Below are 60948 nucleotides of genomic sequence, written 5' to 3' on the forward strand. Positions count from 1 at the left end.
ACACACACCCCCGCCTCTGTTAGTACACATTTACTGACACAAACATTTGTATCATCTGTTGTAGACCCAAATAAATAAAATCAAATAAGAACTAATTCTCAAAAAAGATAAACGCCATTCTTAAAATGTATAAACGAATATTAGTTTGATTAATATTGATTAGAGTGCACAATAGAAATAAAAGAATTGAGAGAAGAAAAAGAGATATGTTATCTATCAAAACCCAGTTAGATTAACATTCATTGGACTGCACACTTAGTTTGTTTGTGTGGATATGTAGCAAATTAACATGTTAAATAGCACTTAATGACTGACTGAATGGAAATGACAATAAATGAAAATGTAAAACGAAAAAAGCGATCACGAAAATGTTTCCAATAAATGAATGAAATAATTTTTGTCCACTTTGTTGTTCAGATATATCACATATTTGTAACTGAATGATGCATTCATTGAAACAAAACACAGTATGAACTGAGGAGTGTGTCCCGTGAGTTTCATGTGTTTTCTTCACTCCGCTGGGAAACTGCTCTCATGTCAAGAAGCAACAGATCAGTGCATGCGCTGCATCGTCCAATCAGTGAGCGATACACAGTAAGGGGGCGGGGCGAGTGTCTGAGGATTTCATCGAAGGATGGTCTGGTGGTTCCTCGATTATAGCTCCTCCATTATCGCTCCTCGCTCCTCGATCCTCGGTCCTCCGGCAAAAATAAGGCCATTGGGACGCTACTCAAGATGGCGCAGACAAATCAACTTCCGGTGAGACCGAGACCGAGGAGCGAGGAAATGAAAAATAAGAGAAGTGAAACGCAGCCTGCGTCGGTCTCGCTCATCTCAAACAAGCCTATTAACTATCTACCGTCTAAAGGTAAAACTACAGAAGAAGAAGTCACATGACATGTGTAACCTGTTAAACTTCCTGTTGTTAATTCAGTTCAAAAATATTCTCTTTTTGCTCTAACTTATCTTTCAACTGATTTAAAAACAAGTCGGGAGTGTATTTTCATATGCAAGCCACAGTTTTTCGTCGGCTAATCGCACGCTAAATGTCAAACTGATACAGAAACAAACAGGTTGTCTAAGGCAGTTAGGAGCTAATGCTAATGTCGGCTAGCTGTCGTACCTAGAGTGACAGCTGCGACACGGAGGTCTCCCTGTCACTAGTGATGTGTCGGTCGCAAACGAGCCGATTCTTTGGTACGAACGAGGGGAACCGAGTCGTACTTGGTGAGAGCCGTTCTTGTTATCGTTCAATCGTTGGTCCGTACTCACTACCTGCCAAAATCCACTCGCCTTTTAAAAAGCTTGATTTTGTTCCCCAAACGTATTCTGTGAAGACCCGCCCCTACTGATTGGTAGGTTTCAGCACGAGGAGTGAGATGGGGTGGGTCTTAACGGAATACGCGAGAGAGAGAAGCAGCGGCGCCGGATTCATTTCAGAAGTGGGGGGGCCAAAAAGTGCGTGTGTATGTGACATACTTGCCAACCCTCCCGATTTTCGCGGGAGACTCCCGTTTCCTCCCGGGGTCATATTTATCCCGCATTTCTCCCGATTTCTGACTAAATCTGATTTGTGAGTCACGACCTGTTTCATTCTAACATAACGCTCCAAATGTTACTGTTTCCACTCGGACTTCAATACAGCTACACCATTGTTTGGTTTCCATGGTAACGCGTCTCTTTAGTAGCGCGCGCAACTGAAAGTCTGAGAGGGTGTTCAGGAGGAAGATAGTCACAGAAAACAGAACAAGAATGGACAAGTCTACCCTCTGCTCACTCCTTTCCTGTAAATTAAACTACACAGGTCCAGCCCACACATATGACAGTGCAGTTGCTCCATCATTCCATCTCTTCTTTTTTCCTGCTCAATACGCTCTTGTTTGACAAGCTGAATGTTGACTGGTGTTTGACTGAAGTAAGTGCACATTTTTGAACACACTCTCTGTGAAAAGTTCCAGTTATTAACTCCGGTATTTACAAAGCTGTCATCTCCACATTTGGAGAAAGTTACAAGCCGTTTGACAGCAGCAAATCTGCATATTTCACAGTAGGCTCGTTTAGTGATTTTGCAAAGAATTAACCACACTGTTTTTGTACCATTCTGCATTGAAGTACCTTTCTCTTTGCCCAAATAAGCTTTTATTTGCCCGTCTCAATGTCCCGACAACAAACCTCCATGCAGTCGGAACAAGCCTGTTTCGGTTCAACGATGCCGGCGGTTTTGAAAGTCTCTGTGAGCTGGTTCTATGGTTGAAGGGCCAGGCTCCGGAGTTGTGGATGTCAGGGATGTGACATTCAAGTTGTTGAATTTCAGTTTAGTTTGACTGTATTTTGTTTTCTTATGCGCCGGTTCTTCTGACATGTTTGCAAGTTTTATCTTACGGCTGACACACACAGAACAACGTAACAAACTAGAGAATGCAATTCCTGAAGAAATTGCTAGTGGGAAGGCTTTATGCTGAAAAGCTGACGCTAAACTGCTATGCTGAAATGTAATGTGTAAGAAGAAAGTGAAGAATTTAGATTGAAATGATACATGAACACTGGGGGCTTGAATGTGTGATGAGAGAAGACAAGAAAGTAAAAGGCTTGGAAAAGCAGCAGAATATTTGAACTGCAAACTTTTGAACTAACTTGATGGTGAATGATCTGTCGCCATGCCAACGGCATTTGATGACATCCCATAATATGCTTAGATGCGTTGATGGCTGCATCGTTACCAAACCTGTGAAGTTTTGGGCCATTTGGAGCATTTTCACTGAAGTTATGAGAAAACCGTGTTTCATGGCGAGCATTGTGTTGCCATGGCAACGGCATTTCAAGAAATCTCAAAACTGTCCCGTAGATGTCTTCACGGCTGGACTGTTAGCACACATGTGAAGTTTGAGCACTTTTTGAAACGGCATATGATGAAACCCCATAATTGACGTAGAGCTGTTGAGGGCTGGACAGTTAACCATTATCTGAAGTGTGGTGCTTTTTTTACCCTTTTCATAGGCGTTACGACAACATCGTGTTTTATGGCGGGGGATACGCATGGAAACGGCATATGGTGAGATGTCAGATTTGACGTAGAGCTGTTGAGGCATGGAGAGGTGATATACAGGTGAAGATTGTGGGACGACCGGACCGTGTCCATTGGAGCTACAGCGACATCGTGTTTTATGGCGAGGGATGCGTTTCCATGGCAACGGCATATGATGATACCCCATAATTGACGTAGAGCTGTTGAGGGCAGGACCATTAACCATTATCTGAAGTCTGCTGCTGTACTGTAAAAAGCACGACCAATAATTTTAGCCGGCCTGGCTAAAATAACTGGATGGCCTACCTGCCTGTCAGCCTTCCATCTGTGCACAAACTTATCTCGTGCCCTCATTGGTCATGTGAGCGTTCGTGTGTGTTAGAGGAGGGGCTCTGTAAGGAAGTGGCAGATTTTTTCCGGCTGTGTATTTTCAAATTCTAGCGCACTCGAGCTGGTTTCTCCAAAATTACCTACCCCACCTTTAATTGACCAAAAAATATGAACAGTTGGAAGATTGAAAATGGGATTATTATTATTATTATTATTATTATTATTATTATTATTTGTAGGTCATTGAAAAGTAGAATCATTTAGAAAGATGTGAACATTGAAGTTTCTATTTTAGAAAAGCTGACACTGCAGTGCATCGCTGGTTTTAAAAGTGATTTATAAGAGTCATGTTTAAAGATGTGCAATACTTAAAACGTTTATAAAGCTCCTCTGAGTGTGTGTCATTAGTTAGCTGATAAAATGTTAGGGATAAAAACCTTGACATATTGACTGCAAGAGCTTGAATCAAACAAGCAACCTTGTATTTGAAAGATTAACTGACATAGCAACAGTAGCACGTGGTATATAAGTGGTGTGGCTGAGTACTTTAAAGGGTTCATGAATAGAGGGGACTTGAATGTGAAATAAGAACAAGAAAATAAAAGTCTAAATGCATGAAAAAGCAGCAGAGTATTTTAAATGAAAACTTTAGAACTAAAAGCATACGTCACCAATAATGTCTAAAATATGTGGAACATGTTGAAGTCAGTATGAAGTCTCCATCAGACGGAAAATAATAGGCTGAGACAGTCTGTTAAACTCCAGTGACCACGTCATTAGTCTGCTGCTCTAATTATGTAAATTGAAGTTATGACATCATCGTGTTCCATGACACAGGTGTTTATATTTGAGCTAACGACGTGTCCAGAGATCAAAGGTTTCCATGGTGATTAGTGAGATGAAAGCATTTTCATTGTTCTGAATGAGAGATAAACCTGTTACATGTGAACGTTGTGTGGAAGAACGATAACAGATATCTGTGAAATTTCAAAACGTGAAGCATGTCAAGGAACTTGAGCATCTGAAGTGTACTTTTTGTGTACTTTCGGGTTAATAATGTGGCCTTTTTGGCAGATTAACTAAAGGTGTGCGGCTGCTGTGGTGGGGAAAGGTGAGGCTGAATTTACAATGGGTTTTAATGGAGACATGTTGAAAGTTTTTGTCACTTCATGCCCTCAAGAGGCATTTTGTTTAATTTTTTTGCTTAATTTTTTTTATCTTTCAAGCTACGAGATGTTTTCCTACGTTTGTCATGGAAAATGATGTCTCAGGAATGTAGGGTTTGGGAATTATGGCAGGTTTAAAAGAAAATATGAAGGCAAAATTAAATCTGTCCTCCACTCTAGTGACATCACGCACTCGAAAATATGAAGAAGGCCTCTTTACCAAGGTCTGAACAATGTTTAATATCTCTAAAAGTAAGAATCAGATTTTAAAGTTGTGTTACACAAATAATGTCAGAAAGATGTGTGACATTTTAAAGTTGGAATGAGGTTTCTGAGTGAAAGTAGATAGATAGATAGATAGATCGTACTTTATTGATCCCAAATTGGGAAATTGTTTTTGTTACAGCAGCATAAAAGGCATTTTACAATAAAACAAAATATACAAGAATAGAAATAAAATAAAATAAAATAAAATATAAAATATATATGTCAAAATACAAAATACAAAATATACATACAGATATTATATATATATATACAAATATATATATATATTCAAAATATATGGAATTATGGAGTATTAAATATGAAACAGATTATGTGTGAGTAAAATGTACAAGGTGGTTTTATTTCTAGAGAAACTATGGAGCAGAGAGTTCTCTTCCAGCCAGAGGTGATTTATTGTACAGTGTTATTGCAGTGGGCAGGAATGTTTTCCAGTATCTGTCCTTGAGACAGGGGAGCTGCAGCAGTCTGTTGGAGAAGGAGCTCCGTTGACTGTCCAGCTGCAGGTGGAGAGGATGGGTGGGGTTATCCATGATGGACAACAGCCTGTTCAGTGTCCTCCTCTCCACCACAGCTTCAAAGGGGTCCAGCTTGATGCCGATGACTGATCCAGCTTTCCTGATCAGTTTATTGATCCTGCTGGTGTCACCGGCTCTGATGCTGCCCCCCCAGCAGACCGCAGCAAAGAAGAGTGCACTAGCCACAACAGACTGATAGAAGATCTCCAGCATCTTACTGCATACGTTGAAGGATCTCAGCTTCCTCAGAAAATAGAGTCTGCTCATCCCCTTCTTGTACACAGCGTCAGTGTTGATCCTCCAGTTCAGCCCATTGTCTAAGTGCACTCCCAGGTACTTGTAGACCTCCACAACTGCCACATCCTCTCCCAGAATGCACAGGGGCAGAGGAGGAGATGTCCTCTTCCTCCTGAAATCAATGACCATCTCTCTGGTCTTGGCCACATTCAAAAGCAGATGATTTCTTCCAGTCCACTCAACAAAATCACCCACCAGCGCTCTGTACTCCTCCTCCCGTCCATCCCTTATACACCCTACCACTGCAGAGTCATCCGAAAACTTCTGCAGGTGGCATGACTCTGAGTTGTATAGAAAGTCAGAGGTGTATAAGGTGAACAGGAAAGGAGACAGCACAGTCCCCTGTGGGGCTCCAATACTACCAACCACCACATCAGACAGCACACTGCCCAGCCGGAAGTACTGTGGTCTGTCCGTGAGGTAGTTGGTAATCCAGGAGATGGTGGACGAGTTTACCCTCATAGCCTGCAGCTTGTCACTCAGTAGCCGAGGCTGGATCGTGTTGAATGCACTGGAGAAATCAAAAAAGGTGATTCTCACAGTGCAACCCGATCCATTCAGGTATGAGTGAGCACGCTGCAGCAGGTAAATAATGGCATCGTCCACCCCCAGGTGAGGCTGGTAGGCAAATTGCAGAGGGTCAAGGAATGATCTCACCTGCGGTCTGAGATGGGCCAAGACCAGTCTCTCAAGCACCTTCATCACATGAGATGTGAGTGCTACAGGGCGATAGTCATTGAGCCCAGAAGGAGTTGTCTTTTTAGGGACCGGAACAACGCAGGATGTCTTCCACAGCACCGGGATGGTCTCCAAGTGCAGGCTCAGGTTGAATATATACTGGAGAACAGGAGCCAGCTGGCGTGCACAGGTCCTCAGGACCCTGGGGCTGATACCATCAGGGCCAGCAGCCTTGCCTTGGTGGAGTTTTTCCATCTGACTCTGGACCTGTCCTGTGCTCACAGTGAAGCGGGGGGGGGGGCTTGATGGCAGGGGGGATAGAGGGGGGGGGGGGTCTGAGGCAAGATGAGCAGAGGGGGGGGGGGGGTCAGCGGCAATGTGAGCAGAGGGGGGGTGCAGAAGCCAGGCTGGGTGGTGGAGGAGAGGTGAGAAGTGTAGGTGGTGAGCAGAGGGGGGATGTTGACGCCAGGCTGAGAGGAGGAGGTGAGGTGAGAAGTGGAGGTGGAGGAGACAGCAGCGGGCGGAGAGCTAAACCTATTGAAGAAGGTGTTCAGCTCGTTGGCCCTCTCCAGGGTGCCCACAGTCAGTCTGTCTCTCCCTTTGAAGCCAGTGATAGCCTTCATCCCAGCCCAGACATCCCTGCTATTGTTCTGCTGGAGCTTAGGCCCCGGCTCCACGGGGACGAAAACGGCAAAACGCATCGGAGTAACGCAAATGCAACCGCAAAAAACCTTCCGTCCCCACGCAATATACACCGGATTGTGTCAAGCTCCACGAGACGGCTCCGTTTACATCCAAACGCTGGAAAAGCTGCAGTACATATGCCGAACCTGTACGTGGCGCTGTAACTTCCTCCACAAAAGCAGCAACTTCCTCCACAAAAGCAGCGAAGAAGAATGGTTGTCATGGCTGCACTTCTGTTTATTCTCCGCGGTGGGGGCACATCCATGGGTGGGGGCCGAGGGAACCGCGCAGAGTTTTTCGCCGGTCAATGTGTGTTAAAGTTTAAATCTTCATGCTTCCTCATGAAAGTAAAAGTAAACCCGACAGTAAAAATAAACATATTTATAACTAGTTTAGGTAGTTTGAGAGGTAATTAAAATAGCTAAGGGTGGTGATCTGACTTGAAGTGTGTGTTTTGCTCTCGCTGCTTCACAGCCGGAGGAGCTGCATGTCTCCGTCCTGTCAGATTAGACTTCACTCGCGTTTATGTTCATATCGAGATAAAGATAAATAATCTGAATTCAGTGTGCAGTGTACTTTTGCGGAGGTGAGCAGCAGAGGTGGGGAGAGGCGGGGAGAGGCGGGGCTATGAAACGCATGACCGTATAGGCGACCCCACGGCCCCGTTGGACCCCCCAGAGCGCTCCGTTCCCAGATCTATCCACCTTTGGACCCGTTGTTGTTTGCGGGGTATGTTTCTACGTTTCCCTTACGGCGTCGTCGAGCTTAAAGGGCTATACGCATGAGAAATATGCGGATCCAACCGTTTTCGTCCTCGTGGAGCCTACGCCTTAGTCTCCAGCTTCTTCCTGTAAGAATCTCTGCCCCTCCTCAAATTGTCTCTCAGCTGATGCTGGATACTCTTCAGCATTGATTTGTCCCCAGACTTAAAAGCTTCCTTTTTCTTATTTAAAAGAGTTTTCAGGTCACTAGTAATCCAGGGTTTATTGTTGGGGAAACAGTTGACAGTTTTAGCCGGTAATATTGTTTGTTCACAGAAGTTGATGTATTCTGTGATGCAGTCAGTCATATTATTGATGTCCTCTCCATGTGGCACACAAAGCACGTCCCAGTCAGTGGTCTCGAAGCAGTCCTGTAGAGCCTCATTAGCCCCTGGAGTCCATTTCCTCACAGTCCTGGTGGATACAGGCTGCCTCTGCACCAGAGGGACATATTTAGGAGCCAAAAAGACGAGGTTGTGGTCAGATCTGCCCAGGGGGGGGAGGGCAGTGGCACAAGTATGAAGGAGCAGTTAGCAGTTGAAGTTGCATGAAGATTGTTGAAGTCTGAAGAGTTCTCCATTGACTTCCATGTTAAAAATGGGATGTATTATGGGATGTATCTCTGTAATTATGAAAGTTATGAATGATAAAAGTAATAGCCATTGATTCCCGACCGAGCTGAACGTTTTGATGTTTGAACGGAGTTTCTGCGATGTTCAATGTGGGAGAAGAAGCAGCGCAAAATAACCCGGCGGAATAATAAAGAATTTTGTGCGTAGCATAACAGATAGTTGGAATGCTGTGTCAGCATTCCCACTATATAACGTAACAAATAACGTAAACAACGTAACAAATAAACAAATCTAAGTTTTTTTTATTGGTTGTAATGTACATGGATACATTTGAATGGTGTGACAATGTCCTATTTGATTGGATTAAAATGTACATATTCTTCCTGTTATGTCTGCCTGCTTTATTTTACCTAATGCAAAGTGACCTGCTCCATCGAAATCAGTCGCATTGACCCGAAGACACATTTTGAGTTGTATACACTATTGGAAAGAGGAGATTCCTAGCTTTCTAATGATATCAGGATTGTTTTTGTACTCCAAATATTAAGCAAAATATGTCACATTATATAATGGCTGTCACCGAGTCATCATTTTGAGAAAAAGGCCTTTAAAGTTTCCTCTTCTCTGGAATCCATCGATCTGATCGATTATTAGCGGAGCAAATGATCAAAGTAGTATGGAGGGAAGATATTTTCGTTTGGATTGCTGGTCTGGGGGAAGCTCGCGAGTGTGTGTGTGTGTGTGTGTATACGTGTGTGTGTTTGTGTATTTTTGCGTTTGTGTATATTGTGTTTGTTTCCCGGGGAAAACACTCACGAGAAACACAGGCTGTTCTTATGCCTGCTGTGACGTAAAGTTACTCCGTTCTCCGCTTGTAACTATGCCGTTACAAGCTTCAAAGTTGTATTTATCATCTGAATTTGCCGAAACAAGTTTAATATTCTGAAAGCCAAGACTTTGTTTATTTGAAATCAGATGAAAACAAACTGTAACGGTCCCTGCCGTGTTATCTATGATTACTATACGCCTTACATTCATAATTTCAGCGGAGGGAGGGGAAGCGGCGCTGTGGAAGAGCAGAGTGGTGAGTGAGAGCTGTCATCTTCCCTTTACAAGCTTCAAAGATTTCTGTAGCTAATGAGATTGAATAGAACAATCAAAAAGAACAAAATATACACAGCTAGATCAGATCACCTTCTTTTTGCGACTTTAGAGTAGAGGGGAATTATTGAAACAGGATGTGTACAGTGTTCCGCTGCAGCCGCTGCTGCAAAAATGTGGGGCAGGGCTGTAAAGTGGGGGGGGCAATGGCCCCCTGGCCCCCTGCTTCCCGTGCCCTTGGAGAAAAGTCATAACAAGTGGTACAGGACAGGTAGACGACGTGTTTTTCAGATGGAAAATGAGCCAAACGCGAAAACGCAGCAGCATTTGGATGCACTTCAACCAAAACCCAGGCAGTGATAAAGCGCACCATTTGTAAAGGCAAAATATCCTTTAAAGCAGGGTCAACAAATAATCTCCATCGCCACTTAAAAACACAGTAGGCTATCTAATATTAAGAGTTGCGTGAATTTCCTTCAAGGCAAGGCAACTTTATTTACTTTAAATTCAAAGTAGTACATTCACTGACATGGATATGGCGCCACCTTGTGTCGTGTTTACAATGCAGATTATTGACATTAGGTCTGGCAATACAGTCAATCATTATCCTAGTGATTATTTCGCAGATAACCCTAGTAACCCCGCCCCCTTTAAAAAAACGGCCCTTTTGAACGGCTCTTTGAAAGGAACGGAGCCATAAGATCTTTTTTATTTTTTATTTTTTTTATAAATGTTTTATTGAACATTTTTTTAAACATACAAAAGCTCGGTGAGGATATCATCAACTTATCAACATAAGTTCAAGACATTCATTCACAATAAGACAAAAAAAACATAAATAATACATCCAATAAGAGCCAGGGGGAAAGAAAAAAGCATAAAGGCACAAAAACATTTAAGAGGCATTAAGCTTACTTAAAATAATAACCATTTGGAAATGTCATTGCAAATCTTTATAGACAGGTTACAAGATTGTATTTTTCTAAGGGACAGAAAAAAGGACTTGAACTCATTTATGAAACAGGGAAAGGAGGGCTTGCCTCCTCTCCATTTACTACAATGTAAATGGTATTTACCCAAAATAATAATTATATTTACCAAATCAGAAATGGGAGAGTCCAAATTATCAATATAATATAAAATGTGATATATTTTGAAGGCCGGAATATTTGTTAATTTAAGTAACAACCAATCTCTCACATTCGACCAAAACAATTCAGAAAAAGGGCATGAGAAAAATAAATGTTCCAACGATTCATCAGATAAATTACAAAAGGAACATGGTTCCACTTCAAATTTAAATCTTGAATTTAAAAAAGTAGAAACCGGGTAGATTTTATGAACAATTTTAAAATGAGTTTCTTTTTGCTTTAGGGGAAATAGGCCATTTTATAAAATAAGATAGAGCTTTTTCCATTACAGATAAAGTGTCTAAATCGGTCACTTGAGGAAATAAGCCTCTGTTAAAATTGTGAAAAATGGGAGCCATAAGATCTGGCTCCCTTCAAAGAGCCATAATTCCCATCGACACCTGTCACTTCCCGATCCGCATTGCGCATGTGCGAGATGGTCCGCCATATTGGACAACTCCATACGGCAACTCAAATAGGACATCTGACGTCTAGACGGCTGCCCGATTTGCATTGTGCATGCGAGAGTCATAAACGTCTCAAATATCTATACAAACATATTTTATGTTATTTTATTTCAAATAAAATTAAGGACATTCACAGTTAATGTAATTAGATATAAATTATGAATGCCATACATATTGGATATTGCATACATTCACAGTCAATATGTATTCAGTATGATAGCTGTCTAACCGAAGTTAAATCCATTTCTCACTTATTCTGACAATGTACTTAACCCAATAAAAGGAGTTGTTAAATAATAGTGAAGTCACGTTGTAATAACAATAACTCATCTCTCTCGTTCAGATTAATATTTTCTTTTTTTCTTTTTTTTCTTTTTCTGCTTTGCCAAACGCCACTGTGTCAACTGTCCTATTTGAGTTGCCGTATGTAGTTGTCATCTCGCAATGCGGATCGGGTAGGGAGGCGGATCGGGTAGTGACACTCTCCACTCTCTGGTTTTGCCCATTAGCTTTAACCTGTGTGCTTTACGTCGATATACTATAGTTATTCAGCTTGCTACTTAGCACCATGGCTAGTCTGCTACCAAAGCAGTGCGTTGCCTCACTGAGGAAACCAGGAAGCCTTATTCATTTGAGAGGTGCTGCTTCTCTGGGAATCAATAAGCGAAACTACAGCAGCAAAAAGGCAGCAGCTTCAGGCGAGTACCTGAACCAGAGTGTCGTTCCATCGATGCACTACCAGAAGAGTTTACCCAGGTAAGCAGTGTCAAATTGGACAGGCACATTTTGTTAAATTAACTGGAGAATAGCTTTTATTCGACACAACCTTTGGATTTAAATGAAGTTAAACTACTTCGGAACAGACAGGGGCATGTAGCAAGCGGTTCTAAAATAAAGAAGGTGACCCATTCAGCTTTTAGATGGATGTAGGTGAAAGTGCACACTTGATTTATGGTCGATGACCACCAGGGGGCAGCGACATGACATACACTGACATAAAGACTTACTGGACTGTAGAAGAAAGGTTGGTTTATTATTATTAATGTGAGAATATGAACTGGATAATGGGCTTGATTTTACCCTGATGTATTCCAAACAAGGCACCTTCCAAAATGTGGACATAATATACTGCTTATAATGCTTATATGCACTATATTACAGATATTCATATCACTTGTACCTTTTGTGAAAGAATATCAAAACAATTATATATATTTGTTTTCATTGTGACACATCCTACACAATTAAACGTTTTATTTTCATTATGATAATCCAGTTAAAAGTGCTCTTAAACATATGATTCATAATTTCATGATTCGATATGTAATTTATTTTTAATACACAAGCCAAGAAATGTTTTTTAATCACATCCAACGTTTTTAATGTTTTTTCTTGATTGTAAATATTTTCTTAATTCACTTATACTAAAGTTAAGTTAAAGTACAAAGTTTTTGTAATGTATAGAACTTTGTTCACCCCTGAAATCTCTGACTAAATATGTTTTAAGTGTATGTGCTTCTGTTTACTTTTAAATAATTGTATTAGTTGTATTATTGGTCTCATTTTAGGCTCTGCCTTTGTATTTGTATCAAACTGTATTGATATCACTTAATCTGGTATATATCTGCTGCAATGTTCACCTGAACGTGTTTCTATGTTATTTTTTATTATTAAATACATCAAATTGAGAGGCTTTATTTCCCCCTTGATCACATGTTTTCTGTTCAATTGTTCAGGCTACCCATACCAAAGCTGGAGGATACTGTCAGGAGGTATTTAGCTGCCCAGAAGCCCCTGCTGGATGAGGACCAGTTCAGGTGAGATTTAAGAAAGATAATCAAATCTTTATATTTAAATTATTTAAAACGTACAAGTCAATAATCTTTAGAATACTTTATTTATTTATCATGTGGGAAATGGGGTTTTGTCAAAGTTGCACCATTTGATATTAAAACAAGAATGTCAAATACATTTTTTTTTAAATAATTATACAAACATTAAAGGTTCAAGTAAAAATGTTCACATTGTACTACAATATATATACATTACATATATACAGTGGTGTACTAGTATTTATAATATATTAATGCTGAATTGCTCAGTTTTGAAGGATTCGGCAGCTGATGGTGAAGTGAGTCTTTTGCCTTTGAGTGCTTCTAATACTCACTACCTGATCTAACCTGCAACAATCCTAATTGTGTTTCTTTAGAACAACAGAGAAACTCACCCAAGATTTCCAAAGCGGTGTTGGGAAACAGCTGCACGAGGAGCTGGTCGCGCAGGACAAAAAAAATAAGCACACCAGCTACATCTCAGGTGAATAATGTGATCTTCAGCACCCTGAAAATGACCATCTCAAAAACATTCAGTCAGTAATGAATCTGGTTTTCTCTCAGGGCCGTGGTCCGACATGTACCTCTCTGCTCGGGATTCCGTGGTGCTCAACTTCAACCCCTTCATGTCCTTCAACCCCGACCCTAAGACGGAGTACAATGATCAGCTCGTGCGTTCCACCAACATGGTGTGTTCGGCGGTGCGCTTCATGAAGACGCTGCGGGCCGGGATTCTGGAGCCAGAGATTTTCCACCTCAACCCGGCAAAGAGCGACACGGACAGCTTCAAAAGGTTCATCCGCTGGGTGCCCTCCTCCCTGTCCTGGTACGGAGCCTACATGGTGAACGCTTACCCTCTGGACATGTCTCAGTACTTCCGCCTCTTCAACTCCTCTCGTATCCCAAAGACTGGCAGAGATGAGCTCTTCACGGATGAGAAGGCGCGACATCTGCTGGTAATGAGGAATGGCAACATGTATGTGTTTGACGTTGTGGACAAGGATGGGAATCTGGTGGAGCCTGCAGAGATCCAGTCCCACTTGACGTACATTCTGTCCGACTCAGCGCCAACTGCGGCTTTACCTCTGGGGGTCTTGACCAGTGAGAACAGGGATGTGTGGGCCGGGCTGAGGAACAAACTGGTAGCTGCTGGAAACGCGGAGGATTTACGGGTCGTCGACAGCGCCCTTTTCTGTCTCAGCCTGGACGATGAGAGCATGAAAGACCACATCCACATCTCCCACAACATGCTGCACGGAGACGGCTGCAACCGCTGGTACGACAAGTCCTTCAGCATCATCCTCACCAAAGACGGACAGGCGGCCATCAATTTTGAGCACTCCTGGGGCGACGGTGTAGCCGTGCTCCGCTTTCAGAATGAGATCTTCAAAGACACCACGGAGAAGCCGCTGGTCCACCCGGGCTCCGCTGCTGCTGCGGTGGACTCTTCCTCCGCGGTGCGCAGACTGCAGTTCAACCTGGACAGCGAGGTGGAGACCGGCATCCAAAAAGCCAAGGAGAACTTCGACTCAGCCGTATCCAAACTCACCATCGACGCCTTGGAGTTCAAGAAAGGCGGCAAGCAGCAGCTGAAGAAGAGCAAGCTGAGTCCGGATGCTATAGCTCAGCTGGCCTTCCAGATGGGTTTCCTGAGGCAGTATGGAAAGACCGTGGCCACATACGAGTCCTGCAGCACCGCGGCCTTCAGGCATGGCCGCACAGAGACCATCCGACCGGCCTCCGTGCACACGCAGCGATGTGCACATGCCTTTGTCTGCGAGCCAGGGCAACATAGTGTGGAACAGCTCCAGGGTCTGCTGAGCGAATGCTCCAAATATCACGGGCAGCTCACCAGAGAGGCAGCAATGGGTGAGACATTTCAACATAATATCTGAAACATAATAGATTTAAAGCATTACATATTCAGATGTTTAAGTACTGCAGACATTTACGACATGTTTCTAAAAACATGCCCTCAATGATTTGAACTCATTAAACTCACACTGTAAGCATGGGCCAGCTGGGCACACAGAACACCTGCCCTGTTGGGTTTCCTGGCCAGTGCCTAGGGGCCCAACACAACATTACTACAAGATATGCAAAACAACTTAAAATAGATTAAAAAAAACAAGAGAATTAAAAAGTAATAAGATAGATTTTAAAAACAAGACAAAAGACCGTAAAACACACAAAACAACCAAAAGAGACACAAAAAAACTAAAAAGACAATAAAAGGGACAAATAAATAATAATAATTAAATAAATAATAAACATGCAGAGACACACAATGACCTAAGAAAAAGCAAAAAGACACAAAAATGACCCCAAAGAGTTAGAAAAGAAACACTCATCCTCTGATCTGATGCACTAACCTCTCCTCCTCTTCCTCTCTCCAGGCCAAGGCTTCGACCGCCACCTGTTTGCGATGAAGTACCTGGCTAACTCCCAGAGTCAGGCCCTGCACAGCCTGTACTCTGACCCCGCCTACACCGCCATCAACCACAACATCCTGTCCACCTCCACCCTCACCAGCCCCGCGGTGAACCTCGGCGGCTTCGCCCCTGTGGTGCCCGACGGCTTCGGCGTTGGATACGGTGTCCATGACGACTGGATCGGCTGCAACGTGTCCAGCTACCCGGATCGCAATGTGCACGATTTCCTGCAGTGTGTCCACAAGTCCTTAGAGGACATTTTCACTGTTCTGGAGGGAAAGGCACTCGGCTAAGAAACAAGTGTAAAATATATATATTTTATTGGTGACAGTGCTGTTATATTCTCAGCACAAAACATGCAGAGTGAGATTACAATTATATTGTATACACCACAAAAAAACGAGAAGAATAATAGTGCTTAAATATACTAGGAATTAAAAGTATGGGAATATTTGTTGGGACTTTGGGTGTTAATATTACTGTAGATATAAAACAAGTGAACAACTTGTGACATAACATTTAGTATATAACGACTACATCAACGAACATGAAAATCATTTGAAACATGGAATTTGCTAGCTTTCCACTTTCACTGATTCAAAGCACTGGCTTCATATGACCTGTCTGTTTATTGTCCATTCTGACAGCAGCGTACTGTAGCATCGTGCTAAATGTTGGTTTTTTGTTCTAGTGTCACTTACAGTAACAGAAGACACCATTGAGAGTGCCGGTCATGTTATTTATGCAGTAGGGCTTTTCAGAAGTAGAACTTCCAATTGAGCATGGAGACATTTTCTGTGCCTTATCATTATGTGAATATCAGACAATTGCAGATTGTCATTGTAATAACTTCTACTTAAATCATCCATGTTTGTTGATAGCTTTACTGATGTGTTGGAATGTTTTTGGAAATTAAACTTAATTTAATGACACCTGCTTTTTTTTCAGTGTTTTTTTGGTTGCAAGGACATCTTACCTTGCAGAATAGCTGTATTTCTATAATAAGACATTAAAGAGGCATCATGCTTTATGGGCTTCTCCCTTCCCTGTATTGTGTTCTATAGCTTTCTGTGCATGTTATGGTGTGCAAAAGGCTCAAATCTCTGTGTTCCCTCCAGAGATTCTCTCCCACACTGAAACTGAGCACAATAGAGCCCCTTTAAATGTTCAGACAAAGCCTTTATACCAGCTGGGGACGCATGCAATGAAATATAACAAAGAGCTCAGACACAACATTCTTTTTCCACCTTTATTTAAAATAAAAAACAGTTCCACCAAAAGCAAATGTACAAATGCGGTAGTACAACAACAGAAACATTAGCTAAAGAAATTAAAACGTGCAAAATCCACATTTAGATAGGCTTGATCTTGAAGTGTAGGCCGATGAGACTGAAGACGAGACATTTCAGATCCTGCACCAGGTAGTAGAACACACGGAGGCCTTCAGGGTCCCTGAACACAGCGCCAAGAGAAAAGGTTAAAGCCCGGTGTCACTGAAAAATCAACAGCCTCCATCTCACAACTCCTGCATTCAGTACTCACTTTGACTGGTTGACGTCAATCAAGGAGCCAATTTTGGAAGTTGTGAATGAAATGTGTTCGTCACCAATGACGATCTCCAGTTCCTGAGAAAATAAGGACAAGCAAGTTAGTGCTAAGGCTTTAAATACGTTTTTGGTCAAATTCACTACGGTGTCAGTGATTATATTAAAATCTGTGACTTGTCTGTATCCATGTGCACGATCAAATATTGGTGTGCTCAAAGCATGGTAGTAAAATGCTATACCCTTCTTAATTAATAGCCAGTTATAACCACTCTTAAAACACACTTTGGAATTATGTTAATTGTCAATTAACTTTGCTATCAAAGGTTTTTGGTCTTAAAACCTGTAGCATAGAAAGGCATGTTTTTTGTTCTTATGTGTAGCCTTATTTCCTAAATGTCGTATAACTTTTTTCTATAAAAATAACACTTTTCTAAGAATGCTGTGCAAAACCCAGAGGGTTACAAGGCTTCAGGAAGGCCCTGTAAAACTGAAGAAATCAGAACTAACAAAAAGTAACAAAACTGGAGCTAACAGCATGGGTAAACACCATTATTTCTCTGAATCTGTAACACAGTGGTTACTGGACAATCAAACATGAACTCGAGTAGGGGCGTTACTAGTTTTTCCAATTGTCTGTTGTTATAAGCTTTTATTTTTGCTTATGTGTGTATTTGTGTGTTTATGGGTTTTTACAAATGTGCTTTTAATCGGGCCTATGTGCTCTTGTATGCTTTCTTTTAATGCCACGTGCCAGGGACTGCAGACGAAAATGAGCCTTTTTGGCTAAATCTGACACATTTACATGATGGACGCAAGTGCTCATGTTAATTAAAGGTGGGGTAGGTAAGTTTGAGAAACCGGCTCGAGATACACTTTTTGTTATATTCCATGGAATGCTCTCAACATCCCGATAGCAATGAATATCTTAAGTGCTTTGACACAAAATGCATAAAAAAAATTTCATCTGTGGAAGCCGTAGTACTGTAAAAAGCACGACCAATCATTTTAGCCGGCCCGGCTAAAGTAACTGGATGGCCTACCTGCCTGTCAGCCTTCCATCTGTGCACAAACTTATCTCGTGCCCTCATTGGTCATGTGCGCGTTCGTGTGTGTTGGAGGAGGGGCTCTGTAAGGAAGTGGCAGATTTTCTCCGGTTGTGGATTTTCAAATTCTAGCGCACTCGAGCTGGTTTCTCAAACTTACCTATCCCACCTTTAATGTGCATAGTACCTTCTTAACTAAATAAAAATACATTACAAAAAAACATGTAAATGAATTATGATGGTCACTGATGGGGAATTGAGCCACAAACCTGTCTGCCGACTCTGTCAGGGGGCGGCCACAGAGCATCATCTTCCTTAGTGATCTCACTGTCATCGATGATCCTCTTCAGCTCCTCCATCACACTCTTGTGTACGTAAGCCTGGGGGTGCAGAGAAAACGTTAGTTAATGTGTGGAGCTGTGGCCAATCATTCGTAAGACACAAATGATGTGAAAATATATATGGAAACATCCTGCAAACCGATCTTGATATCAACATTTATTTGGTTTGTACAGTGTTTGGCAGAGAAATAATGACTATCTATCTGCTCACCTGATCATTATTAAAAAGCACTGAATGACATGTTATTGCCCACATATGACAAATGTATGGATGTTTCAACTTCCTTCAGCTGAACCAAGGGGGAGGGATCATAATTTGGGCGAAAGCCTAGAGAGGTCGTGTATGTACACCTGCCAGGGATGCAAACTCATCAGGTATGAAAAAGGTGACAAGGATCCGAGCCCCCCGACCCCACGGAATATCGGCTTTAAAATGAGGAATAACAGAGGATTTTAGCAGTCAGAACAACTAAAGCAGTTAATAATAACAGAAACGCCAAGGAGTCACATCTAATAGAAATGTATAAAAGCATTTATTTGAATTGTGTAGCAGTCAGTTTATAATTTTGGCAGCACTGTTGAGCATTTTGAAAAATGTATTTTCATGCCTCTGTGCAAGGCTTAGTCTTTCTATCTGTATAGCAGTGGTGTAAAGTAACTAAGTTCATAAACTCAACAAGTACTATACTTGGGTACAATTTTGAGATACTTGTACTTTATTTAAGTATTTCAATGTTTTGCTACTTTGTTTTTCTACTCCACTACAGTTCAGAGGTACATGGTGTACTTTTACTCCACTACATGTATTTAATACCTTTAGTTACTTTACAGATGTGGATGAATGATGTGAAATATAATCAAGTGTTAAATCAGACTTTAGTTCCAGCTGGAGTAAATCCACAAGCTACCCTGCAGTATACAAAGTCATTCAAACTAGCTGCACCTTTACCAGCTTTGAGAACACTTTCATGATCAATCATTATAAAACATATCATATATATTATTCTGAAATGGACCAATCTGCAGAATGACTACTTTTACTGTCGCTACTTTAACTATATTTTGATGATAATACTTTTCTACTTTTACTTGAGGAACATTTTGAATGCAGGACTTTCACTGTAACAGAGTATTCCTATACTCTGGTACTTCTACTTTTGCTCAAGTACAAGATCTGAGTACTTCTACTTTTACTCAAGTACAAGATATATACTTATACCACCTTTGTTTATAGCCTATGAAAAAAACTATTTGAAAACGAAGGCTAAAGCTAACGTTAGCAGATAGTGACATTGTATGCTAGTTAGCTAGCTCAACGATTCCTTAAATAATATTGCGACAGAAAGACTTTTCAGTGCACATCACGCTCTGTCGCTCCGACAGGGAGCTCTGCTCTGAACACCTGAACGGCCCGTTCTAACAGCTGTTCACCAGCGGTCCAGTCTGTGCCACAGTGACTCCGGACCACACAGTTAATATTAACGAATATTAACGTAGGTAATGTAGCTGCTGAAGCTAGACCATCATCCCGGAGCAGCAGAGCCTTATTATACATTCGATGAGCAGAGCCGATGAGCAGAGCCGACAGGCAGGAAGACTCGAGCACACAGCTCGCGCTTCATTATAATATATTAAAAAAATTACACCATGCGTGTCATCATGGCACATAACAGCTCGCGGCCGCAGATTACTCCGGGTCCCAGACCCCCCCCCCCATACCCCAAAAATATTTGTATTGCAGATCTACATGAATCACACAAACGACCTATTTTGGATTCAAAACGGCGAATGTCGCCGAAAGGTGACAAGTTTGCATCCCTAACCCTTTATACCATGACCACATTTACGTTTATTGACATAACTTACCTCTTTTCTGATCATGACGTCATTCTTGTAGTTGCTGTTGTTTGCGTATCTCAGTTTGCCTAAAACACAATGTTAAATGTTACGTTACAGTAGAAATGTAAAACAAAGCATCTCCCAACAAAACTCATGAGTTCATTTCCATTCCCTGCAGGCCACATGGCGCTTAAACGCTCTGCTGATATTACTTAAAATATTACGGTCTTTATAATAATTATGTTTGCAATAATGAATTGGTCTAGACATGAACTACTATCATTTATAAAACCGTGTGAACCAAAGGACTCATTTGCCGCTCGCAACTGGTTTAGAGTGGACTGCGGCCTAGCATACGTTAGCCATTACCGAGTGGCTAGCTACGTTAGCTCAGAGGCAGGAAGACTAATACATTTGCATTACCGCCAAAATAAACTTACCGTCGGGTCTGAATTCAAACTCCAGGAACTCGTGTCCAAACTTTCCCTTGTGCCCAACATAATATCTCAAATAAAAGTCACTTGTTGACATCTTTACTCTCCAGAAAGCACTCTTTCTGGTGAAGCATACGAAACAAAACTCAGCTAGCAAACGCAACCTGGAGCCTCGCTACCCATGTACGCATGCGTAGATAGTCACCGGTTTATGAAACCTTAGTGCCCCGAACTCTGCCTTACAGGAAGTTCTATACACAGTTAAAAACCTCCAAACGAGACATTTCCCCCTGTAAAATGGCAATAAGTCCAATTATCATTTGCTTGTATAAAGCCAGTTTACTTTTGGACTCAAATTGTCCAATTAAGGTGAAATAAATGTAGGCTACATCGTATTGAAATAATATTTTCATCCTTGAATCTGCATTCCGATTGATAACTATTTTAAAAGATACTATCTCTAAACTTCACATCCATCTATTATAGCCTGCACAGTCAGATAGTGTCAGCGTAAAAAAACGATACAACTCAATATACTGTATGTGTGAATAGTTTTCTTTAGTTTTTAGTAATTAGTATTCAAATATAGTTTATTCTTTAATTCAGCAGTTAATTGTTATTGCTGAAGTTTGGTTGTGCTTAACCCTTACCCTAACCCTACATTAGCTGATAACATTTTTTTTCTGCACATCATTTGTTCTTTATAATTTGACGAATATACCGGCTATTAAGACATTTTTTATTCTATTTTAGCGAGTGTGTTATACACCCGGCTATTGATATTGTTCTGTTTGTATACTATCCCCTTTATAATGAATACATTGTATGTTGTTTGTTATATGAAAAGGGGAAAAAGGTTTTGCCTTGGAAACTTTACCAAGGGGAACCAAATCCCTTTGGTTTAGGCTCGTCGCATATTACTAACGTCATCACTCCGCTCACCCTGAAACTCTCCCTAGTACAGTGCACGTGTGGTTGTTGTAAACTTCCTCCATGGCGGGCTCCTTTTCTCAGGAGCTTGAGGACTTGTTGAACCCTCTGCCTAAATTCGCAGACCCGGAGGATGACGGGGACGAGGCGACCAACGCGAAAGTTACGGAAAGATTCAGCGAGGATGAAGACGAAGATGGAGGCGGCCTCAGTGCCCTGCGGAAGAGCAACACAACCCTGCTGTCAGACACCGACAGACGGTACGTGGGGAAGACAGTGTCCCGTAAACAGCTTCTGATAGAAACTGGGGGATCTGGTGAGGAAGAGGAGGAGGAGGGCAGTATAGAAGGGCTAGAAGAAGATGATCCTTTGGGGGATGAAGAGGAGGAGGAAGATGATTTAGAAGAAGATGAAGATGACGATGAAGAGGAGGAGGTGGGCAGTGATGCTAAACTGGCGTCTAAGAAAAAGGGGATGACCCTTCCTCAAGGAGTGGATTTCAACAAGCTGACAGAGGGCATGGATGACCTGGGAGTGAGTGAAGATGAAGATGATGACGAAGAGTCAGAAGGCAGCGATGAAGACGACGACGACTCTGAGATGGATAATGAAGAAGGTGAGGACGATGGAACGGTCCGCACGTTTTCCCAAGACAAAGTGGACGAGGAGGTGGAGAAAGGCAAGGCTGTGAAGGAGCAGCTGGCCCTGTGGGACCAACTGCTGGAGGGCAGGATCAAAATGCAGAAAGCTGTAATCACCGCCAACCAGCTCCCGCAGCCGCAGACCTTCCCAGAGTTCAAGAAGAGGGGCGGGGCGGAGCTGGCGGGGGAGCTGAAGAACTCCCACAAGGCTCTGAAAGCCCTCCAGAGATCCCTGCTGGAGCTCCACGACCAGCTGCTGTGGCAGAGCGCCGACACCAGGAGCGTCGCTGTGGGGCCAGTCGACGAAGACGAGGAGATACACAGCGATGAGGAGGAAGAGGTACGAGGTGTAGCGCCCAAACGGAAGCTGGAGATGGCGGAGTACCCGGACTTCATGGCTAAACGCTTCGCCGCTTTCCAGCCTTACCGCAACGCCACGCTGCAGAAGTGGCACGACAAGACCAGGCTGACTCTCGGGAAAAGCAGCAAGGGCTTCGGGGCGTTCGACAGGAACATCCTGACCCAGGTGGAGCAGGTGCTGATGGACAACGAGAGGCTGGTGCGGCGGACGCAGACCCGGCGCTCAGAGTACAAAGTGCTGGGGAAAAAAGAGGTGTCTAATGTCATCTCTGAGCCCGTCTGCATAGAGGGAGAGGAGGTGGAACAGGAGCTGAAGGCCAACACGCATCTCAAGGATCTGGACGAGGATGTATTCGACGATGATGATTTCTACCACCAGCTGCTGAGAGAGCTGATCGAGCGCAGGACAAGCGCATCGGACCCCAACGACCAGGTGGCCATGGGCCGGCAGTGGCTGGCCATCCAGAAGCTGCGCAGCAAGATCAAGAAGAAGGTGGATACCAAAGCCAGCAAGGGCCGCAAAGTCCGGTTCCACATCCACAGCAAGCTGATGAACTTCATGGCTCCTGTAGACCACAGCTCCGTGAGCGACGAGGCCCGCAGCGAGCTGTACCGGGGTCTGTTTGGGCAGAACTCAGCTGTCAGGGAATAGTGCAGGAAGTGATCATGGGAACAGTAACAAGTGCCTTTTCCACAGCCTGGCCTGATGCTGAGCAGCTGTTTGTGTTGGGACAGAGACTGGGCAGGCTGTTGTCAGAAGAAACCTGGGAAATGTGTGTCATGTTGTATAACCTTTATACTGAGTAATGTTTTCAGTATGTGTTTTTGCCGAATGATACATTTCTGATTAAAATGTCATACACGAGTGTTTTCACTAAATCAAAATGCCTCGTAAAAAATGTCCATCACACATCTCAGAGTCCAAGTCCAAGAAAATGAGCTTGAATGGATTTTTTCTCAGTAAAAACCCAAAGATATTCCCAAGATATAAAACAGAAAAGAAGAAAGTCTCCATATTCAAGATTCCAAAAAGTGTATATAGTTGTTGAATACTTTTCCGTGAACAACTGATATGGGGTGGCTGTAGCTCAGGTTAGGGCACTGATCTGCATTTAGGGGGTCAGCAGTTCGATCCCACCCTCTGCAGTCGAAGAGTCCTCGGGCCACATAATGAACCCCACACTTCTCAGGTATACATGTATTGAGTGTCAGTAAGTTGCTTTGGAAAGGGCGTAAGCTGAATACTATGTAATGTGAAACTAATCATAACTGCTCTAGACTATCAAATTGATTTGAAGGAAAACCAATGTTATTTTTTCTTCCGTCAACAAGTCTCACTATTCATGCTCTAAAAATAGTTTGGAATAGGGAACTACCCTAATGTATACTCTGTGGCCCATATCCATACAAACTGTATCCTTCATACTTATTAATAGTACCGTTTTACTAGTTAGTATACAAAAGATCTAAACAATGGAATAAAACCATACTAGTGCAATACAACTGCAGTCTTCAAATGTCACTGCCAATAAACTTCACATAGAAACTACTAAATTATTTTCCAAGTAAATGTTTTTTTTGGATTTGTGAGGATTTTCACTCCTGTGCATTGTGAGAGAATAGAGTCCATGAAGTCACACTCAAATCAGTTTCTTTACTATACATTTCACTTTCCAGTGTGACTCCCCTACACACTGAAGACCTGCTTAGTGAGAATGGCTTTGTGACACTGCAGACATGTGACATTACATCCCGGGCCAGTGGGACCCCTGCTTAATTGTTGACACGTAAAAAGATATGTAACTAACTAAACTGTTTCCTGCTATTGTATTTTAGTCTCACAATGAGGATCTTACATTTTCTTATCACAATACTGCCAGAAATGTAACTCAAGTGAAGAAGAAGCTTTTCCATTATCTATGCTCTCTACACCCATGGACAAAAACATTAATTTTACACGACACAGAAGTGTTCTTAAATAATTTTCAAATTCAACAAAGTCATACAATAACAAAAACTAAACAATCAAGGCAGCCATAGAGCAACAACTGTACATGTTTTTTTTGTAGGTGTCTAAACTATGTGAAGCTGCTGCTCTCCTCCACAGCAGTACATGCCACAGCTTCCTGCTGTTTCTCCAGCCTGGGGGTGTTCCGGGCATCATTACTAATCACTAATACACTGACAAGTACCTCGTACAATCCTACCTGAAAAATATCAAAAGGACCTCTTCCAAAGCAAATTAAATGTCCCAACTTATTCTTGCCATCTACCAAATGGCATCAAGCATGTGTAGATACATGAATTATACATATCGTCTTAAAAAACAACTTATAATTTTAAATGAAAATTCAGGACCTTGGAAATGATGGGTGCGTCAACTCAAGCAAACAAAGAGTACCTGAGAACTTTATCATGACAAAATGTATACAAGAAGAAAACTCCATTAAACATTTACAGAACACATTGGGTACTTAGTACTTCATGACATTTTACAACTCAATGCATTTAGTAACACCATCTTCAGTGTGTCTTTAAATTAAACTTGCATACGTATGCATCTGAAGCATCAAGTTAATAGTAATCAATGGAAATAATACTTTGTGGTTATTTCTTAACGTAAGCAATTCTTAATGTTACCAACATCACATTAAATGGATTGCAGTAATGGCAGTATCGCATAGAGAAGAAAAAAAAGACACAATTGTTCTACACAGATGGCACAGAAAATGATCTTTGGTGATGTCATACATCAGATGATTTGAGGTGGAATCGGTTGGTTCGTTACACAAATTCAGTTTTTGAATGAAACAGCAGAGGAGGTGCAACTAGGGACATAAAGACAGAAAACTCAGTACATTTGAATTGTAAGTAAAAATATCCTTCATACAGAGTTTGAAAACATATTTCATGTTGCATTGATAAAGGTATGTTGCACCTGTTAGAGTAGTGAGATATGTAAGGCCCTGCCTGCTTTGAAGCATGTCGCTACACTGTATTTATTGTATGTCTGAAGGCTGTCAAGTGTTCGGACATCTTGTTTTAGACACCATTCTTCAGTGAGTTTCAGTGCCGTGGCAAAGGCAAGCAGCAGAGAGAAATTAAATCATAAGGTAGCCCCGTAGAGTTTTGTTTTCTCCATCTCAGAGTACACGAGTTAAAGAGAAAAAAGGAACTAAACACAACAACCCTTAAACCAGCTCCACAGGGGACTGGTGTCCCTTTTTTCATCAGTCCTAACAGAATCATCTCAAAACAGGCCTTTTGATCGTCAGAAACAATCAAAGCACATTGGGTTGGTACCGATGGACGCTCCTGACCCTGCTGCTTGGGGGCCTCCTGGGGCCGCTGCCCGGGGGCCCCTCAGTGGGGCCGGCTGCTGGACTCCATGCTCGGCTGCTTCTTCGTCGCTCCACACCCGTTAAACCAGCCGTTCAGCCGCTTGGTCAGACCCCCGGTCAGAATATCCTGGATGTGCTGAACGATGAGGTTTATGGCAACTGTAGGAAGAGACACAGATATTGTGTGATCAGGCAAAGTGCGCGTCTGATGTTTTACCAATACATCTAAATCACAAAGTTACACAGTGATATTTCATTAAAAAAAAGAAGGTATTCATTAAAAACATATTGCTGTTCCTTCAAAGACCTAATTTCATGCTTTTTAGTATGGCAGACCTTTTATAACATACTAAGGTAACCAGATGTACATTTATTCATCCATCAAATCAGTTCAAAATGTGACTGGTTCCTAACTGTCTTGTCTTATCCCCTGCTTATCATTGTCCTTTTAAAAATAGAAAATATATATATATTGGGGGAAACGGACAGGAAAAACATTTCCAACCAATAGATCCAGACACAGTAGTGGGAAAAATGATATGTTGTTTGTAATTGGATCTGAGGCCTAGGGGCTGTCACAACTGGAATCTAAAGAGTATTAAACATAAATTGATGTTACCATATTTTCATACAAAATAATGCAATAATATAAACTGTAAACATTTTAATAAAAACCATGTCCTTCCCAAACCTGAATTAGTTTGAAATAATAACTCTTAATCATTATGCTAACATGATCACAACGACAAGGCGTTAAGAGTCATACGTCATAATGACGTTAGCATGTAGCTCTGAGTACTTCTGTGCCTGCATACTGCTCGCTTTGTCGTGGACTTACTCAGTTATTTTTTTTGTTCAATTAACTGAATGCTTAGCTCTGTGACTTCATGTTATGGTCTAATACATGAGGAACAAATCAGGGCTACGTATCCTGCTTCTACATATTTAGACTTACTTGTATATAGTTTTCTTTTGCACTTTGTTTTGGACAGTTAAAGTTATTTTCTCAGGTCAACAGACGGCAGCAGGTGCTTTGACTTCCTTAGTTCCGAAAGCACAATTCCCAACAACAATAACAGCTGTGTCCTTTATGATAACCCTGTTGAGACTAGGATCTCCAACATGTGGTTTCCATTTGTTTGCCATCATCTCTCTCAACTCCAAAGCACACATACTCACCGAGGTTGTCCACTCCTCTCGGTATGATCACATCAGCGTATTTCTTGGTCTAATCAGAGTCAATGAGAAGGACACAGGTTTGACCGCGAGTCTACGCTCAGGGTCAAAGTGTTTGGTACATGTTGAATCGCACTTACTGGCAGACAGAACTCCTCAAACGCAGGCTTGACAAAAGTAATGTACTGTGCCAGAATGCTCTCCAAGTCCCGTCCACGTTCACTGATGTCACGCAGAACTGGCAGGGAAAAAAAGTTTGGGAAGAGTTAGCTTTAAAAAAAGAAGTGATTAACGGTAGTCTGTACAGGACTCTTGTATTTGTTTAGTAAATGTAAGGCTACCACAGGTTTGTTTAATCAGAGACTCCTGGAATATAATGGTACATTAGCCCAGGTAAAAAAACACAATGTGTTTTTAAATATGTGTTATATCTCTCGTCTTAGCTAAACTACGCAAACCACTGCATTCAAATACTTTACAGATATGACGGATGTTAACATCTCATTCCAGCAGGAAAGTGAATAAATGATTTCCTAAAACTCCTATATCTTTACCTTAGTGTTGCATTCTTCTCTTTTACTGTAAATTAGTAAAAGACTATTTTTTAAATAATTATATTTTAATAATATATGTTTTAAGCTGTTTTGTCTCCTATCTAATTGTAATTTGTTGAATAATATTTTCTCATCTTTTTACTTTTTTAATACATTATTTTTAAATTCCCTTTTACCTTATATTTACTGTCACTTTTTTTGTTTAATCTCTCTACAGTATTTCTTCTTGTATAAAAAGGTTCCTAAGTAGTCAATGCTAAAAAAAATAAAAAGCTGTTTATGTGTATATTTCAAAAAACAAAACTAAGAAAAATAAAATAGTGTTTTGTTTGTTGCGTTTAGAAATGATGGGATGGGATTTGCCCCTCGTCATGCTTGTGTGTCTCACCTCTTCGAGACAGACGTGTGTCTGCGTCGGTGTCCACAAACAGCTTCATCTGGAAAAGGTCACGGATCTCCTGAGAATAGAACATGAGGATGCCCTCAAACAGCACCACGTCCGCCGGGTACACCGTCACCGTCTCCCCCTTCCTACCGCACCAGAAGACATTCAAAATAAAACACTCAGTATGCAACATCTGCTAAACCAAAGATTGTATACTGTAGAACTGAGCAATAGCGTTAGAGAAAACAGTTTCCATTCATCTCACTATGCTTTGAAAATTAATGTAGATAAAAGATTAGTGTAAATAATCCAACACAGTAGACATCCTGTTTCTGTTTAAGATAATGTTACTGCTGTTTTATGATCTTATATAGTATACTGCCTTTACTTTGTCCTTTATGTGGATCAGAATCATTCACCTGGAGTGGGAAACAAAGTCGTACACAGGGATGTGAACCGTTTGTCCCTTCTTGAGGTCCCACAAAGTCGAAATAATGAGGTCGTTGTCAAATGCATCTATACAGAGGAGTACAAAACAGTGACAATTGTTTATAAAGCATGATCAAATATCTACAAAGTATAAGGGTAGGAAGAAAAAGCGGGTGAGAGAGGGAGGAAATATGTAATTAAATTCAAGTCGTATATTTACGAAACAAATTCACTTGATAATCCCGGAGTTTAAAGTTGTAAATGATCTAGGAAAAACACATTTAGAGAAAGATATTCTCTGAAATAAAGTCATACACATGGAAAGTAGAGGTAGATTTACTGGAACAATTTAACAGGCTACACATTTAGCCAGTTACATTTTAACACATTTGCAAAACAAAATATTTGATTAATCTCTGAGATCAAGGTGGTTAAAAAAAAAAAAGGAAAATATTTTTAATATTCAGTGAATTTATATTTTTTTTTCAACAACAACATTTCCAACAATTCCACATGTCTACTTTAGGGAGGAGGAACAACAGTATGGGAAAGTTATTCACATGCACATGACTTTATTATCTCAGGAGAATCTTTTCAATCTTTGTTTTCCGTTACTATTCGATTTTCTCATTAATATACCACTTTAATCTCGGGAATTCTGTATATTACTATCACGGCTGTGTTTCTCTGGAGGTAAACAGCTGCAAGCTTCTATCCATCGCTCTGCTTTCAGACGCTACATGAATACAACAAGGCATGTGATGAGGTGAATAATACCTGGGTGGTCGAAGTTGAACTGGCCCTTGAGGGCCTTGGCCTTCTGCTCCTGGGTGAGGACCCTGTAGAAGCTGTCCTGGCTGAGGATGGCCACTTGTCGCTGGTGGTGGTCGATCTCATTCTGCCCCAGCAGCTCCATGATCTTACTGCACACTGAGGACTGGTCACACATGAAGAAAAACACATGAGTAAATACTGCCACTCAATCTTAGTCCTTACATCCTTCGGAACATGCGTGGTTTGATGTACAATTTAGACCAACTTTCATTTACTTTGCATTTAGTTGACACATGTCTTCATAGAGGAAAGCATAGTTACTAGAAACGTTAATCCATGTAAAGGCTGAAACTTGGGGTCTTGGTGTGAACCTGGCAGACAGATGTACTCGCAGACAGTGAGACGACAAAACAAAGATTACAGTTTCCTTCAGATAACGTGTGTGGGAGAGCAGGTGCTTCTGAGAGCAGTTTGTCTAGTGGGAAAGAGGCAGAGAACCAGGAAGTCACACCCACAAACTACTGCCTGCTGAAAACACTTCTGTTGATCTAACCACACCAAAAATCAACCTCCTGTCACTTTCATGATACACGTCAAGGAGCACAAGCTACCTAAACGTCAGTCATGGAAGAAATATTCAGATCCATAAGTAGGCCTACTAACACTAACCACTTTGAAATACTCCTCTACAAGTCCTGAACTCAGAACCTGATTTAAGTAAATACAAGAATTGTCAGCCAATGCATCTCAGGTAAAAGTATTGATAGAGCAGTAAATGTTCCATGACAGTGTTTTATTTGTACATATGTTGTTTGGGGATTGATATACTGATGCATTAATGTGTATATTGCATTAAACTGCTGATGTAGTTGGTCTCATGTCTGTCTCCTTTATATGCTGTTGCTTTAGTGTATTCTACAGCATCATATTCTATAAGATCATCATGTTTGTGACTTTGTCGCTGTCCTATGAGAACCACTACATACACTCAACTTTAAATAAGTTACTTAGGAAAACAGCCCTGTTTTCAGATTTGTGTCAATGTTTTTTTCCACATAACCTTGAATATTTAAATCCATTTCAAAAACAATTACTTTGCACACTTGATGTGAATAGTATCTTTTGTTTACTTGTTAGTTGTAGGTTGGCCTCATACTGTACACCGACGCCAATCTGTGTATTTATATTGTATATTCTATAGAGATACTCTATGAATATACATCTTTTCACTATTTACTCTTTATTTTTGTTCTATTTAATCTCTTAATTTAATTTTTATTTCATGTGCATGCTGCTGTGATGAAAACATTTCCAAAATTGGGATCAATAAATGTATATTTAACCTAATCTAAACCTAGAAATTCAACATCCACATCTGGAGATACACGATTTTCCCTGGACATGAAGGAGAAGAAAACTGTTATCTGAGAAGTAGCTAAAGTGGACTAAAAAGTACAATATTCTAGTAGCAGCAGAAAAGGTAAAACATCTCAAAAATTGTACAGACATTCAGTAAATGTACTTGGTTACATTCGACCCCTGTAAATAATAAATACATCACATTGGTTACACTTTGAGAGAAAATAAATAAATGTTTTCCCCTTGATGTGCGTGTCATGATCTCTGCAAAATATAAAACTATTGCATCATTTCTGATCTTCAGTGAGGATAACACCTATTGAAAGCTCTCTGAAAACCCTTGAATTACTGCACAACATTAAATACAGATCAGGAGTGATATCTCAGATATTGCAGACATGTCCTGACAATGTGGACAGATGAAGTCAGTGAGCCAGCCGGTGAAATTAGGTGAGGGGAGAATCAGACTGAGCTGAGACTGAGGTAGGACAAAGAAGATACCAGGTCATGGAATCATCATGATCAGAACTAAAAAGGATATCTATACAATTAGTACGTTTATTGAGGTCTTTTAAGGTCTGTATCTTTTGTATGATTATTATCTAAGTGGCAAGTGTGATATTCTCCAAGTGTCACGTGCTATCAGCCGGCAGACCCGGTGCAGCTGATGCTAATTAAGTGAAATGTCTCTTTTAACTCTCATACAGCCACCCTTTATATTCCCCTTAATTTAAAAAAAGGAAAATATCTGGAAGACTTTAAGTCTGATTTACATATGACACTTAATTTATACCATCTAAAAAAAAACATATTTTGACAATGCACATGTTATCCTGCTCTGATCTGCTACCGACTTCTTTGCTCATCAAGTAGCTAACAATCAGTCTAATTTATCGTGAAGCAAATATGTTTTTATCCCGAAGAAAATTAGGCACGTCATCTTCAAAATTCCAAATGAAAATAAGGTGTCATCTCTAGCACGACAGCCACCTGATAAACACACAAACATGTCAACGCTTCTGTTGTTAATTATGGAAGGGAGCCCACCTTGCCGCTGGCGGTCCCTCCAGCCACCCCGATGAGGAAGGGTTGCCGGTGCACGCGCTCATGCTCGGCTCGGTCAGGCTTTGTCTCGCGGTCGCCTGCCATGCTTCATCTGCAGCAGCGCGAGGTTGCGGCGCTCTCACACTCCTTGTGCGCTCCTCCCCTCTGATGATGATGCTGAAGGTGAGGAGGAGGCTGACGGAGAAAATTATCATCACACACACGTTGATGGAAAATGTGTGTTTTGCAATAACAAAACTGAGACTGCCATCTGTTTTTGTTTTTTTAAGTGAAAATATATGGAGCCCATTAAATTAGCATAACATAATACAAATACAAATAAAGAGATTGTTGTGTAGAGACAACATATATTTGTAATACTGAGACATGTTTATGCTCAGGGGCCTCATTTATAAAGGGATATACGCTCAAAAATGGCGTACGCCAGTTTCTACGCAATGTTTGCGATTTATAAAATACTAACTTGACGGGAAAATGTGCGGTCCTCCACGCAAACTGTAACCCATGCGTACGCACTAAGCACAACAACGGGAGAGACGAGAAACTGCGACACCGTTGGCAGAAGGAAGAATGGAGAGAAATATGTGGAAATAAATAAATGTTACCTCTCATTTATCATATGAAGAATTCATTTTCAAACATTGATTAAAGCCAATCTTAAAATGATTAAACAAACGCCTGTTTGCGACTCCTCAGTGCACACAAAAACATAACTTGGAGAAATAAATAAATACGGATATGTTATTTAAAACCACCTCGAATATGTTGTGTTAATGTTATGAAATGTTTTCTCATAAATGATGCGGTAAGCAGGAGGACAGAATTACGTCTAAACTGACGCCGTTTTGCATTTCTATAGGTTGTAGATACGAGCATGGTTTTATATACTATCACGTTTAATCGTGTTTTATGCCGTTTGCCAAGACTTGATAAGTCGCTCGTAAAACACAGGAGGTATGGAAACTAAGAACACCTATGTGGTAAATTGTACAGCTAATATAACACAACCCATTAGTTGTATTTCCTTTAACTGGTGGATTATGGATATATAGTTGCTGATCGACAGCTGGAACACAAACCACCAAATACAACAAAATAATTCAGATCCAGTCGTCATGACTCCACTCCGGAGGGATTCCCCGATCATTTCTTAGAGTTTCTCATCAAGGGGGTGTCTCCTGTCCCCGGGACAAACACACTGCATGAGGAAGGTTATGTGTATTTTTTTTGTCATTAACTTTTTTCGGACCATTTTGGTGACGATCCGACCTCCATGCTGCTACTCTGGTTCAAACTGCATCCACCAAACAATATGATTTATCTCGACCTCCCCAAAATAACCAAAATCTGACACGGTGTGAGATGTCTTTTTTAGCTGTTCGGTCGTAATTTCCTGCGATCTTCTTGATGCAGTCAGTCAAAATGAATGGGCGTTTCTTTGACTATTTATAGGCAAATATGGGCGTTACGTGAAGCCTGCAAAAGCTGCGCCGCATTTCGAGTCGATTGTGATTAATAGAGTGGCGAAGTCCCTCCCCTTCCGGTTGAGCCCCATGGGACCTTATTTCGGAAAAGTTATGCATTGAAGTCAATGGAGAGAGAAAGATTATCTTTCGATCCCGTTTGAATTGTGCCACGAATTACACATATGATGTTTGTCAATTTAAAAGATAATTTTGCAAGTAAAAAAAAATAAAATGTGTCGTAAAACTGTGAAGTAACACATTTTTTTGTGTGAACCGCTCAATGAACTACATCTCTGGTCTCACAGAACAACACACGTCACCAAGATGGCCGTCACTACTGTCAACAAACCGATTGGCTACCCTCACACTATCACCACAATGAAACACGTCCTGAAGAATGTCATGCAAAGCTGCCTGGCTGCCTTCCTTTGATTCTCTCTGAACTGCCCGGTCGTTTTAATGTTTAATGTCAACCATTTGTGCAGATAGCATGAAGTAGAGAAGATCGCTAGCGTTAGCGTTAGCATTTCTCCCCCGGGCTTAAATTGTGTATTATAGAATGATCACACCGGTGACAGTACTATTCAAAGGGTTCACGAAATATGACTACTACTCTTACTGTTTAACATTTTGGGTTACTTAATGTTACTTCATGTTAAGGCTAATAAAAATGACAAGGCTGTAATGCTAACTAACGTGCTAGCTACTAGCTAGGTAGCTAACTTGATCTACACACTCCTCTTTCATCAGACGGGAAGCGAAAGAACAAGCAAGACCCATTGCTGGTATAATAACAACCTGGTACTAAGCACACAGGCATCTTGTGAAAGTTATCTTATCTTAGCCAGCGCCATATAGATAGATTCTATCTATATGGCGCTGATCGTATATATACGGTATTATACGTGTATCGTAGTGTCTCAATTGTGACATCACTTACGCGACTCTGGGATTTGTAGTCTTTCTAGTTTCGTATTTTTCAAAGTCTTATATTTCAACAGTTTTAAGACAAACTGTGACTTTTTTGACATGGAAATGATTTTTTAAGATTGACAAACATCATATGTGTAATTCATGGCACAATTCAAACGGGATCGAAAGATAAGTTTTCTCTCCCCATTGACTTCAATGCATAATTTTTCGGAAATAAGGTCCCATACCCCGGAAGTAAGTGGGAGGGACTTCGCCACTCTATAAAGGGAAACAGGCGTAGGAAGTGCCGTACACACTTCCCTCGCCGGTACGCAATGTTTTGTGAATCGGAAAATGTCGGAACATTTCTGTACCTATTTTTTTGCTTTGTACTACGTAAGCAACCTTCTCACGTCAATCCTACGCAAGGCGTTATAAATGAGGCCCCAGGTCTTTTCTGCAGACAGCCCTCCACTTTTAAATATAATAAACTGTAGCTTGTCATAGATTTTCATATGTTCATTGTCCTAAGTTTAACAGCTAAATATGCTAAATAGTTTATTTTTATTATCGTTATATTTTTGACTTTCTCTTACAACTTATTTTCTCAGATTCTTTATGTTTGTACATCATACACCAAATCAAATTCCTTGTGTAAATGTACCTGGCAATAAACTTTATTCTGATTCTGATATTGAAATTAAAGGATTTTTTTCTAATACATCTCTATTAAATAAAAAGTACTGCAGCGCAGCCTATTCAAAATGCAAATAGACTAAAAAGAAACCACACACAATTCAAAACTGAAATGAGACACTATTGAAACGTAACATGAACTTGAGAATAGTCATAAAACACAACAAATATGTAAAATGTCTTAATATGTATTGTTTAATGTCCTTATTGTGTGTTATTGTGCCCTTGTGTATAACATTGTCATTTTGTTTGTTTAATTGTAGCCTACACCTAATTTGAGTTTGACCAAATTTCAAATAAAAGCATTTATACTGATTCTTCGGTGCACATTTTCTTGCAATATACGGTAAACCAATCCACTGGCACGAAACCTCACAATGCAGTATCAAAAATACTGTGGTTAAATAAACACCTGTATGACACAGTGTTTTATTGAGAATAAAATATATATTGTTTTTACCAGAGCCGTATATAGATCTATTGCACTCGGTAATCTGATTACCGTTGAGACCGGTGAACCGGAAGTACATCGTATGACCCCGTCTCTAATGCTGACAAGCCCTAAGAAACAAGTGTAATGTGCTCATGGTGTAACCTCTAAGAGCATTAAGACTATTCTCTGTGCGGTAGGAAAAACGGAACATTTAACAGAGCGGTTACAGAAACATGAGCACAATGTTCGCCGACACTATCCTCATCGTGTTCATCTCCGTGTGTACGGCGCTGCTAGCCGAGGGTGAGTGAACCCTGCTGACAGCCCGACGGGTAGCGTAGGCAGACCGCATGTTACTACCGTCAAGGAAACATATTAATACGTTATTTCTATTAACCATTCTGGATTATATATAAAGGAAATATGGTTAACGTCATTACTATTGATGAATTGCTAGTTGTATCGCGTTTGAGGTCTAGCAATGGGCTAGCTAGTTAACGAAGCTAATGCTTGACAAGTCAGACAGCGTAACGAATACAACGTCCGGTAACATTTCATAATAAGAATCTTTCGTGAAGCGTGTGAACCGCTTTTAGTAATGTTGGTTTAAAGTAGGCTTTATTTATTCCATATGATAAAGTTGTTCTCTGGATTTGAACCATGCTATTTAAGTAAGATATAAATACAAATCTAAAGTATCTGTAGGCCTTTCTTATTTGACGTTCTCTTCAATACAGGAAAATCAAAGAATAACAATATTCCTTTAATTTTTACTTGCTGATTTTCCTGTGCATTTACTTTTCTAAAGCATAATTTAAAAATGTATTAAGTTTAGCATCTGCATTTTAATTCGACTTTGAAAGAAAACTGACAAACAAGAGGCTACAAAATGTTTTTACAGTTTTGTATTACTATCCACTGCTTATTATGAATCTTCGTCCAATAAAACTGCTCAATTAAAAACACAAATAATACCTCCACCTAACTCTAGGGTATGCAAATCTTAATAACTGTTTTGTAGAATATTATGAAATAAATGTGTTGATCATCATACAGCAATGGCTCTTGTTGTTTGATCCATTAAATAAAATGTCAGATACTGGAAATAGTGTTGTTATTATTTAATTCACATGTTTTTGGATTTTCTCCTTAGGTATTACTTGGGTTTTAGTGTATCGTACCGAAAAGTACAAGAGGTTAAAGGCTGAAGTGGAAAAACAAAGCAAAAAACGTAAGTGACATACTACTGTCATTTCTGCATGTATTGCTCTCCTGTAGATATTTTAATGCATTATCTTTTGCTTGTTTATTAGTTGAGAAGAAAAAGGAAACCATCACAGAATCTGCAGGACGTCAACAGAAGAAGAAAATTGGTAAGTTGCCAGTAAACAATTTGACTGTGTAATAAGTTGCGTTTAACCAATGGTTGATGCATTTCAAATGAAAACACACTCTGCTCTTGAACTGGACACTGATGAGTGATCTATGACTCTGTGTATTACAGAAAGACAAGAAGAGAAGCTGAAGAACAACAACAGAGACTTGTCTATGGTGAGAGAAAATTCATATGTTAGAGCTAAATCCATTTATTGTCCTATAAAGGAGCTCATATCGGGATTTTGGTTGTTTTGAATGGGGTTTAAAATAAACTATATATATATATATATATATATTGATCAGCTGTTTTTTTTTGACATATTTATATAGTATTACAGTTCACAATATTTATTCTACAGTATTTGATTTAGCATTCTGTTTTATCTTATTATATTTTATTTATTGATAGTTCTTTTTCGAGCAACTTACTTTAAACATTATGTCTATCACACTATTGTATTATACTTTTTTTTATGTCCTAAAAAACGCAAAATGCACTTTTTGATGTCTTTTATACATAAATATGTGTCCCCGGTGTGTCAGGGAACTCACAAAGTGTCAGAAAATAAAACCCTCTCTCTTTTCCTCCGTACCCAAATCTCTAAAAACAACGGAGCTGATCCAGATTTGCGTCCGATATGACGTAATATCGGAAATGTAGGCTGGCTTTACACCCACGGCCCTATCAGAAACGTTGCTATCAGAAACAATGCCCGACTGTTTTGGACGTAATATGGTCGGTGTTTACATTAGCATCGCTAACACTCAGAGCTAACCTGTACTGCACAGAGCATGTGTGTGAAGAAGCAGGAAATAAAAAGGAACTCACCTTGTGGTATAACCGGCAAGAGAGAAGGCCTTTGAGCTCCATACTGTTTCAGAAATAATCCTTGATAATCCATGATATGGCGTTTCATCACAGCAGTATATGCCGGTAGAATCTCCCGCATGAGCTCAGACCCCTCCTTTTTTCTTTTTTTTTTTTAAAGCTTTATACCCCAAATCAGCACTTTTGAAACAGGAAGTGAAATAGAGGGATATGAGGCATGGCTAGAATGGGTGATCTGTTTGGTATTTTGAGCAAAACACTTCATAGACATGTTTTTTATATATTTCTATATATCTGAGACCTATGCTATTGCCTAAAAATAGCATGATAGGTGCACTTTAATTGTATTGTATGTTTCACTGTTAGAAAAGCCTGACATTTCATTTTTAATCTTGATCCAGACTAACTTTTACATGATGAATAAAAAAAAAAGTATTGTAAAGTCAAATGTAATTCAAATGTCCGTTTTGTGTTTGTTTTGTAGGTGCGGATGAAGTCCATGTTTGCCATCGGCTTCTGCTTTACCGCTCTGATGGGAATGTTCAACTCCATGTAAGTGTAACATGTCATGATATCGGGTTAATGTAACATTAATGCCTTTTGATTAAAAAAAACAAATAAAACAGAATTTCATATGGTGATAGCCTACATTTTTTTATGCCAGAATTGTTCAATTTCTTCAAATATGCCCTTGAGCTCTAATCTTTTTTCTCCTCTTTTTTGTTTTGTTCAGCTTTGATGGGAGAGTAGTGGCCAAGTTGCCGTTCACGCCGCTGTCCTACATCCAGGGACTGTCGCACCGCAACCTGCTGGGCGAGGACTACACCGACTGCTCCTTCATCTTCCTCTACATCCTCTGCACCATGTCCATCAGACAGGTAACCTGGACAACATTTCTTTAGTGTAACAACGTCATTCGCATTTTTCAAATAAGTACGTAGCACTTTTAATGTGCAGCAGAAGGAGACATACAATTGGCAGCCTTAGGTGCCTTTTTAATAGCAGCTGGTGACACCAACCAGCTGGTACAGATCATCCAAACCTCATGATGATAAACCAGAGAAGAAAAAACAAGACAAATATCATATTCTGTCCTTGCAACAATCCACATAAGTGACCAACAAATGTACACATCAACAATAGTAGAAAATGCATGCAAGTACATTAGGGCTGAGCTCGACTAAAGACTTCTCTAAATAAACAGCATCAAACTACGCCTGGTTAGTGTGTAGTCACTTTGTAATCTAAGCACTACTGCTTTTAACAACTTTATTTTCTACACCGTAGGGCTGTGCGATTATGGCAACAATCATAATCACGATTATTTTGGTCAATAATTGATATCACGATTATTAAAAACGATTATCCATTTACATTGAAAACATCCATTTATTGGAGAAAAAAAAAATGTGAACAATATGTTTTTAACAGTTGATTACCCTGAACTTTAAGTTCAACTGAAAAACCAATAAAAAAAAAATAATAGTTTTATTTCGATTACGTTGTTTTCGTAATCGTTGCAAGCCAAAATCGTAATCGAGATTAAAATACGATTTAATTGCACAGCCCTACTACACCATACTCGCCATGAACTGCTTATTTCTCTGGCCCCAGCCTCCGATGTAACCCTCTGACGTATTCAGTTCTTGGTATTTGTCATTTTCTTGGTTCCAAATGCGAACCAGTTTTCGGGGCCGAGAGCCAAAACAAGTCCATAACCAACAAGTGTGCCGACACCCCTAACCCATTCTCATGTGAATAAAACAAAAATAAGATATATAGTTTCAATGTTTTTTCATATTGAAAACACATTCATGTTTAGTGAGTATCTATGGAAGCAGATTGAGTTGAAAATTGACAGACAATCTTTAGTGGCCATGTTCACCACAATAAAGGAACATATCAGCCTGTGCAACAGAGACATTTTTGATTTAGGTTTGAGTGTTTTGTGTTTACACACCTAGGAACTTCATCACAGTGTCCAGAAAATAAATGTTTTCTCCTGTGTCCTCTCTCCAGAACATTCAGAAGATGCTCGGTCTCGCGCCCTCCAGAGCTGCAACCAAACAGGCCGGAGGCTTCCTGGGACCCCCCCCACAAGCAGCCAAGTTCTCCTAACAATCAGACGCGTCTCACGGTGCTGCTCCTGTAGACACGGCTCCCTCCTCAGATCACAGAGCACAAGACAAACGGATTCTCTTTTGCAGCTACTGTTTCTCTGCCTTCTGTTGGATTCCTCATCCACGTTTTGTTTATTTAACTTTAACATAGTCTTACTTCGAAAATTAGTTCTTAATGATTACCAAAGGATACAAAAGTCTACCTTGTATTCAGCTCATGCCATACATTGTTTGGATATTTTAATGATTAATTGGCACTGTAACATCTGATCCATCTATCAGTATTATTATATGTCATTGTTGGTATTCTTATTTCTTACATAATAATAAAGTTTTATGATTACTCTTTAGTAGTGTTTTTCATTTCTTTAACACATTTATCTATTTATCCCTGCTGACCACCAGTGTTTTCTAAAGGAGCATACACCGATAATTGAACCCTGGGTCTACTATGGTGGGATTGGAGATATTAATATGCGGGATAAGCCTATGATAACTGACTGTTTTGTACTTCCTGCAACATAATTGTGTTCTTCCATCATGGGTGATTTACAGGGGGAAATAAATGTTGTGTTCTATGGGATGGGTTGCACTATTGATCAGCTTCTGATCACTCAAAATCCTGCTATGAACACAGAGAAGTCTTCAAATAAAGACATTTGATTCCTCAGTACAAACCCTTTTTTTGTCTGACAATTGTTTGTTATAGTTTTGTGGAAATATAAAATGATTTCATTAAAAAAGAGAGGATAGCTGATTCTTGCTGTTATAAATAAGTCAGTAACTTGGCTGTGTTAAGGACACCCTGTTGCTGCTCTCGGACGAGGAGACAAACAAAATAAATGGGATGCGTCATAGGTCCAAGGTTCATTCAGTTTGAAGGAGGCGTGTCCTGTCGTCCTGTCTGCTTATTGAAGGGTGGGCGTTATCTATTCTACCCTTGTTTCCTCCAGTCCGTCTGCTGAAGCACACGGTAAGATTACATGTTTCTCCTAGTGTAACAACGTTGCTATATTGACCTGCGAATGTATGAAAGCGGCTTGTGTTCCTCATGCTAGTTAAGCTGCATGCCCTCGTGCTAGTTTCACACGAGCAAATAACTTTAGAGCATGCAGTCAATTCCATCAAATATTCTGCATAGCAAATGTGTTTTTATTTAATGTAATGTATTTCCCCGTGTCCATGCAGATCTTTTCCTTCTAAAAAATGGAGCAGTCAACCCTCGACTTGCCCGGAACAGCGACGGGGACCATGGTGGTCACAGAGCCGCTGAACTTCTGGGGGGGACAGAGGGTGAAGCCCCGGCAGCAGGCTAACGCAGAGCCGGTGTTCGAACCAGCCACTGGTAAATACAGCAGGCTAAAGTCTGGCTCATTATGCAATGCTCCATATTACCCTGGCCTGCATAGATACATATTTGCTTCATGCTACACGACTACACTATAAAGGTCTGTAGCCTGTGTAGCGGGTCACTGTGAGGACAGGCTGTTATATAACAGAAACACTCCCTAGTTATTTTCTTCGGTGGTACAGAGTCAATTTGAATTTGTTTAGGTTGCATGATTGTATTGTAAAGATTCAATACTTTATTGCCATTTAAACATGATTACTTGCAGTGGTGGTCAGTAAGAGTGGTTTTAAGTAACTAAGTACATTTACTGTAGGCCTACTTTACTTAAGTATTTCCATGTTATGCTACTTTGTACTTCTACTCCACTACAATACAGAGGTAAATATTGTACTTTTACTACACTTCATTAATGTAGTACCTATAGTTACTTTGCAGATATAGGATATAGGATACAATAGGATCAACACTTTCGATACGCCTGGATTAAATTCACAATTAGTTCAAATAAGTTCCACCTTTACCAGCTTGATAAACACATCAATACATCAATGATTATATAACCAAAACATATATAACATCAAGTATATTTAGATGCCAATACTTTTGTACTTTTACTAGAGTAACATTTTGAATACAGGACTTTTACTTGTAACATAGTATTCCTACACGTTGGTATTTCTACTATTACTTAAGTACAATATTTGAGTACTCCTTCCACCTCTGGTAAGCACATTTACCCAAGTACTTTACGTAAATACACTTTTGAGTTACTTCTTTCCACTTTCTGCTACTTTATACTCTATATAAATCAGATGCATACTGTATATTGTGTCTTCTTTTTTACTTCCCTTATTTAGGAATGTAAAAATTACTACAATATTTCCTTTGATAACTTCAGTCACTTTAAAGAATGAGATCATTATTACAAAACATGATGAACCAATAATATATCATGTATGATAAGAGGTTAAAGGTGGGGTAGGTAAGTTTGAGAAACCGGCTCGAGATCGCTAGAATTTGAAAATACACAACCGGAGAAAATAGAGCCCCTCCTCCAACACACACGAACGCACACATGACCAATGAGGGCACGAGATAAGTTTGTGCACAGATGGAAGGCTGACAGGCAGGTAGGCCATCCAGTTATTTTAGCCGGGCCGGCTAAAATGATTGGTCGTGCTTTTTACAGTCCTACGGCTTCCACAGATGACATTTTTTAATGGATTTTTTGTCAAAGCACTTAAGATATTCATTGCTATCGGGATGTTAAGAGCATTCCATGGAATATAACAAAAAGTGTATCTCGAGCCGGTTTCTCAAACTTACCTACCCCACCTTTAAGATAAACTTGATTGATCACTGGGTGTAAATCACAAGCTAACATCAGCCCATGTGTGGTGTTACTACCTTTACTGAGGTAAAATATCAGATGGATTTGTCCAAACTACTAATAATGAACATCCATAACCATAATATAATGCTAAAAGCATAAAAACAAATGAATAAAATAATAAGAACACCAGAGATGAAACCTTAGCACATGTAGCGTAGATAAAGTGATTTAAAAAAACTAGCCATATGCAGTTCTGGTCCTACTGCTTCTTGGTCTAAAATAATTAAAAAAGGATGTTAGCTGAGTGAGAATTTTCTTTCAAACTTAAAGCCCCTGCTTTAGTTGTCTAGCCTTATAGATCCAAAGTTTAGTTACAGAAATAACTGAAATGTTCCCACAATTCTTGCATTGATCCTTTCTATGCGCAGGCCGTGTCCTGTGCCAGATGTTCCCCTGTGGATCAGAGGAGGTGGACGAGGCCATTAAGAGCGCTCACTCTGCCTACCTGAAGTGGAGCAAGATGGCGGGCATGGAGAGGGCTCGGATCATGTTGGAGGCCGCCCGCATCATCAGAGTGAGTCTGGGAACTAGCCAGTGTCGTTTCAGTGTTGTGCAACATAAATTGGAGCGGACTAGCATGCAGTAAGACACTAGTTACTCATTAAAGCACAAACATGCCCCCCTCCCTCTACTGTTGGCCTATTTTTGCACATAATGAGCCTTTTGAGTGTCTGTGCGACCTCTTTCATGTCATGCGGGTTAGGATTTCAACCTCAATTTGTCAGAGTTATTACATAATCTTAATAATAATCTTTAATCTTTTTTTTTACTTTTGAAAAGCATATTTTCTTTGTTAAATGTGTGTGAAACTAATATATTTCATTTGGTTACCCGCACGTGAACACTATACCACATAACATCAATCCAGCCTCCAAGTCATCACGACTGTTAACAAATTATTTATTTGAAAGTTAACACTTTGGAATTATAATTTTTTTTCAAGAGTCAAAAGCGGGTTATAGAAATTGAGCGAAGGAAACTTTGACCAAAACAAACAAACTAACCCGTTAGCCTCTATGATGTTATCCCTGTCTGTGTTATCTGAAATACTGCCCTCAGGCTGGGTGTGTGCCAACCGTCATATAGTGCAGGTTTCACACTGATCCTCATACAACCCATCTTCAAACAACCTGAACTCCCCCTTTTAAACCTATATACATTTATTAACACTAAACTGATCAAATGGTTTTGTTTTGTTTTGTTAACAATTTGTTTTCTATCCTTCCAATCACAATAGGAAAAAAGGGATAAGATTGCAAAACTGGAAGTGATCAACAATGGGAAGTCCATCACTGAGGCTGTGGTGGATATTGACATTGCCTGGCAGTGCATCGAGTACTACGCTGGCATGGCTGGTACTCTTGCAGGTGGGTGCAATAACACACGTTTGATTTTCTAAAAGTTCCAAAGGGGTAGTGTTGTGTTTAATGTGGTGTTTGACTCATTGAAGGCCAACACGTCCAGCTTCCTGGTGGAGCGTTCGCCTACACCAGGAGGGAGGCCCTCGGTGTGTGTGTGGGAATCGGAGCCTTTAATTACCCCTTCCAGATCGCAGCATGGAAGTCCGCTCCTGCTCTGGCATGTGGTGAGTGTGTGACCGTGTGTGTGACCACGATGTTATAAGACTTGTATATGTAGACTTATAATCATCACAGCCTGAAGGTCCAGCAATATGTTTCTCTCTTATTCTATTTACATGTATAAAGACTCCTGCATTTATTTGGTTACTAACAACATTCTCTGCAACCCTATTGACCCTATTGTATTATTTTTTAATATTTATATAGTTTACTTCAGCTCCATTACTCTTGCAACCTCAATGTGCACTATTGTATTTTACCCTGTTTTATTTATTGCTTGATGTCCTATATATATTATGTTGCATTGTTGGAGGAGCCTGGGACTTAAGATTTGTCATTACCATAACCACACTGTAGCTACTGTGCATATGGCAATGGATTCAAAGGCCTTACTTTGAATCTTGTTTCTGTTGAACAGAAACAGCTATGTTAACCATATATTACAGTGTTAAATGCTCTTGTGTTCAGGTAATGCCATGGTGTTTAAGCCCTCTCCAATGACTCCTGTGACTGCGGTCCTCCTGGCTGAGATTTACAAAGAGGCGGGCGTTCCTGAAGGGCTCTTCTGTGTGGTACAGGGCGGAGCAGACACCGGCTCCTTGCTCTGCAATCACCCCGGCGTCGCCAAGGTGTCGTTCACTGGCAGTGTGCCAACAGGCAAGAAGGTACAGAGAACAATACAGTGCTGTGATTATTAAGATGATGTCCTTTTCATTTGACTGAAGAGTAAGAGTGTCATACAAGCCAGGAGGATCACACCTGAAATAGACTATCCTATTTAAAGAGGCACTATTATGCTGTCTTCCCTCTCCTGTAGTGTGTTATATAGACTTTTGTGCATGTAAATGGTCTGTTCCCTCTGGAGGGAGTTTCTCTCCTACAAACTCCCACACGCCTGAAATGCCTCCATTGGACTCCTTTGTTTACTTCTGTAACATAGTGACATCACTATGTAACACTCGTATTTCTATTGGCTAGCGCTCCAACATATTGTACATGATAGGCTGGGATTGTACGTAATGGGGGTGGGGCATCTCTAAGTGGTTGACCAATCACAACAGATCCGGCCAGCTAACCAATCAGAGCAGACTGGGCTCTGGTTTCAGACAGAGGGTGAAAAGAGGTGCTGCAGTACAGGCACTATAGGCGCTTTCACACCGCAGTACTTTTCCCACAAAGGTTCATGAGAACTTAGTTCATGAGAACTCTTTAGTTCTGATGAACTAAGTACAGATCGCGTTCACACCGGAATAAGTCCCTGAGGGAGGATTAGGCAAATGAAGCCGCTGACGTCACTTCTTCTTCTTCTGCTTTGGGTTTACTGGCAGGCCGCAAACAACTTCACGGCATATACTGCCACCCGAAGTCCCCGGCCGGAAGTCCCCAGAGTTGGGGACTGGCTTCAGTAGAAGCTGCTGGGACTCCCAGCAGCTTCTACTGAAGCCTTCCGAGTAAATCGCCAGAACGCCGACACCTCCTCATCTCCACCGCTCCCATGTTTTCTTTTGTGTTGCCATAAGTTAGTCTCTCTGCGTTTGTGCGCTGGGCTAATGCTAATGCTAATAATGCTAATGCGAGGATAATAAAATGGTGGCTTCACAAAACTTTTTTGGAGTTTTACAGGGCGTGGTTTGCATTCCGCCCAGCCAATCAGAAATAGGAACCTTTTTCTCCCACGAAAGTACCTGCTCTCTAGCAGGGACGGAAAAGGGGGTAAAAAGGTTCTCATTAACTCATTTTAGTTCCGGCTCTTTTTGGTGTGAACGCGACATTTCGGAACTATATCGGAACTAAAGTGGGAAAAGTACTGCGGTGTGAACGCGGCTTATGAGAAAAATAAAGAGCTTTTTGAACATTAAAGCACGGAGACATGTCACAGTAGTGACACTAAATACTAATATGAAGACAGGGAATGAGCATATGATGTTCTCTTTAAGTTTGTGACTTTAATCGCTGAGATTTATTTTCTTTCAAATTCATGACTTTTAATAAATAGACTTCAAATAAATAAAATAGTTTTTTTCTTTAATCCCAGAAGAGTTTTTTCTCTGTATTTTACACTATCCACCTCAGAATCAGAAACGGGTTTATTGCCAGGTAGGTTCACACGTACGAGGAACTTGACTTGATGGTCATGGTGCATACATAAAATATAAAACAAAAAATATAAAAAAAGTACACAGATAGCGAACTATATTAAGAACACTGTAAAAAATATATAGATAGATAGCAATAAAATAAAGCAGTAATTTACAGCAAAATAGAATGCAGTGAATTATAGAATATGAAATATGTGCAGTAAGCAATATTTGAACAATATTTGAACATTGTGTGCATTAATGTAATGCGTATAGAGTCTGCGTTGTGGCTGAGGTAAAGTATCAGTGAGGGGGCCGGGCCTTGTTTTTACCTCCCATTCTAATCATAAATATATTGGAGTAACGTTTCTGTCGTAAATCTTTCAGAATATGCTCAACTTCTCCAAGGCTTCTGTTGTTAATGCCCCGTGTGTTTCATGTCCCTCAGGTCATGGAGATGTCTGCAAAGAGTGTGAAGCATGTGACTCTGGAGCTCGGGGGCAAATCTCCCCTCCTCATCTTCAAAGACTGTGAGCTGGAGAACGCAGTGAAGGGAGCACTCATGGCAAACTTCCTGACACAGGGACAGGTCAGCTTTCTTCCTCTGTTGTATCCAGCTCAATCTGATTAAGTGCATTCTTTGACAGCTTTAAAAGCTCTCTTTCCATTGTATAGGTGTGCTGCAATGGGACCAGAGTGTATGTGCAGAGGGAGATCATGCCCCAGTTCCTGGAAGAAGTGGTGAAGAGGACCAAGGTCATCCCTGTGGGTGACCCCCTGCTGGATGACACCCGCATGGGAGCGCTGATCAGCAAGCCCCAGCTGGACAAAGTGCTGGCATATGTCAACCAGGCCAAGAAAGAGGTGTGTTTATAACTTTAATGATCCCTGAGGAAGAGTTGAGCAACTGTGGAGGAGTGTTTATCTGAGATAAAGCAGCTATGATAGCAACTGACCTCGAAGCAGATATATGAGGTTTTAATATGCTTATCTTAGTTCCATAGTTAATATTTCACTTTTTTTCAGGGAGCCAGAGTGCTCTGTGGAGGAGACCCTTTTGTCCCCAGTGACCCTAAATTGAAAGGGGGTTACTTCATGTCACCCTGCGTTCTTGGTAAGTCTCCTGGAATATTCTCCAGGTTGCCTGGATATTTTGTAACCCTCTTTAGAGTGGTGCAGGAATGGGTTCTTAACCTGGAAATGGGTTAGCATTTTAGCAGCTCCCTCGCCTTGAAGTCAATGGTTTTTGGTTAGATGCCCGAAATAAAGTCTGTGGTGAAGACCAGCTTACGAGTCACATTTTGTTCCACAACAAAAAATATGTCAGTAAATCCTCCACTGGTGAATGTATTACCATTTCTTTAAAAAACAGCAGTTACTAACAAGCGACCAAAAGAGATTCCTGAACTTCATTAGCCGCCTTTAGCTTAGCGGTGGTGACGTGCAGCCAATTAACCGTGTTTTAGTTATTTTATAGCCTAACATTCGCTTTTTCACTGCACCACTCTTCCTTTACACAACATGCATGTCCCAGAATGTAACATATTTCACATCCAGTGCTTTCCAACCCTGCACAGATAACTGCAGAGATGAAATGACCTGTGTGAAGGAGGAGATCTTTGGCCCAGTCATGTCTGTGCTGCCTTTCGACACAGAGGAGGAAGTGATCAAGAGGGCCAACAACAGCCCCTTTGGATTGGCCTCTGGAGTCTTCACCAGGTCAGCAGAGTTTACACGCAACACACTTGAGTTGCACATTTCTCTGCAGTCTGTTGCAACTACATATCGCTGACACTCTGCTCCTGAAAATGGTTAGATCTATGCATTCCTTTATTGTTTTTGGAATTCATTTTGTAACAGAGGCTTCTCTGTGGTTGGAGCTGTGTGATCACATTGCATACAGAAGTGTAACTCCCTTTTGTGCTCGAAGTCAGAAACATGTTCTTTTCCTCTGCATGCAGGGACATCTCTCGAGCCCATCGTGTGGCTGAGAACCTGCAAGCAGGGACCTGCTTCATCAACAACTACAACATCAGCCCTGTGGAGGTGCCTTTCGGAGGGTACAAGATGTCAGGTAGGGTGTTTAGGTGGTCAGTCACCACTTTTGTCATTGTTAGACATACAGCTCATCAATAGCAGTGGTAGTTCATATTGATATCAAATAGCTGACTGGAAATTAGCATTGCAATGTGAGCGAGAGAGGAGAAATTAAAAATACAAAGAAAAGCAGAGAAAATATATGAATAAGCTCATCGGAGCAGACTACAGTTGTCGCCCCCTAGTGGTGTTTTACATTTAAAGCCCAGTGAGAGAATGCTTGTAGCTGTCTATAGGACATTTTGATATAATATACTGTTAACATACATGGATATAATTCTTTGTGTGAAACAACTTGACTTTAATTATATTCTGTCAAAATGTATTGATTGTAACTTTATTGACATTTTATTTGGAGAGCAAATGAAAAAAATGATTAGGTCAGGTTTTATAGCAATTGACATTTGCATTGTTATGCTGTGTAAATTATAAATATGTAAACAAATGCTGCTTTGGCATATATATTACCGTCAATAATGAATGAAATTTACAAACACTTTAATTTTGTTGAAAAATGAATGAATGGTTTCCTTCTGCTTCTGCTTTAAATTATTTCATTTTGCATTTCCAGTAATCTTGAAAGATATGCTATTTCCACCTCCTTCTCAAAACTGTTTTGTGGATTTATAAACAATTCAGCGGTTTAATGTTTTACAAAAAGTAAAGAGGCCCCCAAACAAATAATGCTTTGGGAACCCTGTTGTTTAGAGAGACTAAATATTCTTACTGAATAGCTCTGGGCGTGTTAACACCTCTGCTGATATTCCCCAGGCTTCGGCAGAGAGAACGGCCAGGTGACCATCGAGTACTACTCCCAGCTGAAGACTGTGGTTGTGGAAATGGGCGACGTGGACAGTCTCTTCTAGAACTCACCAACTGTACGCTGCTGATGCAGAACTGTCATCAAATAATTCTGGCTTCAGTCATGTGCTATGCAACACACATGAGAGCACTTTCTTTGCACTATGTATGCTTTGTACTTTTGGAGGGGCAGATTTGTTTCAAATGCCCATGTAAGAAGTGAATACTTTACTATCTCTAGGCAACCAGTGGACCTACTTTTCTATGAACCAAATAAATAAACACATGCCTATATGTCAAACTAACTGCTTAATAAAAAACGCCTGCAGGCTTTTTTACTTTTCATAAAAGATTAATTAAGAACAATGGATGACACAACTATTAGAAATCACCATGAAGCTCTTCCTGTTATTTAAAATAAGACAGTTATTCTTTGTATTCAGTGGCGACTGGTCATTAGGGGCAGGTGGGGTATCGCCCCACCTAGTGTCAGCAGAAAGTATTAAAATAATAATTACAAATAAATGCAAAAAAAAACCATCTTAAAATATATTTTACGATCATGTTTAATCATCTTGATTCGTCTGTACATTGCTGTTTTAGTCTGTGTTCTTCTAATTAGTGTCTACAGTATGCCTATTGAGCCGTTTTGAGCGACGTTGGTCAAGCCCCGATCAAGCCCCTAGGTTCATCTCAATTTAATATTTCACCTCCTCCTTTCTCTCACCCGCGTCCCTTCCTTGCGTCTTAGCTCTTTGGGCTTAGATATGTTTGATGTGTGTAAATATGTGATTTGTAAATGTAAAACACCATCCACAAATGCATTTAAAAGATTTGCAAACTCACAAATAAATGTGCAAATGTAAAACGGATCTTTTAGAAATAAAAAAAAAATCTTTGAATATCTCTTTAACATTTACAACTTTCGATCAGGCATTTGTGAATCCATTTTGTATTTGTCGACCAAAAATGCGCTTGTGGGTCTCACATTTCTGCTTGTGGATCTCAAATCTCTGCTCGTGGATCTCAAATCTCTGCTTGTGGATCTAAAATCTCTGCTTGTGGATCGTCTTTTTACACACGGAGTTTTGAGACAAACTTTCCGCCGTGTAACTCGGTTATTTTCGGAAAACACATGATGGCCGGCTGTTGACGACATTTCCGCATGGTTTTCAAAGTAAAGGTGGGGTCGGTAATTTTGGAGAAACCAGCTCGAGTGCGCTAGAATTTGAAAATACACAGCCGGAAGAAATTGCTACTTCCTTACAGAGCCCCTCCTCCAACACACACGAACGCATACATGACCAATGAGGGCACGAGATAAATGTGTGCACAGATGGAAGGCTGACAGGCAGGTAGGCCATCCAGTTATTTTAGCCGGGCCGGCTAAAATGATTGGTCGTGCTTTTTACAGTACTACAGCTTCCACAGATTTTTTGTCAAAGCACTTAAAATATTTATTGCTATCGGGATGTTAAGAGCATTCCATGGAATATAACAAAAAGTGTATCTCGAGCCGGTTTCTCAAACTTACCTACCCCACCTTGCATGATGTTTTTGTATTATAATGAACAGCGGAACGTTAGATGCATTCTTTATCACCATCATCATCATGTTATAGTGATACAGTTAGTTTGTGTTAGTTGGTTCAATACAGCATATATCGAGCACATTCGTATGCATTAATAATAATAATAATAATAGATTTATTTTGTTAGCGCCACTTTTACAGGTGCTCAAAGTCGCTTTACAAAGATAGTGAAAAGAAAAGAACAACAAATAAATACAGTTAAAGTCAAATTAAAATCAAGCAATACAAAAACAATCACACATTAAAAGCCAGATTGAAGAGGTGAGTTTTTGTGAGTTTTTTTTAAAGTGGACCTATCATGCTATATTTAAATGATATATTGTAGGGCCATACCTATATAAGGTATATTTATACGTTTCTGTTTCAAAATACCAAACAGATCATGATTTTAAGCCATGCCCCATTTCGCTCTATTTGCTGTTCTCCAGCACTGTTTTTGCAGGGGGCTGATACTGTGAGCTGCAGCTGACCACGCCCCCCTGCAGGAGAGGGGAGCGCGCTCTGAACAACACACTTTCACTCCCTAAGCGTCCAGGAGCTACGCTTGGTCAGGGTCCCGTGGCGTCCAGTTGTGACGCGCCGAGGCTCCTTCAGCTTCATAAACGGACGCAAAGAGCTTTCAACTGATTGCAATGTATTCCCATCGGCGTCGGTATTTGACGCTTAGGGAAGCACGGCATTCGTTTGTGTCGGAGGCTGTTAAAGGCAATGTGAGCGTCCATTCCCATTGGATAACGGAGAATTGTACACCCGGAAGTAAGTATTCCCCTTACTGTCGATTGATTTGACAGTGATATCTCCACTACTCATCAACTCAAAAACACCAGATTATCCTTGTTAATTAAACGACATTGATAGGTTTTAGTGTGTGTACAATGCTTTTGTCACGTTTTCCCCTTCAATTCTGAGAAACAAGTCGTTTTCTATGAGTTTTGGATGGCCGAAGACATTACATTACCCACAATCCTCTGTAGCAACCATAGACTGTATAAAAAAATTAAATAATACATTATTCCGATTGTGCTTGCTTTTCTCTTTGAAAGTCATCACATAACGGCATTGTAATACACGTTTCGGCTGCATTAAATATGACATATCTGCCATAGTTAACTCTATTTATAGAGCCCTGATGACAAGACTTCTAGACAAACGGGAACTGCCGCCAAAACTGAAAACTTGACGTGGATCTTAAATATATAAGCAATTAAACATCTTACATTTCTTTTCACACAATACGTCTCCTTGCAGTATCAACACTAATTCGGCTGACTTTTATATTTGATCTAAGGTTTATTGACATATATTATACACAACTACGGTGTAGTTATGCAATGACGTCAAATACCGACGCCGATGGGAATACATTGCAATCAGTTGAAAGCTCTTTGCGTCCGTTTATGAAGCTGAAGGAGCCTCGGCGCGTCACAACTGGACGCCACGGGACCCTGACCAAGCGTCGCTCCTGGACGCTTAGGGAGTGAAAGTGTGTTGTTCAGAGCGCGCTCCCCTCTCCTGCAGGGGGGCGTGGTCAGCTGCAGCTCACAGTATCAGCCCCCTGCAAAAACAGTGCTGGAGAACAGCAAATAGAGCGAAATGGGGCATGGCTTAAAATCATGATCTGTTTGGTATTTTGAAACAGAAACGTATAAATATTAGGGCTGTCAGTCGATTAAAATATTTAATCGCGATTAATCGCATGATTGTCCATAGTTAATCGCGATTAATCGCAAATTAATCGCACATTTTTTATCTGTTCTAAATGTACCTTAGAGGGATATTTTTCAAGTTTTTAATACTCTTATCAATATATGAGTGGACAAATATGCTTTATGTTTGTTTATTATCATTTGAACAATGACAAATATTCTCATGAATATTAAACACAACAACCTCTGAACATTACAAATATTCGCCTCAATTCAACCTGGAACCTCTCATACAATAATTGTGTGTGTGTGTGTGTGTGTGTGTGTGTGTGTGTGTGTGTGTGTGTGTGTGTGTGTGTGTGTGTGTGTGTGTGTGTGTGTGTGTGTGTGTGTGTGTGTGTGTGTGTGTGTGTGTGTGTGTGTGTGTGTGAATGAATGTGGAGGATCGTTGGAGCTATGTGCCGCTCAAGGCATATATGCTCGAACGTGTGCTGCCTGGACGCTGCAATCATGTCGCGCGTACTATCCGTGCTGAGTGCGCTGACTTTTCGTACAATGTCCCACTGTCTGGCTACCTGCATAAAGTCAAGTGCTCGGCGCAGTTGTCGGCGAAATGTCATTGAAACAGCTCCTTATATCCGTTAGCGCAGCTAGCTAGCACCAGATGCTAACAACAACAACACGTAAGGTGTGCCTCGCTCGCGCGAGTCGCGCTACACATACACACTCCCTCCCGGTCCTCCCGATGGCCAGTCCGGGCCTGCCGGTGAGCGTGGAAGTGTGGTCTGCCACAAGCGGGCGGCAGGAGCTGGGCTGTCAGCATCATCATGTAGATGGTATTTTAAACTCGATGCGCTCTGAAACTACGGGGCGGCCGAGGACAAAAAATACACATGCGTTAATCGCGTTAAAATAATTAGTGGCGTTAATTTTTTTTTGCGTTAACGCGTTATTAACGCGTTAACTTGACAGCCCTAATAAATATACCTTATATAGGTATGGCCCTACAATATATCATTTAAATATAGCATGATAGGTCCACTTTAAAAAAACTCACAAAAACTCACCTCTTCAATCTGGCTTTTAATGTGTGATTGTTTTTGTATTGCTTGATTTTAATTTGACTTTAACTGTATTTATTTGTTGTTCTTTTCTTTTCACTATCTTTGTAAAGCGACTTTGAGCACCTGTAAAAGTGGCGCTAACAAAATAAATCTATTATTATTATTATTAATGCATACGAATGTGCTTGATATATGCTGTATTGAACCAACTAACACAAACTAACTGTATCACTATAACATGATGATGATGGTGATAAAGAATGCATCTAACGTTCCGCTGTTCATTATAATACAAAAACATCATGCTCTTAAGGTGGGGTAGGTAAGTTTGAGAAACCGGCTCGAGATACACTTTTTGTTATATTCCATGGAATGCTCTTAACATCCCGATAGCAATAAATATTTTAAGTGCTTTGACAAAAAAATCCATAAAAAGATGTCATCTGTGGAAGCCGTAGTACTGTAAAAAGCACGACCAATCATTTTAGCCGGCCCGGCTAAAATAACTGGATGGCCTACCTGCCTGTCAGCCTTCCATCTGTGCACACATTTATCTCGTGCCCTCATTGGTCATGTATGCGTTCGTGTGTGTTGGAGGAGGGGCTCTGTAAGGAAGTAGCAGATTTCTTCCGGCTGTGTATTTTCAAATTCTAGCGCACTCGAGCTGGTTTCTCCAAAATTACCTACCCCACCTTTACTTTGAAAACCATGCGGAAATGTCGTCATCAGCCGGCCATCATGTGTTTTCCGAAAATAACCGAGTGACACGAGTAGATTTTAGCCGAGACCGGAGGAAAGTTTGTCTCAAAACTCCATGTGTAAAAAGACGATCCACAAGCAGAGATTTGAGATCCACAAGCAGAAATGTGAGACCCACAAGCGCATTTTTGGTCGACAAATACAAAATGGATTCACAAATGCCTGATCGAAAGTTGTAAATGTTAAAGAGATATTCAAAGATCTTTTTTTTATTTCTAAAAGATCCGTTTTACATTTGCAAATTTATTTGTGAGTTTGCAAATCTTTTAAATGCATTTGTGGATGGTGTTTTACATTTACAAATCACATATTTACACACAAATTATTTTTATGTTCACACAAATAATGAGACATATCTAAGCCCATATATTTCACACAAAAAACTTTTAGTGGAAACGTTTTCACTTATATGATAAAAAAAAAGAAGAAAACGGCAAAGTGGCAAGGCTTGCCCGCCCTGCGTTGGGGGGGCATGGCCCGCGAATGACCCCCCATGACGCCGACCCTGCATTTCTGTGAAGTAAAAAAAAGTGTATCAACAAATTCCATGCTTTTATTTTGACATCTTGAACCGGAAGTGTTTCTACTTGGACGGTACACTATCATTTCGGCGTTTAGCTTGTAGTTCAACAATGCAGGTAATATTATTGAAATGCCTTTATATCCATTTACAGTATGCGACTTTTATATATTTTCACATGCGTTCTAATTTAAGTTGTACTCGCATACTTGTATACTTTGCTCCTGGTTTACGTATGTGTAGACTACAGCTAGCAGTAGCTAGCTTGCTAAATGAGACAAAAACTAGTTTGCTTTAAAACTCGCTTTTGTTAGTTAAACATTACAATGAATTCCTACTTATTATAGAGTTAAACGGACATTTATTTGGTGAACAAAGCCTGTCCTTATTATTTTGTGTGCTAAGTGTGAGTATTTATCAGACAGCTTTGCTCTTTTCTCCCCTCAGCAGCGGGAGGAGAAGCAGCTGGAGGCGGCGGTGGAGTCTCTCATCTCTCGGGTTGCTCACGTGAAAAACGCTCTCCATAGTTTCATTTATAAACTGGAAAATGAGTACGAGCGATTAACATGGTAAGGACATTTTTTTAATGAACAAAATATATTAGTTTGTGCCATTTAACTTGTCAATACAAGATAATTTATATTATCATAACCGATCCCTTGCAGATTGTGTAAGTTTGCCCACTTACAAATAAATTAACAGTCTATATTTTTAATGGTAGGTTTGTTTTAACATTGAGGGTAAGAATATCAAAAAGAAAATCCAGAAATTGACATTATATGAAAGATAACAATTTATTTGCATTTAACTGTGGGAAATAAGTATTTGATCCCCTTGCAAAACATCAGACGCTGCAGACGTCAGACGCTTCTTGTAGTTGGTCTCCAGGTTTGTGAACATCTCGGGAAGGATGTTGGTCCACTCCTCTCTGAAGATCCTCTCCAAATCCTTCAGGTGTTGAGGCTGATGCTTGGCGTCTGGAAGCTTCAGCTCCCTCCACAGATGTTCTATGGGATTAAGGTCTGGAGACCTTGGCTAGGCCCCTCCCTCACCTAAATGAGCTTCTTCTTTAGCCACTCCTGTGTTGCCTTGGCCGTATGTTCAGGTTTATTGTCCTGCTGGAAGACCCCTCCATGACCCATGTTCAGTGTCCTGGCTGAGGGAAGGAGACAATCGGCCAAGATCTTGCGGTACATGTCCCCGTACATCCTGTCCTCGATGCAGGAAGTGGTCCTGTCCCCTTAGCAGAAAAACACCCCCAAAGCAAAATGTTTCCACCTCCATGCCTGACGGTGGGGATGGTGTTCTTCGGGTTATAGTCAGCATCTCTCTTCCTCCAAACACGGCATCTGGCCACATCATCTTCTCCCAAGCCTTCTCTGAATCATTCAGAGGTTCATTGTCAAACTTCAGACGGGCCTCTCATGTTCTTCTTGAGCAGGGGGCCTTCAGGCGCTGCAGGATTTGATCCATTATGGTGTAGTGTGTTCACAATAGTTTTCTTGGTGACTGTGGTCTCAGCTGCCTTGAGATCATTAACAAGTTCCTCCTGTGTAGTTCTTGGCTGATCCCAGACCTTTCTCCTGATCATCAATACCCCACGGGGCCAGATCTTGTGTGGAGCCCCAGACCGAGGGCGATTGATGCTCATTTTGTGTTTCTTCCATTTCTGAATAATGGCACCAACAGTTGTCTCCTCCTCACCAAGCTGCTTTCTGATGGTCTTGTAGCCAGTCCCAGCCGTGTGCAGGTCTACAGTCTTGTCCCTGAGGTCCTTAGACAGCTCTTTAGTCTTGCCCATGGTGGAGAGGATACTTTTTTAAAGGCAGAGGATTTATGTAACCGGTCTTAGGGAGCCAGAGTGGATGCAAGGGGATCAAATACTTATTTCCTCCACTGTATGTAACTACACAAAGACTTGTTGCTGCACTATAATGGAATGTTTGACATTTGAGCATTTTGATTTGACTCACACTGAGTTTAATATGAATGTTCGTCTTTCAGACACCTGCAACAAGATACCTTATTACCATTCCAGCTTCAACATCCATCTCAGAAGTGGTGGATAGTAAAAGTACATTTACTCGTATACTGTACTTAAGTACAATTTAGAGTTACTTATACCTAACCTGAGTTTTTCCAGTTTATGCTACTTTATATAAAGTTATTCAAACTAGCTCTACATTTACCAGTTGTGATTAAAACACATGAATAATAATAAAAGTAACTCAATATATATATATACGATTTAGAAATGGGCCTTAAAGCATAAGGAGTACTTTTACCTTTGGTACTTTAAGTATATTTTGATGCTAATACTTTTGTACTTTTACTTAAGTAAGATTTTGAATGCAGGACATTCAAACAAAGTACTTTTAAAATGTAGTATTTCTACTTTTACTTAAGTAACAAATATGAGTACTTCTTCCACCTCTGCATTTCTGAATGACCAATCTCTCTCTCTCTGGTCGAATTCTCTAGTAAAGATTGAATTAAGTTATATCAAAAGAAACAACATCTAATTATATTTTTTTGTGGATAACTAATTAAACCTTCTCAAATAAATATGTAAGCACTGCCTGGTGAGTGGATGGACATTTTCTACTGCGTAAAAGCAATGCAATGAAACATCTCCTAATTTCTTATGTGATTTTTTTTGTCATCAAATTGTTTGGAAATCATTTTCCCTCTGACATGATGTGATAATGTGTGTTTGTGTCATTCAGGCCGTCGGTTCTGGACAACTTTGCTCTGCTCTCTGGTCAGCTGAACACCATCAACAAACTGCTCAAGAACGAGAAGACGCCGTCCTTTCGCAACCAAGTAATAATCCCTCTGCTCCTGTCTCCAGACCGGGATGAGGACTTAGCAGTGAGTGTCAAAGCCGCTGTCTGCATTCTGCTCCTCTGATGTGATTTTGAAGACATCTCTCTGACCTGTCTGTTTCTGGCTCTGCTTGTTCTCCCCACAGAAACTCACAGAGCAGCGTGTCCCGGTGTTCAGCCATGAGATTGTTCCAGACTACCTGCGGACTAAGCCTGATCCAGAGGTGGAGGAGCAGGAGAAACAGCTGAGTGTGGAGGCAGCACGGATTGGCCCGGAGGTGGCACAGGTCAGATGGTGCTCACATGGATGCTGCCCTACTCATATTCAGAAATACCAAGCAGTTTGCTGGACTTAAATATAAGAAAACACCAATTGACTGGTTGAAACTGGCTGCTTTCATCTGATTGGCTGATGAGTGTGCGTGAAGTCAACTGCATTTACAACTGCTGCAAGTCCAAAATAGGTTTTGGAGAAAACAACCTCAATAACACCAAGATGGTTCAGTAACATGGTGACTCTTTGGGGACAATGTAGTTATGGAATAGTCAATGTTTCATTATGAACATTATTTATTTTAAATGTTCCATGAAAGGAAGTTTCAAATATGTTAATGTAGTTGTAGAATATCTTTAATTAATTACGTAGAACTTTTAAAAGATAGAATCTAGAATGGTGAAACTCAACTAACATGTTGAACTTTCAAATCATTTCAAACTTTATTTAAATAGCACTTTTCATACACAAAGGTAACACAAAGTGCTTCACAAACCTAAGACATAAACCCCCCTTTCTCAGGTAACAAACAATTGAACATATATTTTCCTATTAGAAACAGAGGAATGAAAACGTTTGTATTTGTCACATACCTGTAGATCACACACCGCACACACACATTTGACCTCTCCATTGCATCCATCCTAGTACTAGGAGCAGTGGGTGGCAATTTTACAGCGCCCAGGGAGCAATGGGGGGGCGGGGGGTCCGGTGCCTTGCTCAATGGCACTGCGTCAGTGCCCAGGATGTGAACTGGGACCGTTCCAAGTACCAGTCCACACTCCCTTATTTGGTCTGTTAGGGGACTTGAAACGGCCAGCCTCCAGTTCCAAAGCCAAGTCCCATAAATAATAACATGTAATACCAACACAGGACAGTATAACATAAGAATAAAATAAGAATGAATACAATTAAATTAAAAGACAAAAAAGTGGCTCTTGAGTTGGCTCTTACAAGTATGAAGTCATTTGCCAAACACTGCTTACTGCCGAGAGTTTTTTCCATTTTGAAACCCCCCCCGATGATATTCTTCTCAACAGAAACAGATCCAGACGTTGAACAAACTGTGTTCCAATCTGCTAGAGAAGCTCAACAATCCCCGTGACGACAGAGATTCAGAGAGTGCCGGTGTGTTTCACTCTCAATGTCCGGCTCTTCATCTCAAATGTATTTATACACTTAAACGTGTTGACACTCAATATGTTCTTTTCCCAGCAATCCGTCAGAGCAAGCCGTCCTTTAACCCCGCGGACACCAATGCACTGGTTGGAGCGGTGGCGTTTGGGAAGGGGCTCTCTAAATGTAGGCCCCCAGGCCCAGTGGCCCCTGGACACCCAGGACAAGGGCCCATGATGAGTGGAGGTCCCACCTTACAGCAGGTCACCATCGGGGGCGGTTCTGGCCAGCAGGCAGGTATGGGAGGCCCCGTGGCCCCTCAGCAGCAGGGGCAGCCAGGTAGGAGGCCTGGAGAGCTGGGTTAGTGTTCTCCTGTCTCACTGTTCAGAACACTCGTAATGATGTTAGGCCCCTTCTTATCCTCATGTGTGTTTTTCTATTTGAACTAGTAGTTGACACTTTAAATTCCCCTATTTAAAGATGTGAATAAGTTTGAGATGGACAGGGTCTTGACGTTCCATTTCTATGTAAATCATTGAATAAATGCAGGGTAAATGTTAAATGATACATTCTGTAAGGAATAGACCTAAATCTATACTGAAAAGTTTGAAGCTTCATTCACAACGGTGATATTCAATTTTCAATTCATATTCAAAGTCTGCGCAGATTTCTTTTTTCTTTTATTTTGCATTTATTCCTCATGTTTAAAGCTGTGTGCACAGTTGCAGATAAAGTTAAAAAAAGAAACAAATAAAAAGATGCAATCGCTTCCAAGATACACAACATGTTTTCATCAACAGAAATATTCTGCTTTAATCCATCGATCCATATATGTTGCTATTAAGCCAAAAAGACATCAGAGAAAATGACTTGTTTCATTCAATGGTGGAGGATTTTGTGTGGGAGTTTCTTTTTATAGGGTGCTGATTGTCTGACTTTTTTAAAATTCAGAACATCTCAATAGCAGACTAAAACATAAAGAAGTAAAGAAGAAAGATTTGGTACAAAATAATAATATTCTTTTTTTTTTTTTTAAACAATATTATTTAGACAACAATTATTGCAGAGTTAAAGCTGAATAGATCGATCCAACGAAAATATTTGATTTAGTCTAACCCGAATATTTCAAGGGTACTCTTTACTTAACTGCAACAAAAGTGGATATGTTCCAAATGAGTCGAATTTGAAGTTGTTGCATATTATTTATTCTCTCCCTTTCTTTTCTTTCTCAGGAAAAATACCAAGCAGCATCAAAACAAACATCAAATCTGCATCCGGGTCGATGCATCCCTACAACCGATGATCTCCTCGTTTATTATATGTTCACCAGACGTGTTACATTTCAGAAACACACCTACAGCAATGACATTTGTAAAACTAAAACTGCATCCTTGTATATTTTCCTGCAGAAGTAATTTTTTGTTCTCACTAAAGCTGTTTCTTTAAACGTTTTCCAAAAATAAAATGATAATATTAGTGACCTTTTATGGTGCATTGTTCATTGTTGATAGATTATCTGAGCCACAGCGTTTGAGCCACTAGAGGGCAGTGTGTCATCATGTATGGACTATAATAGCTTGTGTTGGAAATGTTCTCTTTTCAATAAAATATGTGTTATTATAAGAACTAATTGGCTGTGTGATGAATACACATAGATACTTCATATTTATTCTGTTTGTATGTGCACTTCAGGAGAGTAATATTTCTGCACATTTTTTTAATTAATTCTTGCCATTTTAAAATCTAAACAAGTTAATTGTGTTGCCTGTTTCTTATTATTACAATCAGGCAGTGTTGACACAGCTCTGTATTATCAGACCTGTAACATTGTGGTAATTGAACATCACCAGTGTTATATGTGCTGACATGGACAGGACTCCCACCCATCAAATGACCATCCCAACCTTTCAGACACTCACCATGATCTGATGTCTGCTCAGTATTTCTTCTTCTCTAGCTGCTCTTTGCCCATTTTGCAGTAGTACCAAAGGTGAGAGTAATGAGGGTGGACGTAGCTCTGTGTGGCCTGATAATGTCAAAGTGTTTAAGGGGCCAAATGAGGAAGTATCGGTGCTGACGTGTGAGGGGGCCCCTCTCTCCACGCCGGCTCTCTGTCCACTCCGATCCCTGTCCTGCTGCCCAGCACAGTGACCGTGCTGCTGTCACAGCGTGCGGCCCATGGCTGACCTACATACACCCTCTGTCCCCAAACAGGCAGCCGTCTCGCTGCGTCAGCCGCCCGGTCAGACGCTCTGCTGAGACAGCTCAAAGCTGCACAAGGTCACACTTACTGTGTCCACGGATGAGGGCTAGCTCATCAACAAAGACCCAACAGGCAACATGCTGCAAAGCTCATGAACACAAAGGTTGAACTGAGTTTACTGCCAAACTATCACCCAAAAATGTAAATGTTCAGCAGTTTTTGCATTTCTTTTTAACTATTTTCTAAAACAAGTGGTGGAAGATGTACACATTTCTTCACACTTAAGTAAAAGTAGCAATAGGCTACTCAATTGTAAAAATA

General features: G+C 40.6%; 7 protein-coding genes across 9 annotated transcripts; 5 read left to right on the forward strand and 2 right to left on the reverse strand.

Annotated features, from left to right (window-relative positions):
* Nucleotides 1-11461: 11461 nt before the first annotated feature.
* On the forward strand, nucleotides 11462-16306 carry cpt2 (carnitine palmitoyltransferase 2). Its single transcript, XM_034140716.1, has 5 exons — nucleotides 11462-11770; nucleotides 12751-12831; nucleotides 13224-13330; nucleotides 13411-14715; nucleotides 15243-16306. Exons 1-5 carry the CDS (start codon nucleotides 11583-11585, stop codon nucleotides 15569-15571), a joined length of 2010 nt encoding a protein of 669 aa, XP_033996607.1. The 5' UTR covers nucleotides 11462-11582; the 3' UTR covers nucleotides 15572-16306.
* Nucleotides 16307-16513: 207 nt separating this feature from the next.
* magoh (mago homolog, exon junction complex subunit) lies at nucleotides 16514-20698 on the reverse strand. Its single transcript, XM_034140717.1, has 5 exons — nucleotides 20489-20698; nucleotides 20076-20134; nucleotides 18138-18248; nucleotides 16821-16903; nucleotides 16514-16730 (listed from the first exon to the last, which is right to left on the reverse strand). The coding sequence occupies exons 1-5, from the start codon at nucleotides 20577-20579 to the stop codon at nucleotides 16631-16633; spliced, it is 444 nt and encodes a 147-aa protein (XP_033996608.1). The 5' UTR covers nucleotides 20580-20698; the 3' UTR covers nucleotides 16514-16630.
* A 710-nt stretch (nucleotides 20699-21408) lies between these two features.
* Nucleotides 21409-23967, forward strand: aatf (apoptosis antagonizing transcription factor). The gene has a single exon (XM_034140718.1). The coding sequence runs from the start codon at nucleotides 21476-21478 to the stop codon at nucleotides 23063-23065; it is 1590 nt and encodes a 529-aa protein (XP_033996609.1). The 5' UTR covers nucleotides 21409-21475; the 3' UTR covers nucleotides 23066-23967.
* Nucleotides 23968-24619: 652 nt separating this feature from the next.
* uck2a (uridine-cytidine kinase 2a) lies at nucleotides 24620-31694 on the reverse strand. The gene is made up of 7 exons (XM_034140719.1): nucleotides 31479-31694; nucleotides 29076-29235; nucleotides 28289-28385; nucleotides 27873-28015; nucleotides 27071-27168; nucleotides 26934-26982; nucleotides 24620-25913 (listed from the first exon to the last, which is right to left on the reverse strand). The coding sequence occupies exons 1-7, from the start codon at nucleotides 31578-31580 to the stop codon at nucleotides 25777-25779; spliced, it is 786 nt and encodes a 261-aa protein (XP_033996610.1). The 5' UTR covers nucleotides 31581-31694; the 3' UTR covers nucleotides 24620-25776.
* A 3393-nt stretch (nucleotides 31695-35087) lies between these two features.
* tmco1 (transmembrane and coiled-coil domains 1) lies at nucleotides 35088-39679 on the forward strand. Its single transcript, XM_034140838.1, has 7 exons — nucleotides 35088-35306; nucleotides 36157-36234; nucleotides 36317-36376; nucleotides 36508-36554; nucleotides 37694-37761; nucleotides 37943-38087; nucleotides 39229-39679. The coding sequence occupies exons 1-7, from the start codon at nucleotides 35237-35239 to the stop codon at nucleotides 39325-39327; spliced, it is 567 nt and encodes a 188-aa protein (XP_033996729.1). The 5' UTR covers nucleotides 35088-35236; the 3' UTR covers nucleotides 39328-39679.
* Nucleotides 39680-40218: 539 nt separating this feature from the next.
* On the forward strand, nucleotides 40219-48981 carry aldh9a1a.1 (aldehyde dehydrogenase 9 family, member A1a, tandem duplicate 1). The gene is made up of 12 exons (XM_034140809.1): nucleotides 40219-40302; nucleotides 40518-40674; nucleotides 42442-42587; nucleotides 43311-43440; nucleotides 43524-43658; nucleotides 44122-44318; nucleotides 46180-46320; nucleotides 46407-46595; nucleotides 46758-46845; nucleotides 47309-47450; nucleotides 47693-47805; nucleotides 48600-48981. The coding sequence occupies exons 2-12, from the start codon at nucleotides 40536-40538 to the stop codon at nucleotides 48692-48694; spliced, it is 1515 nt and encodes a 504-aa protein (XP_033996700.1). The 5' UTR covers nucleotides 40219-40302; nucleotides 40518-40535; the 3' UTR covers nucleotides 48695-48981.
* A 5277-nt stretch (nucleotides 48982-54258) lies between these two features.
* Nucleotides 54259-60054, forward strand: med8 (mediator complex subunit 8). 3 transcript variants are annotated; one of them, XM_034140761.1, is made up of 7 exons: nucleotides 54259-54327; nucleotides 54657-54778; nucleotides 56936-57080; nucleotides 57181-57321; nucleotides 58349-58436; nucleotides 58524-58784; nucleotides 59657-60054. In XM_034140761.1, exons 1-7 carry the CDS (start codon nucleotides 54322-54324, stop codon nucleotides 59725-59727), a joined length of 834 nt encoding a protein of 277 aa, XP_033996652.1. In that variant the 5' UTR covers nucleotides 54259-54321; the 3' UTR covers nucleotides 59728-60054. The 3 variants fall into 3 exon arrangements, with proteins under 3 accessions (XP_033996652.1, XP_033996653.1, XP_033996654.1); XM_034140762.1 differs by having other exon boundaries at nucleotides 58524-58763; XM_034140763.1 differs by having other exon boundaries at nucleotides 58524-58721.
* The last annotated feature ends 894 nt before the right edge of the window (nucleotides 60055-60948 follow it).

The sequence above is a fragment of the Trematomus bernacchii genome, unplaced genomic scaffold (genome assembly GCF_902827165.1).
Source record: "Trematomus bernacchii unplaced genomic scaffold, fTreBer1.1, whole genome shotgun sequence".
NCBI classification, from domain to species: Eukaryota; Metazoa; Chordata; class Actinopteri; order Perciformes; family Nototheniidae; genus Trematomus; species Trematomus bernacchii.

What these genes read in the sequence shown, in the direction of transcription:
- cpt2 (XM_034140716.1), top strand. Translation starts at nt 11,583, where the DNA reads ATGGCTAGTCTGCTACCAAAGCAGTGCGTTGCCTCACTGAGGAAACCA. An exon ending in TACCAGAAGAGTTTACCCAG is followed by an intron (nt 11,771 to 12,750) that starts GTAAGCAGTGTC and finishes TCAATTGTTCAG; the next exon opens with GCTACCCATACCAAAGCTGG. An exon ending in GCACACCAGCTACATCTCAG is followed by an intron (nt 13,331 to 13,410) that starts GTGAATAATGTG and finishes GTTTTCTCTCAG; the next exon opens with GGCCGTGGTCCGACATGTAC.
- magoh (XM_034140717.1), bottom strand. Translation starts at nt 20,579, where the DNA reads ATGTCAACAAGTGACTTTTATTTGAGATATTATGTTGGGCACAAGGGA. An exon ending in GTTTGAATTCAGACCCGACG is followed by an intron (nt 20,135 to 20,488) that starts GTAAGTTTATTT and finishes ATTGTGTTTTAG; the next exon opens with GCAAACTGAGATACGCAAAC. An exon ending in CTGACAGAGTCGGCAGACAG is followed by an intron (nt 16,904 to 18,137) that starts GTTTGTGGCTCA and finishes TTATTTTCTCAG; the next exon opens with GAACTGGAGATCGTCATTGG.
- aatf (XM_034140718.1), top strand. Translation starts at nt 21,476, where the DNA reads ATGGCGGGCTCCTTTTCTCAGGAGCTTGAGGACTTGTTGAACCCTCTG.
- uck2a (XM_034140719.1), bottom strand. Translation starts at nt 31,580, where the DNA reads ATGGCAGGCGACCGCGAGACAAAGCCTGACCGAGCCGAGCATGAGCGC. An exon ending in TTGAGGAGTTCTGTCTGCCA is followed by an intron (nt 26,983 to 27,070) that starts GTAAGTGCGATT and finishes GACTCTGATTAG; the next exon opens with ACCAAGAAATACGCTGATGT. An exon ending in GAGAGGAGTGGACAACCTCG is followed by an intron (nt 25,914 to 26,933) that starts GTGAGTATGTGT and finishes CTCTTCCTACAG; the next exon opens with TTGCCATAAACCTCATCGTT.
- tmco1 (XM_034140838.1), top strand. Translation starts at nt 35,237, where the DNA reads ATGAGCACAATGTTCGCCGACACTATCCTCATCGTGTTCATCTCCGTG. An exon ending in TACGGCGCTGCTAGCCGAGG is followed by an intron (nt 35,307 to 36,156) that starts GTGAGTGAACCC and finishes TTTTCTCCTTAG; the next exon opens with GTATTACTTGGGTTTTAGTG. An exon ending in GGAAAAACAAAGCAAAAAAC is followed by an intron (nt 36,235 to 36,316) that starts GTAAGTGACATA and finishes CTTGTTTATTAG; the next exon opens with TTGAGAAGAAAAAGGAAACC.
- aldh9a1a.1 (XM_034140809.1), top strand. Translation starts at nt 40,536, where the DNA reads ATGGAGCAGTCAACCCTCGACTTGCCCGGAACAGCGACGGGGACCATG. An exon ending in GGTGTTCGAACCAGCCACTG is followed by an intron (nt 40,675 to 42,441) that starts GTAAATACAGCA and finishes TTCTATGCGCAG; the next exon opens with GCCGTGTCCTGTGCCAGATG. An exon ending in GTGTGCCAACAGGCAAGAAG is followed by an intron (nt 44,319 to 46,179) that starts GTACAGAGAACA and finishes CATGTCCCTCAG; the next exon opens with GTCATGGAGATGTCTGCAAA.
- med8 (XM_034140761.1), top strand. An exon ending in CAGAGATTCAGAGAGTGCCG is followed by an intron (nt 58,437 to 58,523) that starts GTGTGTTTCACT and finishes TTCTTTTCCCAG; the next exon opens with CAATCCGTCAGAGCAAGCCG. An exon ending in TAGGAGGCCTGGAGAGCTGG is followed by an intron (nt 58,785 to 59,656) that starts GTTAGTGTTCTC and finishes TTTCTTTCTCAG; the next exon opens with GAAAAATACCAAGCAGCATC.